Raw genomic sequence first — 67,075 nt, 5'->3', positions numbered from 1 at the left:
AAGTAATAATTAGAGAGAGCGGACGGTCTCAATTTCACACCGAAGCGGGCGATCCACTGTTCCCCTTTTAATGGACGAAGGATCCAGCGAAGATAAATGTCGTTCCGGTCGGTGTTATGACCCCCGTCGAGATAGAGGCGGTTAAGACCATTAACGCCTTATCTCACCGCTTCCCTGCCCGGAATTTAGTTGAAAGCCTTGGCCATGAGGATTTCGATCAAATGGTGTTTGGTATGGCATTTGCCACTATCTGCGTAGTATTTTCGTATTAACTTAGCTAAATTTGAGTTTTCTTTTCAGATATCATGTCTCTCCCAGCGCCCCGTAAGACAAGTTATGTGTCGTCTTCCCGGAGGAGGGATCCCCGGTCGGTCGGATCAAGTCATGCACTGACAGGCGCTCAATCGAGGACGGTGACACAGTCAGATCCTCCTGTGACAGTTGCCGCTCAACCGCCTCCCATGGTAAACATGGAGATGTCTGAGGTGGCCATCATCCCTACTGCCACCCCTCTGGATAAGAAGAGAAAGTCCAAAAAGGGAGAGAAGTCGTCCTCAAAGAGGAGTCGCCGAGAGGGTAGCACTCCTCACCCCCTGTCGGGCGGTCTCTTCGACCCGGCGTTCAATGTGAGTGGGCGTGTGAGCTTTCATATGAGCTCATCGCAACAAGCGATGGTGGAGCCTATGTCAGAAAAAGACATCACTGAGTCCGCATTGGAGTTCGCGAGCCGGGGGCAATGCTGGCATGGTATATACGCGAGTTTGCTGATCGGAGGAGCACCAGGGATGTCCAAACGCAGCTGGTCGCCGAAAAGAAGACCGTGGAAGATCTTCGGGCTCAGATGGAAGCTCTCACTCTTGAGCACCAAGATTGCGAGAAGAAACGGTCGATGTTGCAAGAGAAGTTGGACGAGGCGCGTCATGAGCTGAGCACGACCGTCCAACAACTGAAGGATACCTGCACCAGGAGCGACCGAATAGTGGAGGAGGCCGGGCGGCTGAAGCTGGAGACGAAGAGGCTGATTGCAAGCGAAAAGGAGCTGCAGGAGCAAGTATATCGCTTTGTCGGTGAGCTAGTGAAGGCCAACGAGGCCATTGTTACTCTGAACACAAATGTTCAGATTGAGCTTGAAGAAGGCTTCAATAAGGCTCTCCGTCAGGCCGTCTTTCTGCTAGGGGGGACCCTTTGGCTGCCGGTTTTGACATTGGCCAAGATGATGCTGGTAGATGCTTCGCCGACGAAGGAAGATGGGGCTGCCGAAGAGGAGGGACGTCTGGATGAGGACGATGAAGCATGATTTTTAGAGTATAGGGGATTTTTTTTTTTGCTTTTTGAAAGGGTTGGATTGTTTTGATTTCCGGCCGATGGCCGTTTACTCCAAATGTTACAAGTTTGAACACTTATAAATGAATTTTGAAGTTTCGTGAACTCCGTCTTGTATCGTTCGACTATTTACTTTGTTGTCTGTTTAGGGCATTTTACCTATGCGTTCTTTTTCTAAAATTATCACTAAGAGATTTTGTTAGTTTTGACCGTCAGGTGGTGGTGATAATTATATAAACTTCTTTATTTCTTCTAAAACGCAATGGTTTTAAGAATTGAACTTGCCCTTCTTCTAATGACCGTTTTATTAATATTGGAGTCGGGTGGTAGTGGTTCTTTCTATGAACATGCCATTCACCTCCCGGTCGGCTGGTTAGTGTCTGAATCTGGTGGTAGTGGTTCTATTTATGAACTCGTCATTCACCACTTGGTCGGTAGGTTAGTGTCTGAATCGGGTGGTAGTGGTTCTATTTATGAACTCGTCATTCACCACCCGTTTGACTTGTTAGCTTTGGAGTCGGGTGACAGTGGTTCTATATATGAACTTGTCATTCACCACCCGTTCGGCCTGTTAGTTCTTAAATCTGGCGGCCGGTTTCTGCTTAGCGCGCCGGTAATTAAGTAGTGCGAGTAGTGGAAATCTGGAGCATTGTATTATATATCTGAAATCAAAAGGATATTACAATCATAATTTCAACTGAAATAAAATTTTAAGTGTGAGGCATTCCATGTATTCGAGACGGTTTTGTCGTTCGGGTGCGAGAGACGGTATGCTCCATTCTGAAGGTCTTCATATACCCTGAAGGGCCACTCCCACTTTGCTGTGAGCTTGCCATGAGTGGACACTCTCCGTGCGTCTCCCGTCTTCCTCAGACTAGGTCGAAGTTGGGAGGAACAAACTGTTCTGATATGCGGGCCTCCATAATGGCTAGAACGAACGACAACATCTTAGTTGTGTTCTTTGTTTTCATAGTGTATGGCTCCTTGCTGATTGTAGTACTTTCCTCCTGGACGATTTTTGTCTCGCTTTCCCTGACCATGGTTCTTGTAATTTGATTTGTGCCACCCGGTCCGGAGTGTTGCTCTATTTGCTTCGCCCAGACAGTTTTTTCCTCCTCATTAGTGACCTTTTCCTTAGTGACCCTTGTTGCATTCTCAGTCCTTACAGTGGCCAAATCTCCCTCATACTGTTGTTGCATCTCCAACATCTGTTGTGGTAGTACTCTGATCATCTCGGTCGGGTCTCTAAGCTCAAGTTTCTCATGGTCACCATTGGGTTCCTTCTAGATCACTCAGCCTCACGGTGAGCACCAAAAAATTTCGGGTGTAGGGTCGATGATTTCTACAAAACACTTATTCACACTTTACTCCAAGTTCGCTTAGGTATTTCCATACGTCCTTAGTTAAAATCATTCGGTCCTTGCATTCCAAACCACCTAGGAGTACCTGTCAAAGGCACTCTAACATTCAAGTCAGTGATTAATCTGATCGGAGGTCATAGTGAAATTTTAAATTCATAATAAATGCAATCACATATCTTCTTCCCTTTGACCTATATTTATAGATTTTGAGATGGACTTGAGATTAATAAAACCTAATAACAGTCCAATCATGATCCATTACCTACTAAGTAACACTTACTAGTAATCTTGATTAGAAGTGATGTTTATGAATAGCTATTGTCAAAAGTCGTCCTGTCCGGTGTGTCGTCTATGACTGTGTGGTTAGTACGTTACTTATCTGGATTACATAGAGCGTAGTGGTGGACATCAACCTATTTGACAGGTCGTCCGTTCTTGGTGGTCCCAGTATATACATGCCATAAAGTACAAAGCATATTTTAAAATAATAATAATTTTTAAGTCAAAATTAGTAAAACAGATGAAATTATCTTATTATGATAATGCTCTGCTTTGAACAAACCCACTATAATAGGTTATATTTCATTTAATATTTTTTTCAATCAATTTCTGAGAAATGTAGTTAACGCTTTTGTTCCATTTACGTCACTAATTCTGATTGGTGCTCTTTTCGGTCGGAAAAAGAAGAAGAAAATTAAAAGGACAGGAGAGAAGAGGAGTAAAGAACGAATGAAATGGGAAAAGTAGACGTCATATAATTATTTTGGTTCACTTCATTTTTTAATTAAAAGAAACGTTTGATTTAATTAAAGGCAAGAAACAAAAAATTTACAAGTTCATTTTAGACTGTAATCCGAAATTGGGATATATATATATTGAGGGATGAGTAAATGAAACGGTAGATAGATGCAGAAGCATGCATGTTTGATTTAATTAAAGGCAATAAACAAAAAAAATTATAAGTTAATTTTAGAGTATAATCCGAAATTGAGAAATATATCGAGGGAAGAGTAAATGAAACAGTAGTTAGATGCAGAAGCATGCATAATCTGTTTTGTTTGGTACAATTAAATAAAATAACCATATGTGGAATTCTTTTAGATTAGATTGTTCTGACAACATTTAAGCTTTAATCTTTTTTGTAACTACCCACACAGAATACGGGTTTTACTAACATGCGCCGTACTTTTTCTTTTCAAAATTGTGGAATCGAAGAAAGCAAAGCATCAATAAAGATAAAGTGTTATGAAGGATAATGCGTGATCTGCACTTATGTCTGTATCATAGCATCGCTCATTTAAATCACATAATCACAATCTTAATTGTATAAACAATTTAATTAAGATATTTGTTTTGGCTTAAACCATAATAATGAGAATCAAAAGCTGATATGATCTTATTCCTTTGTTTGTCGTAAATAACACGATCATATTTTAAAAAAGTAGTCACTCAATAATATCTTTTTTTTCTTTCTTTCACTTAAAACTCATTTGGTTCTATGATTGAATAAACTATTAATAAGCTCCTTCTATATTTTAAATAAATTTGTTAGTATATTGGTATTTGAGCATTAAAAGCGAAAGTATCTAAAACTATAATTAATTTTGATATTCTTAAAATGCGCCAAGTTAGATTTTTAATATATCTCTTTCAAAGAAAACATGTCACACTGGTGTCTATTTCTACTACCCCTAATAATCAAATGTCGTTTAGGAGTCAAACTCAAACGCATTTTAAATATTTGTTTCTTCTTCCATTTATTGAGTCGTCTTTTAAAGACAAAAACTGTAATGGACCATATGTTCTAAAGTAAACAATGTCTTGGATGAACAGTTATTCCCCTTAAGTCTCGATTCGGGGATTTATGTTTCTACCACGTTCAATAATATCACATCACTTAGGAGTTAAGATCAAGTGTACTTTAAATATTCTTTCCTCCTTTTTACCCTCTTTATACGCCTTTTAAAGACAAAACTATAACGAAGTTCTACGATCCAAAATACTTTAGATGAATGGTGATTGACCGCACTTGTACCACTTGATGGACTTAAGATCGAAAAATTATCTTCTAATATATTATCTTCCTCACACATACCAAGTGTAGAAACATTCTTAAAAAATAATTTCTTATATCATATACATTTGAAAGAAACATATTTCTTAATAATATAGATAATCATGGACATATTTTATAAATACTATTTTTTTACTAAATTAAATCCCTATATATTTTTTTTAAGTAGAGTCAAGTTTAATCTTATTTCCTAATAACATTCGATTATTAATGACATGTGCAATCTTTTTCTATTTTTCTTTTTTTTTCTTCTTCTTCTTTCTCTAACGAATGACCTCCACCCATTACAAGAAAAAAAATTATATTACAAACGATAAAAATTTGTCAATAAATTAAAATTACCGATACTTTATCGCCGATAAAATTTCATTGCTAAATTTTATTGACGAAATTTTTGTTCCGTCGGTCATTATCGACAGATTTTTTATTTAGTAGAATATGTCGATAATTACTAAAGAAGAATATGTCGATAATTACTAAAGAAAAATTTGTCAGTAAAATCTATCGGTAAATACTGTGATATGATTCATCTTCTATCTCATCTCTATTTTTTCTTCTTTGTGTTTAGGGTTTTATTTTTTTTATTTATGCTTTTTCATTCCAACAAAACTAAATTCGCCTACCTCTATCGCTGTTCATTGCCTAATTCTTGTATTTCCAGCTCGATGACACAAATTTGTTTCAAGAGCGCAAGCTAACGTTGGAGCTACTAGTTCTGTGGTGTGCAAAAAGGTAGTGGTGGAGATGCAAGTGGGTGTTACTCGACCGACAGTGAAGCATGTGGATCTGCATTCGTGTTGGTGGCGCTATGGAAGCTCTCTAGTGAGTGCATGGTGCGCTATCTACTCATGATCTATGACTAGGTGCTGACGTGAGAGTTGTCGGCGTCTCGTAAAGCTTTAATCTACAATGTTGTTGGTGGTTGGACGTGTTACGGGTATTGTAGGTTGTGCCATGGTTTTGTTTTAGGATCTAAAAGTGAAGATCATAGGTGTTGTGATCGTGATAAAATGGAGATAAAAAGGAACACATATCATGCTTTATGAAGAAAATGAAGACAAAGAAAAAATGTTGGACGCGAGATTTGGACAGGAAATTTGTTGTTCTTTTTACCGATAGATTTCTACGTCGATAAATGAAATATGTATTACCGATGAATTTTTTCATTGTTAAACGAAATATGCATTACTGACAGATTTATCGACAGATTTTTCTATCTATAATGCATTTGTCAATAATTAAAATTTTAAATTTTGTCCATATAATTTTTTAGTAACTTAAATTTATCAACGAATTATTTTTTCATCAGTAAAATTTCGTAAGTGATTTGATATATTTTTCTAGTTATCCATTCATCTTCTTCTCCCATTAATGCTGCCTTTTGAAGATTAAGCAAGGTGTGTCTTGGTCTAATTTTGACCTTCTACTACACTTATAGTCAAGGCAACCTGAATCTCCCTCTTCATACCATCCTTCTCTACTCCCAAACCCCATTGATCGTTTCTCTTGTTAGTGTGATGTGACTCTAAAAGGGGAAGGTATAACGTAAAATAAAATTAAAAAACTATGCACACAACTATACAATTACAAAGAGAGTGCACACAACATATTTATATTGGTTCACCTCCACCTGAGGCTTTGTCCAATCTCTTAAGCAACCTTCTTAAAAAAAAATTCACCGATCAACAACTTTGATATGTATCGAGTATCACTCTCTCTAGGTTATATGAGTTTCAACCTTTCCAAGTACACAAGTATAAACCTCTCCAAGCTATACCGAGTATTAACTTATCCATGTATCTTTCTCAATCTCTTAGAAGGAGTGCACTAAAAGGCTCATAGGTTACAATTTCACTCAATAAAACATATTACAACAATCAAGCTCTCAATCCAACTTTTCCACGATACAATTGATATGATAATTTTACAGCACGCCATTTCTTTTCTTCTTTTTTTCTTGTTCGTTTGCTTCTCATATAGGTTGGCCTTCATTATATAGATATTGCTTCAGTTAGCCGTTGAGACTTTGAATTACATATCTTCATTGCAATCTTCTTAATTTAGAATGACTTGATCAATTCTTTGATTTGATTCTTTGGTTTGAATTTTCAAAATTATTCTTCAAGACTTCAATTCTGAATTAGCTTATCTCTTTAAGATATCTTGTTTCCTTTTATGATTGAGCTAAGACTTAATTTTGACTTCTACTCTCTTCAACATTCACAAATTATCCTGTTAAGAAAACTTTGTGAAACTGGATTCTGCCTTTGAATTATTAGAGCACTAATATCTTTTATTCAATCAAAAAGTTCATTCATCAAATATTTCTCAATATTAATTTCTTTCGAGCATTTGATTCAAAAACTTTCTTCTTCTAAAATGATAGTATTTGTTGTAATTCATATCATAGAATCTTTATTTCAATCACTTGTATCAATATGTTAATTTGTATGAATAATCATAGTTCAAACACTTGTTTCAAATCATCAAAGCACATCATAAAAGTTAGAGCAATAAGGGTAGTTTGATATTTAGGTCTTCTAGTGACTTAAGTTATATCTTAATCGTCTAACCTTGGGCCGTCTAACGCCTTAGTCGTCTGATGACTTGATTTTCCTTGACTCGTTTAACACCTTAGTTGTCTAACACTATGACTTACGTTGTCTAAACAGTTCGGTCATCTAATGCATTTACCTAATAATTTTTATTGTTATAGTCATCTAACATCTTAACTCATCTAATGCTTTAGATTTGGCCTCGGACTTATTACTTTCGTTTACACACGTAATGTAGGAGTATAAATTAATTAAGCACATGCAAGCAACACTACACATAATATATTTTGATCTTCAAACAACATTCATCAATTTCTCATTCTTACTACTTTCATATTAGATGCTCTCTCTTAATCATCTAATTACGTTTTCACTTTTTACCATAGACTCGTTCGTCTAATATAGTGTTTTGTTATCATCAAAACTTTACTGGTTATTGGGGCTAAACTACTTTAACATATCTTTGTGTCATGAAAGCAATCTCCCACCTTCTCATTCCCCTTAAGTTGTCCAAGTCAATCAAAGTTGTAGGTGCCGATGAAATCGAAGAGGCAATAAAAAAAAGAGCCAAATGTTGTTCCTTCCTTGCCAACTTCAAGAAGTTGGGACCCTCCCTCACAATGGTAACAATTAACCCCAACATGTTAGAATTTCTCCACGTGGTTCTTCCTTAAAATCCCACATGTGGGACCTTTGTTCTCCCTTATGTTTTGCCACATTATTATCATTATGAGTTCTTGGATTTAAAAGAGACAATTCTAAAAGGATCTTAGATATGATCTCGAACAATGAAATGTATCTTGGATATGAATGAAGTGACAAAGTTTCTGATGGCAGCGAGATACGATTCTTGGAAATGACATCAGGGTGGTGATAGTGGTGGTAGGTATTGCCTAAAAATGAATTGTGGGATTTGTCACTAAAGAAAAAAGGATTAGAGAGGAAGAAGAGATTTAGACTCGCAAGTGATCCATCTTTTAACGTCGTTAACATTGATTTACGAAAATAAACTACACCGTCTCAATTTAAAAAATATTAAGAATCAAGTGAGTAAAAAAATATATTAAAAAATGAATCATAAATATAAATATAAAAATAAAACTATTAACTAAACTTTTAAAAGATATACATTGTCACAAAAATAGATATTTTATTAAGAATATAAAAAACAGATTTTACATGAATAATTTTTTTTATAAATTAAAGAAAAAAATAATGAACAATTATATTTATTTATTAATATTTTAGAGAAAATATTTTTGTTATGAAAAATTATAATTTTAAAGAAAATATTTCTCTTATGAAAAATAAAGAAAAATTGGATAGAGAAATACAAAGTAATGATTTTTTGACCCACCTAAAATTTTTAATTTCATTTGATATATACTATCTTACTTTTTACTCTTTTCTTTCTTGAAACAATAGAAAAGTTTACAGTTTTATGATTAGTATATGTCAAATGAATATAAAAGTGTGTCATAATATTAATATGACAAAAATATCAACAAATATATGACAAAAAGATATACCAGTTCATTTTCAATATTCCTCAAAAGCTGATAACACAGGAACATAAATTAATGACACCAATATGCTTTCTTGTTCTGATAACAGCACATATCCATGCTTTTGGTTCCTTGTACGCTTCGTGGAATCATTTATTGTTACATGGGCCTCACCTAAGCATCGTAAAGTCATGCCCTATGCTTTTCGGTGACTATAAATCAGCCAACACAAACGAGAGAAACAGCGTTTACTTTGAAACATTGACTAGTAGATAGCTAGAGTGGATCACGAAGATGAATACCCAGAAGTCAGGTTCAAGTAGCAATGTCCTGCAAGGGAAGACCTTGCTGCAGAACCCATTTGAATTCAGTGATGAACAGATTCTGGATAATGTCTACAGAACCCATTTTCATTGTGTTGAGAAATGCGATGTAAAATCTCTTCACATCGTTGCCTCAACCGTCATCAATCACTCAATTCAAATCACAGACACCGTCATTCAACAGGTAATATTCTTTTGAATGGTTTATGCGTCATTTATGTTTACATATTTTGGTTCATATCTATTGTAAGTTATGATTATGAGATAAGGTTCATATTCACATATGCAAGATCCAATTTTGTTACCAATAAAGAATTTGTTAATGAATAGTTTAGAAGTATTTTTGAAGGCGCTTTTTCACCCTTTAGATCAGACATTCTTCTCATGTACTTAACTTTTTCTGGTACAAAAATCTAACCTAGAAAATAAAAAAATGGTAGTATATATTTAGTATGCATTTAGAATGATTGCTATTACTTTTTTTTTTTCATCATAAAGTACATTCAATGATTTTGTGACGCAGGCTAGCCAACTCAGTGAGCGTTTCAGAGAAGAAACCATAACGTCTCGACAACTTACTGCAAAGCTGAAGCGAATTGCTTGTCAGGTGCTTGTTAATTTTCTATTTTCGGTTTATTTCCTTGCATGTATATTAATATGTAATATTAAAATAATGGTCATATCTTATTTTAATACAAAAGTTTATTTAACCAATAATTATTTTATAATCAAATGTGAAACTTTGTGTTTCAAATAATTAATAGGTTTTTGTGAAAAACTATTTGAGGTTGATGCGTGTAATTCACTTAACGTAGCAATCTCTTCAATAGATTCCATTCTACAGACAGGAATGTTCTGTTCCCTTGAGCGTCTAAGTGATGTTGTGACCACGTACGCTGATTAAACAATACAACTAATAGTACAAGGAACATAAATCAAATTATAACAAAAATTTAATTGGAAAAACACTCTTAATGTTTAAATTGTTGGAGACGTAGATGGTGTGCACTTCTCGTGGTGAACACTACGCGCATCACACAACGATGCTGATTCTGGAACAGCTGAAAGCATATTCATGGGATGCGAAGGCACTGATAGTTCAAGCAGCTTTTGCTCTGGAATATGGGAAATTCTTGTATCATCCCCTGACGAGACAGCACGAAGAGTCTGAGAAATCTCTGGCTGATCTGAATGGGCTTCTCGTGATTCAGCAGAACATTCAGCACTTGAGTTTCTTCAACAGTGTGGTGAAGAAGGTGATGCAAGTGATTGAGTGCATCACTGAGTGGAAGAGGCTGACCAGTGCTGGCTATGACATCAAGGACGTGCCAACCTTGGCAGAGACTTTGCATGAGATTCCTGTTGTCGTCTACTGGGCAATCTTCACCTTCGTCACTTGTACTGGTCAAATTGATGACTTCACCACTGACCACAAGTAAGACAATTTATACATATTCATCACTAAGTAATAGAAACTAATTTTAGTTCTTACATTTTGTTCAATGGGGATAAATTGATCACATTACAATGGAAGTTAGCAGCATATGTTGATCTAATAGAACTTTGAAAGATGAATAATTCAAATTTAAAAGACCAAAATCAAATTAAAAAATGAAACGTAAAATATAAATAAGAGACCAATTCCATTTTTCTCTTGCAATTATCAGTTTTTTCTTTAGTGTTTACGTCAAAAGTAATAATTACGATTCTTCCCTTCTTTTTACCATAGAGACAACTTGCTTATAGAAGGGAAACCTCAAATTAGTACTTTAAAAATATAATGGACAGTTTACTTTTTGGGAAAACAATCTCTATTTCCAACACCAATTATAAATATGTTACCAACATTTTTTTTTTGTTTTTAAATCTTTGTAGTAGTATAATAAAAATAATTTTTTTGAAGATTTTATGTGTTATTTTTATATTTCACTTTTTTATATAAATTTTTAAAAATAGAAAATAAAGTACAAAAATATGTGTTTCTATAATTAAAATTATACGATTCCTATACCTTATATAGTTTATGGTAATACAATTAGCCTACATATATACATTAGTTCTTAGACAGTTCAAATATTATATTATAAATATGTGATATATACATATAAATTCTTAGAAGGATACATAATATGGAGGGTGGCTTACATTCATGATTTCTAAGAGTCAAGTAGGGCTTTTATGTTACTAATGTGTCAACCATTAAATTTCTCAAATTGGAATTTGTTTGTATATTTGATCAAATTTAATTCTTTTTTCTGTCAAATATAATGATTGCTATTTCTTTATCCAGGGGTAACAAATATGAATTATCGAAAAACTTTGAGAACAAGCTTGACCTCATTCTGAGAACTTTTAGAGAGCATTTGGAAATGTGTAGCACGGAGATAGGTTAGTTATGCTTGCTTTATACCTTACTCTCTTTTTCCTAATAATACAGTTTCTAAAATGTAAGAAGCTGAATTGAGATTCATTAATATAAGAAGATGCTAAAATTATATATATGTGATAATATCAGGGAGAATAGAAGACTATTCCAGACGTAAGAATATTATCATTATTACTGGAAAAGATATTGTCAAGGTCTTGAGAGCACTCATCATCTCCACCGAGAACAGGGATTCTAGACATAATGTTATTAATGGCCTCACTTTAGAACAGGTAATATCAACTACCATTAGCATTACAATTTCCATTAATCTTATTTCACATGCATAATGAGTGTCTTAGTTCTACAAGGAAGCAAGGTGGGATTAGTCAAAATTTTAATGGGATTGATTTAAGAAATAAAAAATAAAAAAATCCATAACTTGAAAGTGTTGTCAATGTAAAGTTAATTTGTGTATATCCTCAACTTATGATAAGTTGATTTTGTAAATAGGAGTTAAACTTAAACCTCTCTCCTTTTGTCACAACTAAGGTTTGTAAATATGTGTATTTTACTTTGGCAGGTTAAAATTGAAGAGTTTAAGAAGAAGCATGTGTTGTTATTCATTTCTGGGCTTGAACATATTGATGAGGAGATTCAACTTCTTAAAAGTGTTTACGAGAAACTGAAAGAGAAACCAAGAGAAGTAGAAGGTTACAGGAAGGAGGATTTCAAGATTTTGTGGATTCCCATTGTTGATGAATGGAATGAAGATCGAAGGAAAACATTAGAAACTAAATTACAAAGAACCAAGTTTGGATGGTATGTGGTCAAACATTTCAATTTTGAAATAGGCATCAAGCTAATCAAAGAAGTGTTCAACTATAGTGGGAAACCTGTGATCCCACTCATAAGTCCTGAGGGTAAGGTGGAAAACATTGACACAAAACAAATTATATCCATGTGGGGAATTGATGGATTTCCATTTAGAACCTCCGATCACACTCGTCTCACTCAACAATGGAATTGGTTTTGGTCTGAAATGACCAAGCTTAACCCAAGAATCGGGGACTTGGTAAGTACTAAATGGATATATCATTGCTCATAGTCCTTCATATTTAATATATATTATGCACACATACAAAACTATATGCGTAAAAAGTACTTATTCTAAGTATAAAACTTGTATTCATCATGAAAAGGTTATAAAATTCACTTAGTAATGTTAAATGGTTTCAGATAAGCATGAATTAAGTAAAATATAAAAAAAAAAATATTTTTTCGATAATAATATGACAATAGAAGATGATATACCATTAGAAAAAAATTAAAACATGATTTATCAGAACCAATTTGGATTTTCAGGTAATACAAAGAAAGAATATACACTGCTATAACATACTCATAATTATTGATTAACTTTTGTAAGAGTTTCAATCAATAAAATACAAGGGCCCTATTAAACAAGGAGTGTGACGCAAGAACCATTTAGTTAGCTAGAAACATAGGAGGAGAATACAAATGAAATTTGAATTGAAGAGAAAATGGAAAGAAGAATTTTTTAATTTTACCATCCGAGATTCTTTTGAGGAAAGAACATAGATGTTAATTATAGTGAGAATATGAGTTAAATATTAATAATTTGAATACATATATAATATAATGTTGAAAAATCAGATTGAAGAGGATCGTTATCTGTTCATATACGGAGGCTCAGACACTGTGTGGATCCAAGAATTCACGACTGCCATAGAGAAATTGAAGAGGGATGTTGAGACACTAAGTTTGCAGATAGACATCACAGTAGACTCATACCAACTGGGAAGGGAAGACCCTAAGATTGTGCCACGCTTTTGGATTGCCATTGATAGTTTGCTTGCAAGTAGGAAGCAACAAATAATGAAGGGTGGAAATCAAGGAGTGCAAGACTTTGCAACAACAGAGATAAAGAGGTTGCTCTTCCTAAAACAAGACCCTAAGGGATGGGTCATTCTTAGTAAGGGATACAATGTGAAGCTTTTAGGTCATGGTCAGGCTATGTCTCGCACCGTCAAGGACTTGAGCTTTTGGCATGTAAAGTTGCATGAAGAAGTGTGCTTTGATGTTGCTTTCAAAGAGTACTATGAGAGCATCAAGGACAAGACTAGTCCAAGAAAATGTGAACATAGTGAGATTTCTAACTACCCTTCTGATATATTGGCTCATATACCTTGCCCTAATATAGAATGTGGACGTTCCATGGAAGTAACTTCTGTTAATTATAGGTGTTGTCATGGTCTTGATCCATAGACAATGTTACTCAGCTTGCGAACCCACCTTTTGGTTTAAATTTCTGTTGTGTGTTTATTATTTAGGTTTTAGCTACTTGCTTGTCAAGTAGTAGACAATAATAATTTTCAGACTGCTTGTAACTTTTCTAGTGAGTTGGTTTTGAATGAAATAAAAAATTTCATTGAAGTGTTGTTTGACTAATAATACTATTTTGTTCAGAAAAACTAGAGGAAATTATATGTAAATCATTTCTCTTGATTACCTTCAACTAATCAGAAATTTATTCATCTTTAACTTTCAATTAACCGATTAATAACAAACTTGCTCATGTATAAAGTGTTATGAAAATCTTCTCGTAATTTTTATTAACAGGTAGATTCACATATATGGTCGGCATACGGATACAAAGATTGTGACTGTTCTCTCTCCCTTGTTTTAATAGGTTATTATCGTTACAAGCTCCCTCATGAATTACATGATTAGTAAAACTGATATGTACAACCTAATTCTATCTGTGTCCTTCGTCGCATCACAGATGGAACACTCCTCACCCAAATAACGAAATATCTAAAATAACGAATTGTAGATAAGAATCCAATTGTTGCAAGTATTAGTGTCATTCATCTACTTTAGGGCAAAAGTATCCTTAGGTTTCTTTTCATTTAACTGTTTAAGCTTATCAACTCAATTGCTTTCATAAGAAGTGGCAGAAGTAAAGTAACACATGTTTCTGTTTTTGGGATGATTAAAAAAAATTAGGTTTAATACCTCTTTTGGTCCCTCGAAAGGGGGCAAATGTTCAATTGGGTCCTACCTTTTTTTAGAAGTTCAATGTGGTCCCAAATTTTGTAAAAAGTGTGCAATCAAGTCCTTTTTGGAAACGGCGTTGATTTTTTAACGGAGCAGCTGATAGGGTGGACTGAAGTTAGCTACGTGGCTGTGAGAGGGTAATATGTGGCTGTGTGAGGGTGATACGTGGCTGTGTGAGGGTGATACGTGGCTGTGTGAGGGTGATACGTGGCATTCATCTTGTTCTTGTCACCCAAAATGATCACGGCATTCAGGAATCATGTTATTTAGAAGGAATAGAATCTGCTAGCCGAATTCCATACGCAAACATACAGAGATGAATCTATTGTTAGCAAACATAGTATACTTGAATTTTTTTTTGCTTGAGTTCCCCTCATTCCAAGACCAAAGACCGCCGCTGAAGGAATAAACCAGAAGCTCCGTCCTTCGCCGCCGGCGAACCAGGTCGAAGAAGTCGAACCATACCGCGAGGCCAGCCCTCCACCTGCAGAAAACCAGAACCAAAAACAAAAACCAAAACCCAGAGATCCAGCGGCCAACCTCGGCGAAGTTTCGTTGATCTCCGCAAACCTGTCGCTCGAGACCCACCGCATGAACCACCATCGAAACCCCAAGGATCGCGCCTCTGCCGCTGTGTCGCTCACAAGCTCCGCCGCCGCGGACCACCCCAAAGCTGTCGCGAGTTGTCCCAACGTGAGAGAAAGGAAGCTGCCATATGGTTGCAGAGCAGCGCCGAAGGAGAAGAAGAGAAGGGAAAACTATATCTTTCCCTCACATGAGCGTGACGAAGCAGACATAAGAAGAAGAGGGTAGAAAGAAATTGGGATTTCCAATTTAGGGTTCATAATCCTTTCAGATTGGGAGTTTTCCCTCTTAATTCTAATTTTAATTAGGTTCCTAATTTTCAAATTTAGGATTTTTCGAATTAGGAAAACCACGTATTACCCTCTCACAGCCACGTAGCTAACTTCAGTCCACCCTGTCAGCTGCTCCGTTAAAAAATCAACGCCGTTTCCAAAAAGGACTTGATTGCACACTTTTTACAAAATTTGGGACCACATTGAACTTCTAAAAAAAGGTAGGACCCAATTGAACATTTGCCCCCTTTCGAGGGACCAAAAGAGGTATTAAACCAAAAAATTACTTTTTACTTGTAAAAGGACATAATAAGTTTTTATTTATATGGTGATTACAAGAGTTATATGGTTAAAGATAAAATAATATTTTGTTAATATGAATTATTCACATTTTCATAACTCCTATATAACTTTCCTGCACCTTTTTCTATGTTTCGAAGTTTTCCTTAATTTCTTTTAGTTTTTATTTTCTTAAAATTAGGTTATGTAACATCCCCATTTTAATAGTAGAATAATATTAAAATAAAATATTACATATATGATAATGGAATCATTATAACACAAAAAACTTATAAAAGACAAGATCTACACCGGTAGAATTATCTGACTTTTCATATGCTTCCACCTCTCCTCTTACTAGAACAGCTAAAAAGACTGTATCCTTAATCTCACATCATTAAGGTAATCATAGTAAAGAGAAAACAACACGCAACAAACAACATGAAAGCAAGGGTAAACTAGTGGAATAACAATTTATCATAATTATAATAAAAATTCAATCATACATTATAGTACACACAAGATAAAGCATACGTCCCGAATTATATCACAACCTCAGAAGACCATGATTCTTTCAAAACTTTATATTTGAACTAGGACAATAATGTTTTGTTATGCTCCATCAATTGTCATTTCTCTTATTGTCTTTGATACTTGACCTTTACAACGACTTTGTGTGCTTCCAAAAACGGGATCTGTAAGACCCTTGAAAATATTTGTAATTCAGATACTAGATTAAAAAAAAAAGTAAAAAGTGAATAGTAAATTGTGAATAGTAAAAAGTAAATAGTAAAAAAAAGATAATTTGTGGAAGGGATAAGTATTCCACGTTGCCTTGAGTCATAAGAGATCAGAATTCATCAAATTGTGAATAAAAAATTATTTTCGTAATAGTAAAATGAATAGAAAAATGAATAGTTAAAATGAATAGTAAAAATGAATAGTAAATTTTTTTTTTCTATAAATAGCCAAGGGGGGGAGGCTGAAAATTTACACCAAAAACTTAGAAAAATTTTGAGAGAAGAGAATTGGAAGAATTTCTAGTTGCAAAGGGGACATTCTGGAAGTTTTCGGAGAACGAGGAGATTAAGTCTGTAACAGAGGTAAGGGAAGCTACTCTTGAATCTTGAGTATACAATACTTTGCTTTTGTCTAATCCTAAATCTTGAATATGGAGTATTTTATTTCTGAATGATCTTGAATTTTGAATGAGAACATATTTCTGTGATGAGACCAAGTTTGATAGTTGTAAAACGTGATATTGATTATGTTATGCTAATTGTACGTTATTGTTACTTAGAACATTTATTTGTTTCTTTTGTATCGTTGGAAGGACGAAAAGTTGTCTAACCGGTTCTGCCAGATTCAACTTCTTGTTTCCCCAGAGCTTTTATTGTTCCTTATCTCTTTACATTTTTGGAAGGACGAGAAGTTGTCTAACCGGCTCTGCTAGATTCAACTTCTTGTTTCCCAGACCCTTTATTTCTTATTTATATTGTATTTTTAGAAGGATGAGAAGTTGTCTAACCGGCTCTGCCAGATTCAACTTCTTGTTTCCCCAGAAATTTTATTGTTTTATTTATTTTTGTTATTGCATCTTTCTGAAAGGATGGGATGTTGTCTAACCGGCTCTGCCAAATTGAACTTCTTGTTTCCCCTGAATATTTTTATATTAAGATTATTTTGATGGTAAGGGAGTTAATCCTTTCTTACATATGATATTTATACATATTATGATCATGAATATGAGTTATGAACATGTTAAAATTTTGATAATGGTAGTTATCTACTCACTTGTGTAAATTTAGTTTTCATGATTATAATTTTTCTTATTTTCGAGTTACTGTGGTAAAACATTCCTTTTAATTGTTTTTACCGTTGGATTTAGCTAAAATTTTAATATATGAATCCTAAGACCTATTTTTTTTATTTTAACCGTTCGGATCATTAATTAAGAGTGTGTACTTGGAGAAATAAGTTCTACATGTTTGAGTAAATTAATTACCCTTGTTATTGTGTTACTGAGTCCTCTCGGTAAAATATAGATTATGTTTTATTGAACCGTTAGATCAACCTGAAAATTTGATGTATGATTCCTAAGATATATTACTATAATTTGACCGTGCAGATTTGTAATTAGAAGTCTGTGTTGAGAAATAAATTTCGAAATTTTGAAAAGTATGATGAACACTATTTTTATTCTTAAGTTATCATGGTAAAAACTTCATATATATTTCATTTATCGTTACATTGAGCCCAAACTTTAATATGTAGTTCCTAAGATATGTTGATGTATTTTGGCTGATCTATGACCTTTGATTGGTGAAAATATGTTGAGTTATACTCGTTATGGGAAAAATGAGTTTATAATATGAAGTATGATATCTGACAATATGTTTAATTTATTGACACCAAAACGGGTTATTGTCAATTTATGATTAAAGAATGAACATGATTGAGTTAGGTGGATAAGAGGGTATGAATTGTTGATTTTATGAAATGTTGGAGTGGATATAAGAAATCATTACTTATGAAATAATGTTTACTATTGGGAGTAGTATGTTCGGTTTATACCATGAGAGCTTGATATGAGCAAAGTAACACCCGAGGTTTATGAAAACAGGCAGAAAGTGGTCTGACCATAAGGCTTTGACATAAACATATGATTCGTAAGTTTATAGAAGCAGACAGAGAGAGGACTGACCATAAGGCTTCAGAAAGTAAAACATAGTATACAGGTAAGGCTTAAGGAAGCAGGCAGAGAGCGGTCTGACCATAAGGCTTCGTGAGTAAGCATGGTATACTTGTAAGGTTTATGAAAATGAGAAAGAGGATTTTGAAGTTAAGAAAAAAAAAATGGATTAATGACATAGGGATAATGGTATTTATAAATTGCAGAAATACATGATTGAAACATTTATATTATAAGTGAGTTTAATGATTGTATGATATGGTTGGCTTACCCTTATTTGTTTGTGCTATGATCATATAACTCATGTTATATGTGAGCAGATAATGTTGCAAATGCGGTTGAAAAAGCTTAGGGATGATGAGAGAGATGCGGGGAAAAACTTTCAAGGATTTTTGTAAAAAGAATAACTTTGCATTGGAAAAATATGTTGTATAAGACTTATAAGTTTAATTTCAAATTTATGTTAAGTATTGTATTGTACTTTGGAGGAATTGAAATAAAGTTTGATTGTTTATATCAGATATTAAATTAATTTAGTCTCTACTACCAGTAATACCCTTTAAATTATTTGGGTGTTACAGGATCACCTCATCTATGTTGTTTAATATGTACATATATGCTTGCATCAATTCTTCACGACTTTTCATCACCACATTCACACCTCGAATGCTTTTACTTGTAGAACATCTATTCAACCATGATGTCTGAGGGACTCCTATCGAATTTGCTTTAGTCATATAATCAGAAAAAAACTCGATACTTTCTTCAACAATATACCTTTCAATCATTAAACCTTTTGGACGATATTGATTTTTGACGTACCCTTTCAAAATCTTCATATAACACTCAATAAGATACATCCATCTTAAGTATATTGGTCCGCACAACTTGATTTCTCTGACCAAATGAACAAGTAAATGCAGCATAATGTCAAAAAACGATGGAGGGAAAAAAATTTCTAGCTGACACAAGATGATAATAATGTCGCCTTGAAGTTCATCTAACTTTGTAGGATCGATGAATTTACTACAAATTAACGAGAAAAATGAGCACAATCAAGTTATGGTCTGCCTAACTTTTTTGGGCAAAATTCCACGAATTGTCACCGGTAACAATTGTTGCATTAAGACGTGGCAATCGTGAGACTTGATTCCAACAAGCTTTAAGTCCTGCATTGACACTAAGCTCTTGATATTTGAAGAGTATCTTGTGGTACCTTGATACTCTTTAAACAAAGGCAAAAACTTATCTTCTCTTGTCCTAACATTGTGTAACATGTAGGGGGCAAATAAGTACGTTTACCAATCTCTCTTGGTGCCAACTCTTCTCGGATCTTCATGTCAACCAAATCCAAACGAGCACTCACTCCATCTTTTGTTTTTACCTGGATGTTGAGTAGTGTACCAATCTAGCTATCACACACATTCTTCTCTACATGCATCACATTTATGCAATGTCTAACATCTAACTTTGACCAATATGGAAGATCAAAGAATATTGATTTCTTCTTTCAAGGGGTCGTTATAGATGACTTCTTGGATGTTTTTCCAAATACATGATGCATTTTATTAACACTTTCAAGAACTTCAAGGCCAGTAAGTGGAATTGGTGCATCGTCTTTCTATTGTTGTCCTTTGAATGCTTTTTTTTAACTTTCGATATGGATGATTAGATTTTAAAAATTTCCGATGACGCATATACACTATCTTCCTTCTGTGTTTTAATTGATGAGCTGCAGTGTTTTCTTCACATATAGGACATGCTTTATGACCCTTCACACTGTATCCCGACAAATTACCGTAAGCTGGGATGTCATTAATGATGCAAAATAACATGGAATGCATCATGAAAGTTTCAGAAGAAAAGACATCAAATATTTCAACCCCATCAACCCACAACAACTTCAAGTCTTCAACTAGTGGCCTGAAATATATATCTATTCATTTCCAAGCTGCTTTGGACCAGATATCAACATTGACAACATCATGTACTTTCTCTTCATGCACAATCTAGGAGATAAGCTGTAAATTATCAGTATAATGGGCCAACAGTTGTGATTGGTACTTAAATTACCAAATAGGTTCATTCCATCAATAGCTAAACAAAGCCTAAGATTTCTACATTCTTGACCAAATTGGGGGAATTCTTGATCAATATTGTTCCACTGCTTTGAATGAGCTGGATAATGAAGCAGCCCATCAGTTGTTCTCTCATCTGCATGTCATCTTAGGCTTTTAGCGTCTTTGAGATTTGTGAACAAACACTTAAGTTTGGCCACGAGTGGAAGGTACCAAACTACTTTCAAAGCAGAACCATTCTTTTTTGTGTGACCATTATCTTCACTGTTGTTTTTTGACTTGTATCGTGATAACCCACATTTTGGACACTTTGTCAAAACTTCATACTCATTCCTATATAATATGCAATCATTCGAACATCCGTTTATACTCCACACCCATCAGACAAAGAATTTTTTTTTGCATCATAATTACGAGTGGGGTAATGTATTTCCATCTGGCAGCATTTCATTCAACAACGACAACAATTCTGTAAAACTCTTATCAGTCCATCCATTCGTCGCCTTTAAATTCATGAGCCTTAACATCGTTGAAAACCGTGTGAACTTAGTTGAACCCACATACAAATGAATCTCCGCATCAGTGGACATCGTTTCATACACATGCGCTTAGGCAAAAGCTTATGCGCCAACATCGCGGATCATGTCCTCTAAGTTGTTTTCTTTCGGTCAATCTTCCATATCCATGGTGGAATCATATACATTTTCAGTTGGAGAGACAGTTGGAAAGTCTAACAATTCGCCGTGTCATATCCATGTTGTATAACTTCGTACGAAACCATCACAGATAAGATGTTCCCTAATATTGATTGCGTTCAACTTCCTCCCATTCAAATAGTTCACACATGGACATCTAAACTTGACTTCATCCTCACTTGTACTCGCATTACGTTGCGCAAACTGTATAAATTCTTCTACCCTCTCTCGTACTCGACACTGATGCATGGTGAATTAATCCAATGTTGATCTGTACGCATATTTACTAAAATTGTTTACACAATTTCAATAATCTTGAATGATGACTTTGATCGTTTTTGTATTCAAGGTGTGACCCTATCCCATTCAAGAAGATTCACTTTTTTTAGTTTATTAAACATATAAATTTTAAACAACCTAACTAAAATTTCACGAAAATTTGCCAGCATGTCGCATTGGTCTTCAGGTTACACGAAATGAAAGTGATTATATATCACAATCAAACATGCACCTGAAGATCAATACAAAACACAACTTCAAATTTTCATGAAATTTAAGACATGTATATTAAAATTTATATGTAATAATAAACTATGAAAAAGTTATTACTCTTCTTAAACTATCTAACAAAACAATTAAAGATTCAATACTTATAAATTATTATTACCATCTCCTCTTTATTCATTTGTAAAAAGTACATTTGTTCAAAAAAAAGTCTCGAGATAGTAAATAATTTTTGTATTGAATCTCAAATGGGAAGCTAAGGCTAATTCACAACAACAATATACTCAAGCAAACAAATGATTACATATGCAACATACAATATATTCAACCAAATAAATAATTATATGTTGATATTAAAAGAAAAATTTTAAGAATAGGAACCTGAAAGCGTGAAAACGAATCAACTATGGAAAATGTCCGCCTATTAAGAGCTACAACAATATCTGGACAAAAACAAAACAACACATTAATTAATCTCATGATTCCTAACCTTAAATTTTTCAAATGTTGATGCTTGATGTTATCTTTACAATGTCTCTGTTTTGTGATCCATGCTAATAAATTTTAGTAGGAAATTATTCCCAAAAACAATTATGATCATAATGTTAAAGTAATTTAATCAATACCTTAACTAATCTAATCAAAAATTAAACTTACTTATGCTAATATCATTTAGATTAGATTGACAATGAGATACTTAAACTAATTTATACTAATCACAATATAATCCTCTCTTTCACATTCACAAATCCAAAATCCAACATATCTATAATACAGTATATCATACACATTAACATTTTTTCACAATCATCAAACAATAAAACGCAAAAAATGGTTAGAGTAATGAACTTGGGAGCATGGCGGCACTGCCAATGGTGGCGACAACAATGGCGGTGCTAGCACAACAACACGAACGCGACCACATAGGCGGAGCGAAGGGTGAGAAGAACCGCTTGAGAGATGAGTGAAGGAGGAGGACAAAGCGCGACCACAGAGGCGGGGCGACCACGACGGTGGAGGCACAACGAGGGAGGTGCGACGAGGGAGGCGCGGCGAGGGAGGCACGAGTAGTGATGGAGAACGGCGTGAGTGATAATGGTTTAAAATATCGTTATCTGTGATGTAATTTTGATATTAAATACACCTTTTTTCACTTAGAAACTCTCTTGGACTCATGCTTTTTCATTTAATTGTGTGAATAAGAGAGTTGAGGTTGAATTTGATGATTTGATGACTAATTACCCTTGTTGTGATAGGTAATGAGAGAATACGGAAAGCAGAGATGAAGTGCTAAGGAGTTAGAGCTTAGAAACGACTAGAAAAGCACCTAAAGGAGGAACCGCACGAAGCTTGGGTGCCCTGTCTGAGGCTTGAGCCTCGGAAAATTGACGTCCATCGCCCGGGCGCCCTCCTAGGCCGCCCAGGTGGCGGCCCCCGAAGCCTGGGCGACCAATTGAAGGCTCAAGCCCTACATGAGGACCGTCCACCGCCCGGGCGCCCTAAAGGGGGCACCCGAGCGTCGTGCATTGCAGATCCAACCCAATGTTTACTCTGTTTCGACTCTTTTGGACCGGGCCTTGTTTCTACTCTTTTCCAACTATATTTAAAGGACCCAAGCGCTATAGGTTTTGTATCTTTTGTTGGAGCAACACAACAACACACTCTTCTACTCTCTAAAGGCAGATCTGGAGGTGGGAACATCCTCTTCTACTCTTAGGGTTTCACTATCTCATGCTTTTCCATTATTCATATAGTTTCTCCATGTCTGTGGGGAACTAAACTCTATTTGTTGTTGGGAAATGATGTAACCTTGTGAACTCTCATATATTTGAATTGATTCTTAATTTATATGCTTTTTCATTAATTATTAGGGAATTCATCTGTTTCAATGCTTGTTGTATTTAACTCATTTAGTAGCATGATTTATGAATTGCATGAGTGCCGGGAGATTTCTTACAATTCAGGTTCTTGTTGAATTCTCCCAAGGGTAATATTCCTCAGGGATGAGGGTATGAGTACTTGGTCATCTTAAGCTCTTGATCTTCAAACTTAATTTTCTAGGAAAGCAAGAAATTGAACGAACTAGGAATTAAGGCAGGTTTATTGCGCCAGGGATCGGGTTCTAAGTAATTTAGTGAGTGACGTTAATATTAATGTAAAAAGAAGAATTCTTATATACATGAGAGTAAACTTGGTGAAATCAAACCCTAACAACATACTCATCTCATTTTATAAACAACCTCTGCTCATCTTTGTGTTACTCTACTATTGATCAATTTGCATTCATATTTAATTTTATGTCTTTGCATTTGAAACCAACAATCTCATTTTATTTAAGTCTTAATTAATTGAGTTATCACATAACTGTTTAGTGCCGAGAGTCTTTAGGATTACGATACTTGGTCTTACCATTTTATATTACTTGTGCGACTCGGTACACTTGTCGATCCATCAACAAGTTTTTGGTTTCGTTTCTGGAGATCAAAAATATTGTTAACAAGTTTTTGGCGTCGTTGTCGGGGACTCACGGTTTAAACTATTCTATTTGCGTGATTCTTAATTAATTTTGGCTTTATTCTATTTTACCTTATTTTATTTGATTTGATTTTATTCTAATTTATTTTATTTTCTTCTCTTTTATTTTTATTTTTATTTTTATTTGTTGTGCTAACAATATTTTATAGGGTTTTGTTTGGTTTATGTAGGATACAGTAAGAACAAGTAGCAACAAAAGTTCTGAACCTCTACTTTGGCAGATTATGCAACTGTTGTTGGCCCTTACCATTTTAACAGCATTACAAAGCCAATGGTCAACGCCACAAGCATGGAGACGAAGCCTGCGTTGATCCATCTAGTAAAAAGAAACCAATTCAATGGACTGTCCAATGAAAGTCCATATGAGCATCTGACCACTTTTAATGAAATCTGCAACACTGTGAAGTTGAATGGAGTTCTAGATGATGTTATAAGACTAAGTTTGTTTCCTTTTTCACTGGGAGGAAACGCTAAACTGTGGCTAAACTCTTTTCCTGAAAACAGCTTTGCTAGGTGGGAAGATGTGGTTGCCAAATTTTTGAATAAATACTTCCCACAATTAAAGATCAACAAAGGGAAGCAGAAAATCTCTTCTTTTAACCAAGGCATGGAGGAATCATTAGGACAAGCATGGGATAGATACAAAAGCTTGCTGAGAAAGACACCTAGTCATGGTTTTGATGAAGCAACCATAGTCATTCTTTTCCTTGGAGGTCTTTGCTCACAAGCCAAATTGATGCTGGATGCCTCAGTTGGAGGCAATATCAAGTGAAAGACTCCAGAGGAAGCTTATGAGTTAATTGACAACATGGCTACCAATGATAATGAGATGCACAATGAAAGGAAAACTTCGTCACAACCTAAGGGAGTTTTACAGCTACAGTCTTATGATGCCTTGCTTACTCAAAATAAAATTATCACTCAACAGATTGAGATTTTGAAAAAAAAGCTTTCTCAACCATCAAATGAGTGCCAAAATGTTTCACAGGTTCAACAACAACTTGGTGAGTTATGTGGTGGTGATCATATTAATGGTCAGTGTGTAGTGCCTGAGAATCTCAATGACAATGTAAACTACATGGGCAACTAGTTTCGTCCCAACAACCACAATCAAGGGTGGAAATCCCATCCAAGCACGGGACAAAGCCAATTTGGGCAAACTGGTGGACAATTCAATAGACCACCACAGTAGCAACAACAACAGTGGCAACAACAACCCTCTCTATCTGATAGAACTACAAAACTTGAGGAGACTCTCCAACAATTCATGCAGGCAACTCTATCCACTCAAAAAAGCACTAAAGCTGCTATAAGAAACTTAGAGATGTAGATTGGTCAATTGGCCAAGAAAATGACGGAGACGCCTAACAGAAATTTTGGGGCTAATACTGAAGTTAACCTCAAAGAAGAATGTAAGGCCATTGTGAGTAGGAAAGATGAGAGAGAGAAAGAAAAAGAAAGTTTGAGTGAAAAAGAAAAAGAAGAGAGTGAGATAAAAGTAAAAGATGAGAAAACAATTGAGAGAAAAGAAAAAGAAAATTTGATTGAGAACGAAAAAGAAAGAGAGGAAAATGAGAGAGAAAAGAAGAGGTTGAGAGAAAAAAGAAAAAGTAGAGAAAAATCTCAATCACCTTGAAGAGTGCTCCAAAAAAGAAAAAGAAAAACAATTAGGATGCATTGAAGAAATTTCCAGAAATTTGGGAATAAAAATTCCTGTGACTGAAGCACTGTAGCAGATTCCTGAATATGCTAAATATTTGAAGGAACTCCTCAAAAGAAAGAGATATTTAAAGGAGGAAACAATGGAGGTACAGGAAGAATGCTGTGTGATTTTACAAAAGACACTCCCTCCTAAGGTTGAAGATCCAGGATGTTTCACCATTCCTTGTACTATTGGGAATCATAAAATAGGGAAAGCCCTAATTGATTTAGGGTCCAGTATTAATTTGATGCCCTTATCTGTTCTTGAAAAGATTGGTGGTCTTGAAGTCAAACTTGCAAAAATGACTTTGTTTATGGCTGATGGATCCACCAAAAAGCCCTATTGTGTAGTGGAAGATGTGATTATTCAAATTGATAATCTCAGATTCTTGGTAGATTTTGTGATAATGGAGATGGGGAAGATTTGGAGATCCCTATTATTCTTGGAAGGTCGTTCATGAAAACGGCCAAAGTAATAATTAATGTGGATAATGGAACTATATCACTTAAAGACCTAGAAGAGGAGGTGATTTTCAATGTCTTCAATGCTAAGAAGCCAATCCAGGTGAAGAAGACTAGTCTCAGGACTTAGAAGGGAGGTACACCAGAGACCAGTGCTAAAGCTACCAAGCCAAGTAAGACAGGTAAAAAGTGTTTTTTGTCACAGGTTAAGGAAGAAGAAAAGGACAACAAAGGAGCGAGTGTTCATCAAGATTCTCTGGAGAAACATGAAGAACTTAGACCAGGAATACCAGTGAGATTTAACAAAAAACTTTGGGTAGTGAAAGAACTCAGAGCTGATGGACTGATAGAGATTGAATCTCCAATTTCAAGAAGAACTAAAAAGGTTAACAAGAAGCTGCTAAAGATTAATTGGTGTGGAAAAGGAAAAGATGACACCAAGATCAAAGATGTGACATGAGCTTATTGGGTCAAGCTAGTGACGTTAAAGAAGCGCTTGCTAGGAGACAACCCAGTGTTTTACAAACTGTTACTTGTTTATTTTTATTTTATTTTCAATTATTTTCTGTTTATTTTGTGATTACTCTGAGTCAAGCTAGTGACGTTAAAGAAGCGCTTACTGGGAGGCAACCCAATGTTTCTACAAACTTTTATATTTTATATTTTATATTTTTTTTGTTTTTGTTTGTGTGTGATTCTAGTGTGCCTAATCTGTAATAGATGAATGTTTGAGGGCTGAGGAGATATTAATTGATTGATCTGAGAATTATTGTGAGGACTAGGGAAAATAAATTGAAAAATTTTAGGTTGAATCTGAGAACTTAGGGCCGGGCAAAAGCCAAAACAGTTTAAATTAAGAGGAGGTACAGTACCGTTCGATGCCCGAGCGCCCCACTTAGGTCGGCCGAGCGGCAGCTCTGCAGGTGGGCTTTTTAGCTTGAAGATTGAGCGAGCTTGGTCCGTTTTCACTCTTTTTAACTCTAAGGGTTTCGCCCAAGCCTCCATTCTCTGATTTCCCTCAACCCAGCCTCTCAAAACACCTTTCCTAAGTGATCTCTCCATTTTCCCTCTTTCTATTTCACCAAAACCCTAAGGTTTTACCATTTTTGCACCATCCAAGGATCCAAGTTTGGGGTTTTGAAGTGGTGGCAGCTAGGAGAACATTTTTCTTCCAATTGTTTGAGCATTTTTCTGTGATTCTTTGCTCCCATTCAAGTAAGTCATAAGCCCTAATCTTTGAATTGATGAATGTGTGATGAAGATGCATGTTCTTGAAAAGGGTTTGATGAATAGTTATGAAATTGATTGAATTGTTGATTGGCGCTTTGTAAACTTGTTTTGCCACTATTTGGACAAATTAAATTGTGCTAATTTTGGCTGGGATTGAGTAGAAATTGTTTTGGAGGTGAAAATTCAATCAAACCCACGCCTGGAAGCAACGCTCGCCACCCAGGCGGTAGAGGTCTGTAATAGCACACGAATTTTTCTATTTTCTAGCTCTGTGGTCTTATGTAGATGGCACTAATGGTTCCCTAATTGTCTTGGGAACAATGGTACTTGGTTGTTATATTTTTGGAACTAATGTTTGATGTTTTCTGGCTTTGTTTTTAAATCTATGTGTGCAAGAATGGCATCCTCATCTGGCAGGAGCTTGAAGAATGCAGGAAACAAGAGAAAGGAACAAGAGCAGTACTACTCCCACAAGTTCAGGACGACTCCCCACGAGAGATACTTCCCCTTAGTGGACGCCAAGAAGCTGCTCATGGAACGTAGGGTGGGACTGCTCCCTACTTTGGCTCCCTAGTTTAGTCGTCTTAAGCTCTTGATCTTCAAACTTAATTTTCTAAAAAAGCAAGGAATTGCACGAACTAGGAATTAAGGCAGGCTTATTGCGCCGAGGGATCGGGTTCTAAGTAATTTAGTGAGTGACGTTAATATTAATGTAAAAAGAAGAATTCTTATATACATGAGAGTAAACTTAGTGAAATCAAACCCTAACAACATACTCATCTCATTTTATAAACAACCTCCATTCATCTTTGTGTTACTCTACTATTGATCAATTTGCATTCATATTTAATTTTATGTCTTTGCATTTGAAACCAACAATCTCATTTTATTTAAGTCTTAATTAATTGAGTTATCACATAATTGTTTAGTGTCGAGAGTCTTCAGGGATACGATACTTGTTCTTACCATTTTATATTACTTGTGCGATTCGGTACACTTGCCGATCCATCAACAAGTTTTTGGTTTCGTTTCTGGAGATCAAACATATTGTTAACAGCGAGCAGCAATGGGGTATAAGGGTTCTGTTTCGCGGGGTGAAGAAAATGAACAGTGAAGAGTACTTTTGTTTTGCGATTTCTTAAATTTAAATAGGTTATTGCCTCGGTTAAGTGGAGAACCGAAGCAATAACAACCTTACGACCTTTGTCATAAGAGCAACTGAGGCGTAAACCCTCTAGAATATTTAAAAGAAAATTGTTAATAACTATATGCCTCGCGGTTACAATCAAAACCAAAACATAAACGCCATACTGCCTCGGTTGGAGGACAACCGATGTCGTAGAGCCTGTGGCAGAATGTCTCAAATCAGGGGTTGTTAGTGCACAGAACGTTCCAAATACCATTTGTCAACCTTTACTGCCACGGTTGATCAGAGAACCGAGGCATAAGCCTTCTATCAGAAAAGTTGTTAGGTGAAAAGCCATTTTGTAGGTGGGAACAAGTGTGTTCTGCCTCGGTTTGTCTCATGACCGAGGCAATAGCCCTTTTACAAAAAGTGTGGCAGGTGAATGGTCCTCTTTTTAGGTGTGCAACAGGATTTTCTACCTCGGTTGTTCTCAAAACTGAGGCAATATCCCCCTTTAAGCATCGGTTCCTGGGAAACCAAGGCATATACTTTCACTAAAACTTTGAAAATGCCACCGTGCTTTTATATGCTTTGGTTTCAGTAAACCCGAGGCGTATATAGCGCGTTAAAAAACCTTTTTTTTACTAGTGTCTATTTCAAAGTGTGTTGACAATAGGTGGGGAAACTCTTCTCATAATTTTTATTAACAGGTATATTCACATATATGGTTGGCATATGGATAAAAAGATTGTGATTGTTCTCTCTCCCTTGTTTTAATAGGTTATTATCGTTACAAGCTCCCTCATGAATTACATGATTAGTAAAACTAATATGTACAACAAATTCTATTTGTGTCCTTTGTCGCATCACAGATGGAACACTTCTCACCCAAATAACAAAATATCTAAAACAACGAATTGTAGATAAGAATCCAATTGTTGCAAGTGCAGCCTGAGTTAGTGGCATTCATCTACTTTAGTTAGTGGCATTCATCATAATTATTATAAAAATTAAATCATACATTATATTACACACATGATAAAGCATATGTCCCATATTATATCACAACCTTAGACTTGACTCATCTGGATATAGCATGAATATTGACGTATGGTAGTTCATGCACTTTTTATGGTGAAACAACTGACCTACCCCACAGGGTTAGTCTGTTATCACTCGCCTTAGGCCAACATAAAGCCCCTAGACTAGGACCTCCTACTATTCTCACGACATGCCTCACCCTTCTCCACTCACTAGTAAAAAAATGCTATTTAGACTTGCGCAATAGGCTTCGGTTTCTAAACCGAAGCCTATCAAAACGCGGTGACATTTTGGTAGTTTAGTTGAACTTATACGCCTCAGTTCAAAGGGAATCGAAGCATATAAGCTATATTACCTCGGTTAAAATGACAATCGATGCCTAACACCCTGCAATTTCATTTGTCTCTCTACACAATAGACTTTTCAGCTTTTCGAACCTGACCTACAACTTCGGTTCGTTAGAGAACCGAGGTAGTATATCCTGTCTAACATTGACAGATGTGATTTTTGGATGTTCTAATTCTTTTTTTCAACGCCTATGGCTTCGATTCGGTCAAAATCGGTTTGAAAATATGTTTATGCCTCGGTTTAACCGCGAACCGAGGTGTATAAGTTGAATATAATTTCAAAAATGTCATCTCATGTTTTTTTTTGTTTTTTTCTTAGGCGTATACGCATCAGTTTCTTTGTTAACTGAGGCATATCTATTGCCTCGGTTAAGTGAAGAACCGAGGTAGTATCACTTTCTATTGCTCCGAGAGCATTAAAAAATTTAACCTACTGTTCATTTTTCTTCTTCCTCGCCCATTGCTCTCGCATAGAACTTCCTCCATTGTTGTCACACTTCCTCCATTGCTCTCGCTCTCGCTTGCGCAAGGTTTTTTTCGTGGCCTTCATTGCTCACGCTTGGTCCGCCATTGGTGCCGCCATCGTCGTTTTTTTCGCTGTTGGTTGGAAGTCTCTCGCTACTGCCTTTTCCTCAATATGTATCGTGCTTTGGTAGTTCGATATCTCCATCTTCATTGTTCCATTTGTGTCGCGCGTTGCTACTTCCATTTTAGTCACGACTGCTTCCATTTTTTGTCTTGCGAGCTTTGTTGGCATTGCCGGCCATTTGTGCTGCCACGCTCCCAAGTTCTTTAGTTCCTCTATACTTTATTCTTTGATTTATTATAAAGTATGAAAACTGCATAATGGTACACAAAGTATGAAAACTGTCGGCCATTCTTTATTCTTTAGTTCCCCTATTCATACATACCTTGTATATAATGTAATGAATGTCATTTGATATGTTATTATTAATGCAAGCATAACCTTAGCCAAAATTACTAATAGATAAAAAGAGTTGGTGAAGTAGGTTGTGTGTTGGGGAAGTGGGAAACAATGCATTTGAATAAGTTAAACTTCAAATTTGTCACATTGTAGGTAAAAAAAGAAAAAAAAAGTGATTTTGAATATATACAATGACGATAAAAAGTTGATGATTAAATTAAATGGAGGGGATTTAATTAGAGATATATAAATTAGGGAAATGGAAATTTGAATTGTTTGTATTAAATTGGTTGATTTGGTGATGAAATAAACTTTAGGAATCATGATAGTAATTAATGTGTTGTTTGTTTTTTTCTAGATATTGTGAGTCGACTGGCTTCTTAAACGCGGATATTATCTATAAATGACCGGTGATGAGTCATTATTTTCTACTATTCACTTAGTTTTTCGGACCCAATTGTATTAGTGAGTTGTGCTTAATTCTCAATTATTGTCTCATTTTCACTATTTGGTGTTAATTTCAAGACTAATTCTTATTTTAATTAATTTGAATTATTTGGGCTTAATTCTTTCAATTATTATTTTGTAGGACAATTACTGTTTGGAACGTAGAGAACTTATTGCACACAATTGCTTAACCGAACGGTTTGTGCTTGACCGAACGATTTGTGCTTGACCGAACATTCTTGGAAGCCCATACAAAATGATGAAAGTTGCACTTTATGGCCGAGCACCGAACGATTTGTGCTTGACCAAACGGTCTTGGAAGCCCATACCGAATGATGAAAGCTGCACTTCATGGTCGAGCATCAAACAGTCTGTTCTTGACCGAACGGTCTATGCTTGACTAAACGGTCTATTCTTGACTTTCTGGTTTCTGTATTTCACTGCAATTGCGTTGATACCGATCGGTCACTACATTTAGACCGATCGGTTCTTAGCCTGTTTACTTAACACCATTTAGCTTATGTTTGTGTTGTCCATATGGAGTTTACTTTTCAACTTTACTGTTTTAATATCGTTCAGTCTCCTTGTCAGGACCGTTCGGTCTGTGACCAGAACCGATCGGTCCCAAACAAATTTCGTTTCTACTGCGTTTTTCTATTTATCGATTGACTTATTTTTGTGTTGTTCAGCTTTAGTTTCCATTTTACTGTTTTAATATCGTTCGTCTTTTTCAGTTAGTTTTTACCGATTCGTTCACTGTAAAAATGTTCGGCTTTTAATTGTGCTTTTCAGTTTTACTTTTACCGTTTGGTTTCCAACTTTCCTGCATTTTCATTTCCTTTCTTTAAAACCGTTCGGTCTCCACTTTAGAACCATTTGGTCTCCACTTTAGAACCGTTCGGTCATCTAGGACCATTTGACATTCATGTTTTCGCTCATTTCCATTTCCGCTTCAGAGACTGTTTGTTCTCAATGTTAGAACCGTTCGGTCACCTATAGGACCGTTCGGTCACCTATAGGACCGTTCGGTATTCATGTTTTCCACATCTCTTTCAGCGTTTTTAATTTTTTTTAGTTGTCTTCAATTTCCAGTTTTAATTTAGTTTAATTTTCCTTGCAAAAACACTTTCAACCCCCCCCCTTTACTATGTGTTTGACCTATTGACCGAACCACATTTGGTCCTTGAGAGACGACCTAGGAGTCACTTCCTAGTCTATAATGCATTCTTATTGCACATCAAATTTGCATGGGGTGCGACACCCATCAATCGGCTTTCACACTCCCAGGTTTCTATTTTTAAAAATTTTCTTTTAATATGAACATGTAATTATTTGTTTGCTTGAATATATTGTTTGCTTGAATATATTGTTTGGTTGAATATATTGTAGGTTGCATATGTAATTATTTGTTTGGTTGAATATATTATTGTATTCAATTAGCCTTAGTTTCCCGTTTGAGATTCAATACAAAAGTTATTTACTATCTCCACTATTCGTGCACATATTACCAATGGATGGGAAACGATAATATTTTGGTTTGAATTTTCTCTATAGTTTAGATTTCATATACACTAATTGAAATCATTAAATTTTATGCAAAGATTCAATTTTACCCCTTCAATTCTAGAGAAGTCACCTAAAATCATAAGGAAAGCATTGACTAAATATGTAATTCAATTGTATAATAGTATGTAGATTTTAGGATATAGTAAGTTCTAAGTTTATGCTTCTAAGTTGATTTATACTTTGTACATTATTATTAGTTTAACTTTGTACATTGGATTGATTTATGCTTCTAAGTTGATTTATGATTACATTGATTTATTAGTTCAGGTCACAACCGAGACAGAAAGGCTGGCGAAAAAGCAAAAAAATAAAAAATAAAAAACACTCTGAACCGAGGCAAAAAGTCCTTCAAAAAAAATAATAACAAAAGGAAAAACCCTACTGCTTCGGTTACCTTTGAACCGAGGCAAAATCCTACCCATTTTTGCTTCGGTTCACAACCGAGGCAAAAAGCATACACCTTTTTTCCTCGCCTGTATATGCCTCGGTTCAAGAACCGTTGTCTATGGACGAAAATAACTGTTGTCGTTTCCCTTGACTGCACTAGTGACTTGAGAATGGGTGACCGTTAGAATCTCAAGATGAACTCCAAGACTGAGCTTCCCATATTCATACTTACAATACTTGCAACCACCACTAAGAAGTTCCTCCTTGGAACTCTCTTCCATAGCTTTAAAACCATTGAGATCACTTCACAGTCACATAGTACACCAATATAAGAGACTACTAATCATACATTAAAGAAATAGAAACACCCATACAAGTCATCAGAAATCACACAATAACAAAATTTCTTCATGGCATCTTGATACTCACATTTAGGTAAGGAAAACAGGTTTCAAACCCTCATCAACAACTCTGAAAGGGTCCACAACCCCCAAAACAATCTAAAGAACGTCGAAAACTAGTATCCAGAACCCTGAAAACCACTCTAAAACTGATGTAGTGGTGCCTAGCTGCACCCAATGACGCTTAGGAGCCCAAGTGCTGGCGCTCGGCGTCCAATTTGGGCGCTTAGGTGTTATCAGAAGATACCAAACTCATTTTTCTCACTTTAAACATTTTACCCCAACTCTAAAGACCCCTAGGACCCTCTAAACCTTGAGAAAACTCTGGAAACAATGTTGTAACTTGAAATGACCCGTTAAAACCCAATTTCACTCCTATAAGCTATCCAAACTCAATTCTATACTTTCTAACCTCCACATCAGTTTACAAACTGCACGACCAAGTCTAAATACAATTGCTAACAACTTCTAACACCTCAGTTTCATCCCAGCCATCCCACTTTCAACTCTCAACACCTAAAACCTCCAAAATGGACTAGAAAGTGAACTTATGAAACCATTATCACTTCCATTATAGGTTTTACTGATTTAGTACATAGACAAGTTCTAATACGTATAAAACAGACCTTTAACCTCCCAAAACAATTTATACTCACTACTTCAAAATCTTACTACTCAAAACCCTCGTTTCACACCAAAAACACTTGAAAACTTTAATTACAAATCGTCTCAAATTACCTCTTGACAGCTCCTAGACAGATGCTTCCTCACCTCAACCTTTCTTTCTCAAACTCACGCATCAAAACCTCCCTTTTTAGCCTTAAAACTCAATAATATGACCATTCCTCACCCAAACACTTTGAGTTCAGTTTCAAATACCAAATTGGAAGGAGACAAAGTCCTTAGAACTCTAGATTAACAAAGAATGACTAGGGGAATCATGATCACACATGCAACGAACCTTATTTCTTCTAAAACCATATTAGGAATGAGAGAGTAAAAGGAGTCAAAACTTACTTGTTCTATAAGAGAAATTGATCGGCTAAAAATGTAGACCTCGTCGCCCGGATCGATTAGGACCTCCTGATCGTCAAATAGATGACTCAAGAGTTAGAAATCTTATAGAGAAGGTGGAGAACTCTAGAAAAGTGTTTTCTAGAGAGATGGTAAGTTTTAAAATAAACCATTTAATATTAAAATAATCGAGTCTCGCTACTTTTAAACTACCACCACTTCTAAAATTACCATTTTTTGGGGTTTTACATTGTCCCCAACAAGAATAATTTTTGTCCTCGAAAATTCTTTTCATATAGAAGGAACAACCTACTCTCCTCACATGCTCTATCATAACCACCTATTTGACAAAGGTACTACTTTTAAACAACTTTACTGACATGAAACACCTAGAGGCTTAGCACTCCATGGAATGTAGAAATAACATGAAAGTAGAAGAGAGGGTGGAGAACATGATACAAGAGAGAGGACGAAATTCGAACCCCAAAAGGGTTCCTAAGCTCCCCTAATGTGTTTCCCTAAGTCTCATTTGCTAGTAAAAACTATGCTTTTTAACTCGCCTAATAGACTTCGGTCTAAGGAAAACCGAAGCCTATCAAAAAGCGATGGCAATTTTGTAGTTTTGATTAATTTATATGCCTCGGTTCAGTGAGAACCGAAGCATATAGCGCATATTACCTCGGTTCAAAATACAACCAATGCCTAATACTCTGCCAAAAAGTCACCCACGGCTCTAGAAAATAGTGTTTTGGCCTATTAGCTCGGTTAAAGGTGGAACCGAAGCATGTGTTTTAGCCTATTGACTCGGTTAAAGGTGGAACCGAGGCCTATTACCTCTGTCAAATTTCCCTTTTTCAGTCGCACCTGACCTACTCTCATCTCCCCTTTTTCATTTTACACGAAGCGTTTTATTTCCTCTGGCAGAAACAAAGAGGGCATTCTCTCTTATCCCACTTGACAGCCACAATGCAAGGAGGTTCTTTCCTCCATTGCAGCAGCTTGCGCTCCGGCGAGGATGACGATGGTGGTCGGCGTTGAAAGGGGAGGCACGATGGTAGAGACGAGTACCGCGTCAGCGATGATGGGAGGCTTGCCGATCTAAGGCGTTTGGCGAGCAGAGAAGATGGTGCCTTGGAGATGATGTGAGGTTCGCCGATCTAAGAGTTGAACGGAGTTCCTTGGCAGCGACAACGATGGTGGATGGAGATGATGAATGCACCGAAAGAGCATTGGTCACGGCAGCTTGCTGAATAGATAGTCAGGGCGCGATTCTCGGTTGGTTTCTGTGGAGGCGAGGTGGCGGCGAGGTCACAACGAGACCGCTGCAACGCCGCAACGAGACCGTAGTGAGACCGCGGCGAGGTCGTGGTGAGGTCGCAGCGAGGGCATCCTACAGCGGTGGCATTGGCGAGGCATGAAGAGGTGGCGGCGAGGTCGTGACGAGGACGTCCTGCAACAGTGACGTTTCTGCGAGAAAGGGAGGCATCAACCTTCATCTTTTCTTCTCTCTGTTCCGGTTTGGCCTTGCAGGAGCCTCCCTTCTTCCCCAAATTGTTCTCAGAGTTGGTGATGACAACCTCCGCAATGCCCATTGCATCAAAACCCATACTTTTTTTCTGTGTTATTTTGGGAGGGATTTTGTTAAGGCTGGCGTAGTTGTTGTTGAAGTGCTTGCTTCACTCCTTGGTTGCTTTGAGGGATTGGAAGAGATAAGAAATAGTAGAGCATTGGTGCCACTTCTTATTAATCTTCTGAGATTTGGTTCTGTATCTTCTGAGATTTGGTTATGTGAAAGGGAAGGAAAATTCAATAACCCTTTGCTTGGACTGTGCAACGAAGAGGGAGAAGTGGACTGTGCATACCGAAAAAAAAACATGTTATTGCCTCGGTTATCTAAGAACCGAGGCATAATCCTATCTCGTTTTAACCCGGTTCAGAACCGAGGCATAAAGTCACCCCTTTTACCTCGTCCGTATATGCCTCGGTTGCAGAACTGATGCCTATAAGCAAAATTAACTGATGTCATTTCCCCTTACTACACTAGTGTTTATATAGAAATTGGATTGAGCTTTGTTTTAGGCTTTTCAGTTGTTGTAATCTTCTTTATGATAATATAATCTCCTCTAATTATCTTCTAAATAATCCAATATCTTCAAGATATATTTGCTTGTTGTGCAGATCTAAAAATATTTGGAAGGATATTTGTTAGATTAAAAAAGATTTGGCAAATATTATCTTTTGATATTTATTGATATAGTTAAATAAGGTAATTATTTGACAATATCAAATAAAATATCTTAAGATATATTTTCTCCAAATTATCTTTAATCATAAACATTTATCAATTATCAAAGTCCTTTTAGTAGAAAAAGTAGAGAAAATCGCAAGATCAAATTTTTGTTGTTGGTTCCCTCTTCTTGGCTTAGCCAAATTCGTCACTTTTTCATGCTATGCTTGGATTGAATTCTTGTGGTCTTGATTATTTTCTATTCTTGGATTTATCTTTAAGGTTTCATGACACTTTACCCACTTTATTTCTATACTTCAATGAGCTCAGCTTAGCTGTAGTTGCATTAACACACCTCAAAATATCCAAAGAACATTTATGCAACTAAAAAACTATTTTTAACATGCTTTTGTATTTCATGCTAAATAAACCCAATTTTAACAAATCATAATCAAAATATTCTATTAAAGTACAAAAACTAATAAAGAATCCGATATTAAAAGCTAAATGAGGGCATAAATATGAACTCATTAGTCACGCATTCCACCAGTTTCCTTCATCCAGCTCACATCTAGCGAACATCTAGCGGATCTTGTGCTCTCTCAACGCTAACATCTAGCAAACATCCAACATGTTTTCCTTGCTTTGTGACACATGTTTAAATTGTTGCATATGTGACATTTGCCCCTTGAACGGTGCTTGATGATTAGAGATGTAGTCTTGGCACGAATTAAAGGTTGAATGTATTATAAAGTTAACCCTCCACCTCTTGTATGGACACTTTTGAGCATATGTACGGAATAATTGTTGAGAGTACTCTAGCATTCTTTCTGCTTAATGGTCACGACCAAAGAGACCTCTCTAACCTTTTTCCACAGCCAGGGACCCTAACCTAGTTCATACCTGCTCCTACACCACTTAAATCGTCCCTAGATTCAACCATAGTTTGCCTTTCACTGCCTACATTTCACATTTTTCTTGGATTTATCTCGTGACTGCTAGAATCGGTTTCCATCATTAACAAATCTAATAGTCCTTTTGAAAGATGTTGTTTTGTACTTTTCAGGTAAAGGTATAAGATTAGTTTCTTTGGAACCAATCTAATAGTTAGATATATTAGATCGGTTCTAATATATGTAAGACATATTACATCAGTGTATATTGAATTAGTTCCACAACTAATTTAATATGCACTTCAGAACCAATTTCATATACCTTGGTGGTAAGGATGACAACAGGACAAGGAGAGGAAGGGGTTTCAATATCCCATAGCCATCCCCATAGAAAATATAATCCCCATCCCAATATCCAAACTCAATGGGTATAAAATTTTTGTCCCATCTCCATCCCCTCCAGATAACGGGTATATACTAGTACCGGTTCTCGTACTTGTTTTCTTAACGGGTATATACTAGTACCGGTTCTCGTACTTGTTTTCTTACTATTTCAGTATCAAATAATTAATTTTTATAAAATAATAACAAACTTTGACAAAGAAACATAATATTATCAAATATGCAATATTAGAAAGATGGTATTCTAATTTTTTCAATATCAAATATTTACAAAGAAATTATAATTTTATACCGTTCAAATTAAAAGACCAAATAAAATTCATGAGAATGAAAACATTTATTAAATTTGCAAACATTAATGAAACCTATATTAAGTAGTAGACTTTAAGCCTAACAAAACCCCACAAAATCGGCTTGTAAGGAGAGGTTTGCACCCACTCTCATATATCGAGCGTGAGAGTAGAAATTAACAGGTGGTCCGATAACGGCCCGATATCGGGTGGAACAGAATGTCCACATAGATCTCGCTAGGATAGGTTCTAACCATGGCTTTGATATCATATTAAGAAGGGGGCTTTAAGACTAACTCAACCCCACAAAATCGGCTTGTAAGGTGAGGTTTACACCCACTTATATATTATAAATTGGCCTTATCTCTAATCAATGTGGGACTTCCAACAACCTAGTTGATAAACTATATATATATATATATATATATATATATATATATATGGAAAATATATTCAAATAAAAAACTAGTTTAAATGTTGGGTTAAATATGTTTTTAGTCCCTAGACTATTGGTCGTTTCTGGTTTTCGTCCCTGTTTCAAAGTAAGGTACAATTTGGTCCTCATTCTTTTCGAAAACGTTCGTTTTAGTCCTCGAAAACTAAACACTGTTTAAAAATTGAGTCCTCATTTAGCAACAAATGAGGACTAAAACCAAAATTCCGAGGACTAAAACGAACGTTTCGAATAGAATGAGGAGCAAATTGTACCTTACTTTGAAAGAGGGACGAAAACCAGAAACGGCCAATAGTTTAGGGACTAAAAATATATTTAACCCTTAAATGTTTCTTTACTTCAATTTTTTAAATTCTAATGAAATTTTCTTCTTTTATACACTAATAAAAATTATAATACATCACTTAATCAAAATCACACAAAAACCAAATACTAAACTAATAATAATTAAAATTTAGCATACATTTTTCATTTTTTAAATTTCAACATATGTTGGATGGTGATAAAAATGATTAATGACCATTACATTAAATTATTATATTATAGTAAATAAAATTTATTTACACAATTACAGTGATAAAACTAAACTCATGATGATGAGATAGAAAAAAAAAGTTATTATATAAATATTATCTACATGATAAAAATAAATGACAAATAAAAATATTAAAAAATATAAAATGTGTGTTAGAAACAATTTAATAAATCATTGAGTGAAATTATAAAAAAGAAAGTCAAATGTACAGTTAAAAGTATGATAAGATAAAATATATCATAAGAAAACTTTTCCAATGTTAACCTATCACTACAAGAATTTAGGTTATTTCCGAAGGTTTATTACCGAAGGCCTAAGGACGGTCGATAAATAAGTGTTTTCGACGGTCAAATTGAGGATTATAGACGGGCATAATGAAATGTAGTTACCGAAGGTCAAAAGAGCATTACCGAGGGGTTTATGGCCTTCGGTAAGAGGCTCGACCCCTTAAACTAATTAATTGGGGCTATTGTAGGAGGTCGTCCCCAATTTCACAAGACACGACCCTATACCTATATCGACTTCGCGTGGTGCTCCCCATTCCCTCCTTCTCCGTTCTCGTTCCCAATTTGTGCTTCCCGTTCTCTTCCTCTCGCTTTTGTTTGACGTTTCTCTTCCTCTCCCTCTCCCTTTCCCTTTCTCATCTGTCCGGTGGCATTGTGTGGGTAGGGTTTGAGTGGTGTTCCACCAGTGTGTTGGCGTTGCCGTCAGGAGGGTGGTCCGTTAACATCATGGTGTGTGGACGTTGCTGTCAGGAGGGTGCTCCCGTGACGTGAGGGTGCCTGTCTTCGTCAAGGGAGGCTATTGGGAGACTCGTCGAGGTATGTTCTTTACTGGCTAAATTTATATATTCGGAGAAGAGAGATAAATGTGTGCCTGAGGAGTAAAAGAAGAAAGTGGTTTCGGTATTTGTAAGACTCATGAAAAATATATATTTTAATAAATAGAAGTAAGTTTTAGCGTTATTATTAGTAATAATAATGAATAGAAAAATATAAATAAGTTTTATTTTAGTTAATTATCCAAAATATTTAATTACGGGTGTGTAAAACGTGTTAAGAAAATTTTAATCCTCGAAAATGCATAAAACAAGATTACATAGTGTTGTTCGCATTATATTGTCAGCAAAACGATAATGGCCTAGTGGTAGGTGCATGTGGAAAGGGTAACTGAGACCCTGTGTTCGATTCCCACTGTTTTCACATTTTTGGTTGGTGAGTATGTGGGTCCCATATCTTGCATGAAAGAGAGAAAATATTGTGGTGCACGTAAAATCTGCAGAGGAGAAGTTTTCTCTTCTTTGGTTTTAGTTTTCTTAACTCCTTCCTTGCATGGTACATGAATAGGAAATGTGATGGTAAGTTTAAATTTTTTTATGCCTTGGTTACTTAAGGGAAGTTAGAGTTATTTGTTTTCTTCTTTTTTTTCTAAATTGTATTATATACTCTTGGTTGGTATAAGGTTATTTTTGGGGTTACATAAATTTGTAGAAGAAATATTGGCACCTTTGTTTGGTATTATTACTCCTTATTTTCCTTATTGTTTGGTGCATTTTTGGTTGATATGGAATATTAACTCTTTGGCCAAGACTTTTGGGTATCTTGAGAGGGTTCATTTGTCTCATTAGTCATCCTAAAGTACTCATTCTAGTCTTTAAAAGCACCTTTGCACACATGAAAGTGGGGGGGAGAAAGAACATATTTTTATTATCATAAGTGAAGTGAGAGTGAGAAGTAGAAGACTAGAGGAACAAGAGTGGAGGAGTTTTAACATCAAAGAACCCATTGGAAGATTCTCTACATTTAAGAGGTAAGGGGGGGCTACTTTTCTTTGTTTATATTTGATGGGAATAAGTGTCTGCATGTAAGGGGGAGTGACCATGAAAAATGTTAGTTGTTGTAGGTAAGGGGTATATCTATGGAGTATGATAGCATGAGGTAATGGTGTTAGTTTCATCTTTAAAATGCATGGGTATACATTTTATGAAGAGTTGGGGTATACTGTGCATGTGTATAACTTTGATATTGGGTTGGGGTATACTTTGATATATGTTTTATTTGGGGTATAGCTTAATATATATGTTGCATGGGGTATAACTTTGATATGTTTAATGCATGGGGTATAACTTTATTAAATGTTTTGCATGTGTATAGCTTTATATTGGGTATAAGTTTTATGAAGGGTTGGGGTACACTTTATATATATATGTTTTGTAAGGGGAGCTAATCCTTCTTGTATATGATTTTTATCTATGTTATAATAATGAATATGAGTTATGAGTATGTTAAAATTTTGGTAATAGTAGTTATCTATTCACTTATATAAATTTAGTTTTCATGATTATAATTTTCTTATTTTCAAGTTAGTATGGTAAAAATTTTATTTTAATTATTTTGACCGTTGGATTTAGCTAAAATTTTAATATATGAATCCTAAAACCCATTTCTTCACTTTGACCGTTGGGATTTGTAATTAGAAGTCTGTACTTAGAGAAATAAATCCTGCATGTTTGAATAAATTAATTACCCCTGTAGATCTGTTACTGAGTCATCTCGGTAAAATATATATTACGACTTATTTGACCGTTAGATCAACTTGAAAATTTTATATATGATTCCTAAGATATATTAATACACTTTGACCGATCGGATTATAAATTGAAAGTCTATGTTTGGAGAAAATAATTTTTAAGTTTTGAAAAATCTGATGAACACTATATTTCTGTTCTTAAGTTATTATGGTAAAAATTTCATATATATTTTATTTACCGTTAGATTGAGCCCAAAATTTAGTATGTAATTCATAAGACATATTAAGTCATTTTGACCGTTCAGATTTGTAATTAAATGTCTGTGCTTAGGGAAATTAGTGTCGCAATGTGAGTATAATTGAAAACCACTTAAAATTCTGCACTTGAGTTACCTCGGTAAAACCTCAATATCTATCTAGTTAACCGTTGGATCAACCTGAAATTTTAATATGTAGTTTATAACAAATAGTGAATTATTGTGACCAATCAGATTTGAAATCGGAGTTACAGCTTTAGAGATATTAATTTCGTATCTTCTCAGGGATCTTAATATTGCTTAATTTCTATTTTTTTGATATCTATATTAAATTTCGGTGTTAATATTATATGCTGTTGTTTTAAATCTGTAAATAAGAAATTTGTTAAAAACTAGTTGAGGAACGCTTTGGCTAAGGAAAGATTTGGTACTTAAGTTGTCCATTGTGACGCACCTCTCTTTCCTGGAAGTCTACTCGACAAGTTTTTAACTTAAATCCTATTGAACAGATTATGTACTGTTAAATTATTTTGTAATATATCTTGTTGGAATATATTCAGTCTGTATGATTTCTGAAATAATTGGATTTTATTAGATTTGAATTTATGCATCTGAATATGATTATGAATTATAATGATGTGATTTATGTAGAAAGTATGTGAATATATGTGATATAGTTAATTTGTATGACTCTTGGGATGGATGGTGTTTGATGCATATTGGTGTATGCATTCTAATCTGTTAATGATGCATATTGGTGTATGCATTGATGCATATTGGTGTATGCATTCTGATTTGGTGTTTGATGCATATTGGTGTATGCATGATGCATATTGGTGTATGCATGATGCATATTGGTGTATGCATGATGCATATTGGTGTATGCATGATGCATATTGGTGTATGCATTCTGATTTGGTGTTTGATATATATTGATGCATGCAATGTGGTTTAGTGTGTAACTCATATTTGTTTATGTAATTTGATCTAGTAAAGTGAGTATAGTATGGTTTGGTATCGTGGTATGGTTATTGTATTGAATTGTTAGCTCACCCTTGCTTGTGTGTGCATGTGAATGCGATGATCGTATAATGCGTGATGTTATACGGGAGTAGATGTTATTACAGATGCGATGGCTGACGCTTTTGAACATGCATAAAGGTCGAAAGAGAGATGGGATAAAAGACTTGGGATTGTGATTTTAGTGTTTTAAAAATTTATTTCGATCCTGACTATGTGGACATTTTATTTTCGGAAGAATCGATTGTAATAAATAATGTACTATTTTCTGTCTATGTTGAAGTTTAAAATTTCAAAATTTCTACATTTATTTTTGTACGGAAAATTTTAGTCGATGTAGCGCCAAAAATTCGGGGTGTTACATTTGTGGTATCAGAGCGGTGATTCTTTTCGAAAATTAAAATTTTTTTTTGGGATTGGGGAGTGAGAAATCCTATCATGCATAAATGTGTACATGTGTTGTTTGATTCAGGAGCTACACACTCCTTTGTGTCCTTGTCTTGTTTAGAAAGACTTAGTTTGCCAGTAAGTAATCTAGGATGTGAGTTACTAGTTTCGACACCAACATCTGGGCAGATTACAACCAATTCAGTTTGTGTTGGATGCCCGATCGTAGTAGCAGGGCGCAAGTTCAAAGTGAACTTGATTTCCTTACCTCTTCAAGGGCTGGACGTTATCCTAGGAATGGATTGGTTGACCACCAATCACATTCTTCTCGATTGTGCAAGACAACAATTAGTATTCTCAGACTCTAACGATTTAGAGTTGATCTCAGCTAAAGAAGTTCTGAAGGATATCACTAGAGGAGTTGCGTGTTTTGTAGTAATGGCTCAAGAGAAGAGGATAAATTCTGAAGATCCGGTAATGAGTATTCCAGTGGTAGAAGATTTTGCGGATGTCTTTCCGGATGAAGTACTAGGATTACCACCGAGCAGAGAGGTAGAGTTCTCCATAGATTTGGTACCAGGAGCTGGACCAATATCTATAGCTCCGTATAGGATGGCTCCGGCAGAGTTGGCTGAACTAAAGAAGCAAATTGAAGATTTGTTGGAAAAGAAGTTTATCAGACCAAGTGTGTCGCCATGGGGAGCACCAGTATTATTGGTGAAGAAGAAAGATGGGAGTTCAAGATTATGCATTGATTACCGACAGTTAAATAAACTGACTATTAAGAACAAGTACCCACTGCAGAGAATTGAAGACTTGTTGGATCAGTTGCATGGCGCTAGCGTGTTTTCAAAAATCGATTTGAGGTCTGGGTACCATCAGATCTTGGTCAAACCCGAAGACTGTCATAAGACAGCTTTCAGGTCACGTTACGGACACTATGAGTATGTGGTGATGCCGTTTGGAGTGACCAATGCTCCTGCCATATTCATGGACTATATGAATCGAATTTTCCGACCTTGGTTAGATAAGTTTGTTGTTGTATTCATAGATGACATTCTCATCTATTCTAAGGATCGGGAGGAACATGTAGAGCATTTGAGGACAGTGTTGGAGACGCTCAGGAAGCATCAATTGTTTGGGAAATTTTCCAAGTGCGAGTTTTGGTTGGAGGAAGTACAATTTCTGGGTCATGTGATTTCTGCTCAAGGAATCTCAGTGGATCCCGCAAAGGTGGAAGCGGTGTTGAAGTGGGAACGCCCGAAGTCAGTATCGGAAGTAAGAAGTTTCGTGGGCCTGGCTGGATACTACAGGAAGTTCGTCAAGGATTTCTCAAAAAATTGTAGGTCCATTAACACAATTGACTCGGAAAGATCAACCGTTTTCTTGGACGTGCAAGTGTGAAGCAAGTTTTGAGGAAATGAAGAGAAGACTGACAAGTGCTCCAGTGCTAACGATCCCAGATACTTCAAAGGCTTTTGAAGTATTTTGTGACGCTTCATATCAAGGACTTGGTTGTGTGTTGATGCAGAAAAAAAAAGACCAGTGGCATATGCGTCGAGACAATTGAAGGTGCATGAAAGAAACTACCCGACACATGATCTTGAGTTAGCGGCTGTCGTTTTCGCTTTAAAGACTTGGAGACATTATCTGTATGGCTCACGTTTTCAAGTCTTTAGTGATCACAAAAGCCTGAAGTATCTCTTTGATCAGAAGGAATTAAACATGAGACAGAGAAGATGGATGGAGTACATGAAAGATTTTGAATTTGAGTTGCAATGCCATCCGGGAAAAGCAAATGTTGTTGCAGATGCTCTAAGTAGAAAGCAGATGCAAATGTCGACAATAATGGTCAAGGAGCTGGAAATGATCGAGAAGTTCAGAGATATGAATTTGGGTGTACAGTTGGGCCAAAATCACATCTGGTGTAGCCATTTGGAAATCACAAATAACTTCTTGGAAAGTATACGAACTAAGCAGAAAGAAGACACAAGTTTACAACAAATAGTGAGGTCATTGGGGACAGAACAAGCAAAGGACTTCAATTTGGGAACTGATGATGTTCTTCGATTCAGAAGTAGGGTATGTGTTCCTGTAAATTCAGGGTTGATAAGACAAATTCTTGAGGAAGGACACAAGAGTCGTCTTAGCATACATCCTGGTATGACTAAGATGTACAAGGATCTAAAGGATTCTTTCTGGTGGACTGGAATGAAAAAGGATGTGGCAGACTTCGTTTCTGCTTGCCTAACTTGTCAGAAGGCAAAGACAGAACATCAAAGACCGGGTGGAATGTTGCAGCAGTTGGATATTCCCCAATGGAAATGGGACAGCATCTCGATGGATTTTGTAACTCATTTACCAAAATCATCAAAGGGTCATGATTCCATTTGGGTAATAATTGATCGACTGACGAAGAGCGCTCACTTTTTGCCAATTAACCTAAGGATGTCAATGGAGAAGTTGGCGGAGTTATACATTCGAGAAATAGTAAGATTGCATGGTGTACCCAAAAGCATTGTCTCAGATCGAGATCCAAGGTTTACCTCAAGGTTCTGGCAGTTATTGCAGGAGGCATTAGGTTCAACGTTGAGAATGAGCTCAGCCTATCATCCTCAAACAGATGGACAGACTGAGAGGACTATTCAGTCATTAGAAGACTTACTGAGAGCATGCGTATTGGATCATCTGGGAGGTTGGAGTGATATCCTACCGTTGGTGGAATTTACATACAACAATAGTTATCACTCTAGCATCGGGATGGCGCCATATGAAGCTTTATATGGGAGAAGATGTAGAACACCGTTATGTTGGTTCCAAGATGGGGAATCATTGATAGTAGGACCAGAGTTATTGCAACAAACAACAGAAAAGATAAAATTGATCCAAGATCGAATGAGAGCAAGTCAAAGTAGACAAAAGTCATATGCTGACAAAAGGAGAAGGCCGTTGGAATTTGAGGAAGGAGATCATGTATTCTTACGAGTAACACCAACTGCAGGAGTCGGGAGAACTATCAAGATGAGGAAATTGACACCTAAATTTCTTGGACCATATCAAATTCTCAAAAAGATTGGACCAGTAGCTTATAAGGTAGCACTACCGCCTCAATTGTCAAATATACATAATTTTTTTCATGTATCCCAACTGAGGAAGTATATTCCAGATCCAAAACATGTGTTGGAAGTTGACGAAATTCAGGTCAAAGAGAATTTAACGACGGAAGTTCGACCAATACGAATAATGGATGTTCAAATGAAAAGGCTAAGAGGAAAGGACATTCGCACGATAAAAGTGCTATGGAATGAAGATACACAGGAAATGACTTGGGAATTAGAGGAATTAATGAGAAAAGAATATCCATATCTTTTTGTTGAATAATCAATTTTCGAGGGCGAAAATTTTTGTTGTTGGGGTGAATGTAAGACTCATGAAAAATATATATTTTAATAAATAGAAGTAAGTTTTAGCGTTATTATTAGTAATAATAATGAATAGAAAAATATAAATAAGTTTTATTTTAGTTAATTATCCAAAATATTTAATTACGGGTGTGTAAAACGTGTTAAGAAAATTTTAATCCTCGAAAATGCATAAAACAAGATTACATAGTGTTGTTCGCATTATATTGTCAGCAAAACGATAATGGCCTAGTGGTAGGTGCATGTGGAAAGGGTAACTGAGACCCTGTGTTCGATTCCCACTGTTTTCACATTTTTGGTTGGTGAGTATGTGGGTCCCATATCTTGCATGAAAGAGAGAAAATATTGTGGTGCACGTAAAATCTGCAGAGGAGAAGTTTTCTCTTCTTTGGTTTTAGTTTTCTTAACTCCTTCCTTGCATGGTACATGAATAGGAAATGTGATGGTAAGTTTAAATTTTTTTATGCCTTGGTTACTTAAGGGAAGTTAGAGTTATTTGTTTTCTTCTTTTTTTTCTAAATTGTATTATATACTCTTGGTTGGTATAAGGTTATTTTTGGGGTTACATAAATTTGTAGAAGAAATATTGGCACCTTTGTTTGGTATTATTACTCCTTATTTTCCTTATTGTTTGGTGCATTTTTGGTTGATATGGAATATTAACTCTTTGGCCAAGACTTTTGGGTATCTTGAGAGGGTTCATTTGTCTCATTAGTCATCCTAAAGTACTCATTCTAGTCTTTAAAAGCACCTTTGCACACATGAAAGTGGGGGGGAGAAAGAACATATTTTTATTATCATAAGTGAAGTGAGAGTGAGAAGTAGAAGACTAGAGGAACAAGAGTGGAGGAGTTTTAACATCAAAGAACCCATTGGAAGATTCTCTACATTTAAGAGGTAAGGGGGGGCTACTTTTCTTTGTTTATATTTGATGGGAATAAGTGTCTGCATGTAAGGGGGAGTGACCATGAAAAATGTTAGTTGTTGTAGGTAAGGGGTATATCTATGGAGTATGATAGCATGAGGTAATGGTGTTAGTTTCATCTTTAAAATGCATGGGTATACATTTTATGAAGAGTTGGGGTATACTGTGCATGTGTATAACTTTGATATTGGGTTGGGGTATACTTTGATATATGTTTTATTTGGGGTATAGCTTAATATATATGTTGCATGGGGTATAACTTTGATATGTTTAATGCATGGGGTATAACTTTATTAAATGTTTTGCATGTGTATAGCTTTATATTGGGTATAAGTTTTATGAAGGGTTGGGGTACACTTTATATATATATGTTTTGTAAGGGGAGCTAATCCTTCTTGTATATGATTTTTATCTATGTTATAATAATGAATATGAGTTATGAGTATGTTAAAATTTTGGTAATAGTAGTTATCTATTCACTTATATAAATTTAGTTTTCATGATTATAATTTTCTTATTTTCAAGTTAGTATGGTAAAAATTTTATTTTAATTATTTTGACCGTTGGATTTAGCTAAAATTTTAATATATGAATCCTAAAACCCATTTCTTCACTTTGACCGTTGGGATTTGTAATTAGAAGTCTGTACTTAGAGAAATAAATCCTGCATGTTTGAATAAATTAATTACCCCTGTAGATCTGTTACTGAGTCATCTCGGTAAAATATATATTACGACTTATTTGACCGTTAGATCAACTTGAAAATTTTATATATGATTCCTAAGATATATTAATACACTTTGACCGATCGGATTATAAATTGAAAGTCTATGTTTGGAGAAAATAATTTTTAAGTTTTGAAAAATCTGATGAACACTATATTTCTGTTCTTAAGTTATTATGGTAAAAATTTCATATATATTTTATTTACCGTTAGATTGAGCCCAAAATTTAGTATGTAATTCATAAGACATATTAAGTCATTTTGACCGTTCAGATTTGTAATTAAATGTCTGTGCTTAGGGAAATTAGTGTCGCAATGTGAGTATAATTGAAAACCACTTAAAATTCTGCACTTGAGTTACCTCGGTAAAACCTCAATATCTATCTAGTTAACCGTTGGATCAACCTGAAATTTTAATATGTAGTTTATAACAAATAGTGAATTATTGTGACCAATCAGATTTGAAATCGGAGTTACAGCTTTAGAGATATTAATTTCGTATCTTCTCAGGGATCTTAATATTGCTTAATTTCTATTTTTTTGATATCTATATTAAATTTCGGTGTTAATATTATATGCTGTTGTTTTAAATCTGTAAATAAGAAATTTGTTAAAAACTAGTTGAGGAACGCTTTGGCTAAGGAAAGATTTGGTACTTAAGTTGTCCATTGTGACGCACCTCTCTTTCCTGGAAGTCTACTCGACAAGTTTTTAACTTAAATCCTATTGAACAGATTATGTACTGTTAAATTATTTTGTAATATATCTTGTTGGAATATATTCAGTCTGTATGATTTCTGAAATAATTGGATTTTATTAGATTTGAATTTATGCATCTGAATATGATTATGAATTATAATGATGTGATTTATGTAGAAAGTATGTGAATATATGTGATATAGTTAATTTGTATGACTCTTGGGATGGATGGTGTTTGATGCATATTGGTGTATGCATTCTAATCTGTTAATGATGCATATTGGTGTATGCATTGATGCATATTGGTGTATGCATTCTGATTTGGTGTTTGATGCATATTGGTGTATGCATGATGCATATTGGTGTATGCATGATGCATATTGGTGTATGCATGATGCATATTGGTGTATGCATGATGCATATTGGTGTATGCATTCTGATTTGGTGTTTGATATATATTGATGCATGCAATGTGGTTTAGTGTGTAACTCATATTTGTTTATGTAATTTGATCTAGTAAAGTGAGTATAGTATGGTTTGGTATCGTGGTATGGTTATTGTATTGAATTGTTAGCTCACCCTTGCTTGTGTGTGCATGTGAATGCGATGATCGTATAATGCGTGATGTTATACGGGAGTAGATGTTATTACAGATGCGATGGCTGACGCTTTTGAACATGCATAAAGGTCGAAAGAGAGATGGGATAAAAGACTTGGGATTGTGATTTTAGTGTTTTAAAAATTTATTTCGATCCTGACTATGTGGACATTTTATTTTCGGAAGAATCGATTGTAATAAATAATGTACTATTTTCTGTCTATGTTGAAGTTTAAAATTTCAAAATTTCTACATTTATTTTTGTACGGAAAATTTTAGTCGATGTAGCGCCAAAAATTCGGGGTGTTACAGTATTCATGTTTGCTACTAGGTTAAGAGTTACTGTGAGATACAAAGAACGTAGTTTCTCAATATATAGCTATTTATAGTGATCAAGGAAGAGTATAGAAGAGAGGTGAAAGTAAATGATAGGTCTTGGTTCAAGATAGAGAAGAAAATGGAGTAAATGATGCTTATCAACACTGACTGAGCCACTAAAGGGTTAAAGTGGGACAAGTGTATATTTGATATTCCTGCTGTATTTTTGGTTGATCAATATCTCAATGTTCTGCTTCAAGTTCAGGGGGAGTCCTGAACTTTATCTTTATCTGAAAATTGTGATATATTGAATTTAGCTTTATCTGGAAATTTAACTTTGTTGATTATAGGCTTTTACTCAATCCAACCAAGTCTACTTGCAATGTAAAATTAAAATCAGACTTGACAACATCCACTTATACCAAAAATGAACTCAGAATGGGTTTTTGAGATGTGAAAATGCACACAAGTTGGTCTAAGGTCAATTAATGAATTCCAACAACTTTATATTATGAAATTAGATTTGTTTAAGCTGGGAATTGGTACAGAAACAACATAGATCATAATATGACCTCCTAACACCCCATTATGCAGGAAAATAAGCAACCTCACACCCCAAACTGAGTTTTAGTGAAACAAAGGACCAAACAACAATGCAAACAAATTTGAAATAGGTATTAACACTGAACCAACCTGGAAAATATCAACTAGGTGAAATTAAACTCGAATTAATGATTCAAAGCAAAGCTAGCATGGTGATAAGTTGAAAACTGTGCAGTCATATGGTTTAAGCAATCAAGCTGTGGAAATGCACTTCATAGCTTATTTGATGTGCTTTCCTTGATGCAAAAAGTATCCACAACTGATTTGGAATAGCAAGGGTTGATTTTGGGTTTATGCTTTCTAAACCATCACTTTTTGAGTTAAAATAGAAGTGGAGTAGTGATTTTGAGTTGCAGGCTGTTTATAACTCATTTTAGAGTTTAAAGACAATTAAAATCATCAAACAAAGTTGTTTGAACATTCAGTTGTGTGTTTAAATCACTTGCATATGTTTTTGAGTATCAAACCACAAAACTAGGGACTTTTTCTAGTGCAGAATTTGTTTTCCAGCTAAGGTTTGATTCTTTTCTCTAGTTGCAGTGCATTTGTAGCCATTTATGAATCATATAAGGCAATGAGACAATGTCTAGTCTTGATTGTATGTGCTACATATAAAGTGTAAAAATAGCCACAATTATGATCTGATAAAGGATACAAATCACACTTCCTATAGAGATATTTCACATTTAAAGTACTGCCCCTGTACCCATTCTAACATATTTTAAATGACTTTAAATTGATAATGAATGACCTAACAAGTATAGGTTTCTGTGTTTGGGCAAGTTGAGGTTGTTGATTGCTTATGAGTTGCTTATGACAACCTAGAACCTAATTGTCCCTCCTAGAATACACTAAAAGTCCTAAGAATGCAAAGTGTATTAAAGTACTAATTAAAACAGTAAAGTAACTATGTAGAAAAGTTTAAAACATAAAACAAAGTTAGAATTGAGGAGACAATTCAAAAATACAAATAAAATCAAAATTGGACCATTGGGCACCTAAAATACAGTAGAATAGGGTAAATGTGTTAAGCATGAAGATGTTCAATCTGTAAAAGATACCTAAAACTATCTACACAAGTTGTAATGGACTAAAAATGACAAAGAGAAGAGTGTAGAAGTGATTCCAAAGACAATTTCTAAAAATCACTACTTAAACCTCAAAAAAGGTGTACTACAATTGCAAACTACACTAAACTAGGAAAAGAAACTAGAAAGAAACTATCCTAACAAGTTTAGAATGGTAAAACCTAGCTAATTAAGAACTCACTACAAAAAGTACCTAAAACTCAAATTATTACAACCTAGAATCTAAAAGTAGTACCTAGAATACACTAAAAGTGCTAACAATGCAAAATGTATTAAAGTACTACTCAAAACAGTAAACTAACTATCTACATAACTTTGAAAAGATAAAAGAAAGATAAAAATGAAGTCTCAATTAAAAAATAACAACAAAAGCAAAATTGGACTACTTAAAACCTAAAAAAGTGTACTAAATAGGTGAGAAATTGGGAATTAATCTAAAGTAACCTAAGCGTGTCTATTATACACATCCTAACAACTGTAAAGTAGTGAAATTATGCTAGGAAAGTGGTCAAAAGCAAAGAATTCCCTAAACCTCAAATTTGGTGTTGTGGTTGATCAACATTTTCAAAAATTGAGTCATTACAGGTCCTTTTTCGTTCTGCTGTGATTATGTGATGTTTGGAAGTTTAAACAAGTCCAAATTGATGTATTAAAGCTGTTAGAAGCATTGATATGAAGTTAGAATGACTTGTATGCAATTTAGTATGTCAAACCATCATATTTGAGCCATTTTTGGAACTTGCAAAGTGAATCTGAGTTGCAGTTCTGTTTTATGCCTAATTAGAGTTCAAACAAGTGTATTTTGATGAGTTAAAACTGTTAAAATGATTAGCAAAGTGTCAGAATGGCTTAGGCACAAAATCACTTCCAAAACCACCAATTTTGAGTCAATTTTGGAAAGTAGAAAGGTGATTTTGAGTAGCAGTTTGGTTTTGAGTTAAATTTGAGTTTTAACAAGTTTAAATTCATCAAACAAAGTTGTTGAAGTGGTGAAAAACAAAGAATAACCTAAAACTCAAAGTTTGAGTATTTAGATTATAAAAAGTGTACTTATAAGGTGAGAAATTGTCAATTCATCTAATATAGACTCATTTTAAGTAATGTCAACATCCTAACAAGTCTAAAGTAGTGAAATGAACCTAGGAAACTAGTCAAAAGCAAAGAATTAGGTAAAACTCAAATTTTGAGTTGTTAGAACCCAAAAAAGTGGTTCCAAGTTGGTGAAATGCTGATGAAAATCAAGCCAAATTGCTACTTTTAGAGCTACTTCTTTGTCCAATTCAGCAACCCTTCCATTACCTAGTATGCTACCCCCTTGGAGCAAGAATTCTGGACCTTGGAAGCCTCACCAAAACGTCACAACACCATACCACACACTAAACCAGTCACAGCAAAAATCTGCACTACACCAGATTTTAATTTCAGGTAACAGACTTTGTGGCACAATTTGGAGGTGAAACAAGTGGATTTCAAATGATTTGAAGCCTTGAATCAATAGAGGGTCACAAAAGGAACCTAGGAGAGGCACTAGATCAGATTAAGCACGCAAGAAAAATAAAAAACGAAGAGCCAAAAGTAGTGCAGTAAGGTGTTTGATAAAAATGCAACTGTTTGATGAAAGTCTCCAAAGAAGTGCAGATTTTGTGATTTTCGGTTTTTGGGGTTCAAAACTGGATTGCTTGGTTTTCAAATGATTTTTATGATTGGATTATACTTTTTTGATCATATAATTTCATTTTCAAACATGTAACCAGCTCTTGCCAACCCATAATTGAAATTTAAAGAATGTACAAAATCTAAAAATGAAAACTGCACCAGAAAAATGGCTTTAAAAGTGTGCTTTCAAACCCAAAAATGAGTGGCAGTGTTTCTAAAGCTCAAGTGATGATTCAAGCAACTTTATATCATCAATTTAAAGGTGTTTAAACATTGAAACAACAAGGAATCACACTACACTCAAAAATCACTAATTCACTTCCAAATTTAAGCAAAATTTATGGTTTAGGAAGTGATTTTGCATGTACACAAAGCTAAAGGAAGTCCTAATTCACTAGATCTAGGTACAAAATCTTAGCTAGGAGATGTTAAATGGCCTAAGACACAACAAAATTCTGATGCAGTTTTGGTGACATTTTCATACATATTTGGCTATAGTAAGTATGATTTGTTGAATCTTGATGTGTTTGTGCATATACAATGTTTGAGCAAGTTTATTTAGCCAGTTTAAAGTTATGTGCACTGTTGAAATGATCATTTTTATGCCTATATGTAGAATCATGTCTTAAACCATCAAAATTGGCTTTAAAATGGAAGTGAACCAGTGAATTCACATTGCAATCTGTTTTCAAACTGTTTCAGTGTTTAAATATGTTTAAAATGATGATAAAAATTTGTTTCATGCATCAATTGAGCTGTTGAATCACTTCCAATCAATATTGGGTTTAAAACCACCAAATTAGAAGCATTTTCCTAGTGCAGTGTTCAAATCAAGTTCTGTTTGAAAATTTGTTTGCTCCAATTTTGATTCTAGGTTGGCATGTGCAGGTTTATGTTTCCAAATGCAAAGTCCAGTGGTGGATGACAGGACAAGGTTCAAAACGCTCTTCGGTAATTACCGAAGGCTTTTGCCCTTCGGTAATTACCGAAGGCTTTTGGCCCTCGGTAATTACCGAAGGGCGGAAGCCCTCGGTAAATGTTAGCGACAAGGGATTTACCGAGGGCTCTTTGGCCGTCGATAAGCCGTCTGTAATTATCTTTTACCGACGGTTTCGGGCTGTTTCCGAGGGCTTCTGGCCTTCGATAATGTCCTTCTTTTTTGTAGTGTATTCGAATTGTTTAGAGATAAAAAAATTGTTTTAAAGTATATATAAATAGTACATGTCTTAATCTATATTTATCTTTCTCTTATAATGAAAGTTATTTAGAATGATTATGACATGAGAAATAAAATGGACAAAATAAAAAGTTGGTTTCCCATATACAAATAGGTGACCTAAACGTGCACCAAGGTAAATCCTGTGCTAGTTTGAATAAAACCTGCACAATATTTTAGCATTTGTTCGTTAGAAATTATATTTCTGTAAAATTTTAAATTCATATTAAATTTTGAATGGTGATATATTATTTTGATTCAAAATCTATTAAAATGATATGGTTAAGGTTGATCATTATATATAAGTATTATCCACATTTAAGTTTGAAATTTTTGTTATGATTTTATTTTTAGAAAACACATAAAAAATAGAATGAGAAATAAATATTTAAAATTTTAATTTATAAATTAATTGCCACAATTACCACCAGGTCCTCCAAATTGGATAAGGTTACCAAATTTGGGTCCCATAAATCCAAAGTATTTAACACCAAAACAATTAGGTTTGTCGGTAAAGGAAGAAGCTTGAAATATTTCAGGTCCATAAGGTATTCTTTTTACACCTTCAATGGTCACTTTTCTAAAGTAACCTGAATGAGAACAATTACCATCTGGAAGATGTCCAGATCCCATTTGAGGACTAAGAGTTCCAGAAGCAGTTCTTGTTCTTCCACCCCATCCCACTTCATTAGCAGAGCTCATGTTGGTGAATAATTTTGCTGGAAAATATCCGATAAATTTACGTTTTACATGTATCCACCAATTTTTGGTCACTGGATCCTGAAAATATACGCACACGTTTGGCAAAAATATATATCTCATGCATAGTGTTAACTGTTTGTATCCGCTATTAAAGTTTTTATCATTATATTCACTTAAAATATGTATTCAAGAAATCAAAGTATATATGAATCTCACATGTGTTAAATCTACCTCTATTATCATATTATAATGAGAGTTATTTAGAGTGATTATGACCTGTGAAATAGATTGGGAAAAATCATAAGTTGGTCCGCCATAGACAGATGGTTGGCCTAAAGGTGCACCAAGGTAAATTTCTTTGCTTGTTTGAACAAAACCTGCACATAGAATGTTGTAGCACCCTGTCTTCTTGAAATTATCTGTCTATAAAAGTTTTAAACCATATTAAATTTGGAAACGTAATACGACCATAATAAATAAATTGTTTAAAATTTTATATAGGTCCAATAAGGCTTAATTATATCCTACTATTTAGTTGCAACACACATACACAGAACAACCCTCGAGAGAAGTGATATATATATATATATATATATATATATATATATATATATATATATATATATATATATATATGTATATATATATATATATATTATGCATATATTATGTTTTTTTCTTCTTAAAATAAATTTGAACAATTTATTTTATGATATTGTTCTCTAAAGTATCCAACATTTTAATGGTGATATTATCATATGTTTTAACATTTGAAATAAAAAAGTATAAAGATTTTGTTTTGTTTTTGTTTTTTTACCAAACTAGTTTTAAACTCATGTCTACACACGAGTTGGTGTTTGTTTGTATTATTAAAAGAGATTTTAGAGGTTTAGAAAGTAAACAATAAATAATTTTGGTTATAATTAAATTTTGAATAGAATCATAATAAAAATTCATTTATAGGTTTAGAAATAGACTTTGTAAAAATATAAAAGGATAAAACATGTATAAAAGATAAACAAAAGTATGTATAATAGATTCACTAAAATATAAATTAGTGTATGAATAGAATGATCTACTGTGTATTGCTAGACTTGTCTAATAAGTGCATTCACAAAACTCGTCTAATATGTGTTGTTATACTTGTATAGTCAATATTTGAAGACACTTATCTAATGTGTTAGAATTGTTTAATTAGTATATGGATAAACTTGACTAATTGGTAGTGCAATATTCTTCAAATCAAAGATTGGATAAAGTCGACTAATGTGTATTAATAGACTCATCTAATATGTATATGAACATACTCGTATAATGTATATTGCTAGACTCGTTTAATCAATTTATTAAAAAGTTCGTCTAATTTGTGTTGCAAGACTCGAGTGATTAATGTATGGATATATTCATCTAATGTGTAATATTACACTTACTATTATTTTTTTCAATACTCGTCTAATCAGTGTATCAACAAACTCGTCTAATGTGTATTTCTAGACTCGTCTAATGTTTTTTTCTATACTCGTCTAATCCGTATAGGAACATACTTGTATAATATATATTAATAGATTCGTCTAAATTTTATGTGGCAAAACTTGTCTAATGTATATTGCTAGAGTTGTCTGTTCGATATATGAATGACTCGTCTAATATGGATTCTTATACTTGTCTAATCAATAATCAAGATTCTCATCTAATGTTTTTTCTTGGCTTTACTCATCTAATTAATGTATTCTTATATTTGTCTAATAATTTTAATTATACATGTTTAATCAACGTATGAAATGATTTGTCTAATAATTTTGTCATACTTGTCAAATTAGTGCGTAAACACTCTCATCTAATGTGTATTGTTAGACTTGTGTAATTTTTTTGCTAAATTCATTTAATCAGTGTATGGAAAGACTCATCTGATGTGTATTGCTAAACTCGTGCAATATGTATTGCTAGACTTATCTTATCATTGTATGGACAAACTTATCTAATCAATGTTTGGATTTCATCTAATCAGTGTATGGACATACTCGTTTATTGTGTATTGCTAGACTTATCTAATCAGTACATGAACAGACTCGTCTAGTGTGTATATTACTAACTCACCTAATAAATTTTGCTATATTTGTCTACTATGTACTATTAAACTCGTCTAATCAATTTATGTCTAATTATTTCCATATTCATTAAATGATAATATAATTACATTAGTAGTATATAATAATTTATTAAGTATTAAATGACAAGGTTGAAATATATTTTCATTGTTACATTTAATTGGTTTAAAAACAAATAAAATGAATAAAAGAATAAAATAACATTTAAGAGAGACAATTTTTATATAATAATGTAAAAAATTTGTATTATTCATAACTAAAGTAATAATTTATTAGATATTAAATTATGAGTTAAAATATATTTTCATTTCTTAGATAAAGTAGTTTAAAAAAAATCATTTATAAAAGAGTAAAATAACTTCGGAGATATTTTTATATTAGAATAAAAACAATGTGTATTGTTAATATATATATATATATATATATATATATATATATATATATATATATATATATATATATATATTTAAATAATATTATTTTATGAAATAAAAGTAAAGTATATCGTTTTAAATATATTTTATTAAATGATAAAAGAATTAGAAATCATGAAGAGAGAAAAAAAGAATTAGTACTTTAAATATAAATTACTCTTTAATAATTTATTCAATAACAAATTAATTAGAAATTATAAAATAATAACATTAAAAATTAAAAAAAAAGTATAGAAAAAAAAGGAATTAAGATTTTAGATATAATTTTATTCTTTATATTAAATATATTAAAAATACGTTAAAGAATTTAGTAATAATGTATAGAATGTGATTAAGAACGTCTAAAAGTAATTATTTATTTATTTTAAAATTTAATTAATTTTTAAAATAATTTTTAGAGATGCATATTATAGATTAAATTGTTTAATTAAATAGCATTAGAAAGATGATATATTATAATGCACTTAACGTTCAATATGAGGAAAAATTAGTTTTTCTTACACATGAAAAAAAAAACTGTATCCTACGCTCATACCAGAGACTTATAGGAGGATTGTATCCTATATTTCACTTCCATAAACTAAGTAATGATAAGAAAACGTAATGATATTCCTTACCGTCCATGAAGTATAGAAACGGGTTGAATAATCACCATATAGTCGAGGAATCACCTGATAGTATTGGATTAATTAGAATATTTTTTATTTTATCAAATTAATATCAATTAAATTACATACATTTATATTTTTGTGAAAAAAGAAGCTAACTTTGGTAAATATAACTTACATGCCATCCGGCTGAAATTTTGTTAGTAGATTCTACTGGTCCATTTTGAATCCATAAATGAGACATAGATATTTGGGATTTGGTATGAACTTGTGGATTATAAATAGCATTTCTTCCACTAATTCCGTAAAAAGGACCAAAAAGTGATGGAATGGAAACTTCTGCAAGCTAAAAAAATTTAATATATTTAAAGAAAAAAATAAAAAAATTAGATGAAATACAATTAATAAAAATAAAGTATCAACATTTTAATATTTAGTTTTATAACATATCTTACATGTACTCCAGGAAGATCTTTAACCAATATATGATCATTTAACAGTGATTTTTCTCTAATAAAATCATCTTTTGTTATTCTGATTATAGGAACGGTATTTGTTGGGCATTCATCCTTGCCCAATCCAAAAATGGATGTCACTCTTGAATTATTGACATTTGACTTTTCAATCCTATTTTGAAAGTTAGGTTTTCTCTACAATTAAAGAAATAAGAAACACAAATATCAAATCATGAAAAAGATTGTAAAATAAAGGTTGAAATTAATATGCAAAAAATGAAAAAAAAAATGAAAAGTCATATTTGTTTGTATTTAAAGATTTACTTTATATTTATACCTGTAGTTTATGGTCCTTCAGTAAAGGATGATCAAATGCTGGTTGTTTGAAAATGTCAATGCAATCAATAATATCTCCAAACTCGGTCTATAAATTTCAAAATAAAGCGCATTTAAGATAATTATTGAACCATGCATTATGATATCAACTTCAACTAAAGAAAGCAAATGCTGAAATATAAAAAACAATGTGAAATACATTAATAGTCTTGATAGGAGACTTATTAAGAAGCTTAAGTTGTTTTTCCAATTCCATGTCTTCCTTTAGTGTAGTCCGAATTCCGTCAACTTCATAATCAACATGACTAATCAACAAATATAAGACGAACAACAATATATTGATCATGTTTTACACAGTTATATATTACAAACCACAATGGGATTATAAATCAAACATACATATATATATACATAAACATTGATTAAAAATAAATGAATGATATTTTAACCTGCTACATTAATTAATGGTAGTCATGAAAAACCAATATAGCAATTAATACATATTTATTATTCAACCGTTTTTATTTAGCTTTTATTATATGTCTTCGGTTATTAATTTTAATAAATATAGGTTCTTCAGTGTTTAACAGTTATTATTTTGTGTTTAAATAAACAAAGAATAAAATATGACTTTTGCATCAAATATCTTGACAGAGGTGAGTTTTCAGTATTGATAAATAATTAATAATTTTGTTAGATATATTAGATAATTAGATATCTTATATATTTTATCTTTAATTAGTTTGTTATAATTCCTTGTATTTTAAGCTTAATTTATATTTTTTCTATAAGAAATACAGTATCGTATGTGTTTACAAAGGAGATTAATTCAACAAATAGTTTTCATTATATTAAACATAGTATCAAAGCCTAAGATTTTTTTGAGAAAAAAACCTTTGTCGCCTCTGCTACTACAATTGTCACTGCCACCGACGGCACCGTCTACCGCTGCTCTTGGCGACGTCGTCTTCTATCGCTATCATCATCGGAGTTACAGTTTTAACTAGTGACAACACAATTTTGATCGTCTCGACTGTTAAAATAGAATGACTCAATTTCTCACCCCAAGAGGGGATAAAACTTTCAAAAACTTTTTCACCAAAAGAGATGCCTTTAACCTTTTCTTGAAACGCAAGTTAAAGATTTTCAATGCAGCAGAAATTTAATCGAATGTGTATAAAGTATAATCGATTGAATGTAAAAGAGCTGGGATAAGAAAGATCAAACACTGAGTTTTTACACTGGTTTGGCCAAGCCTATATCTAGTGTCCTTCCAACCACAGGAAGTCAATGCACTATAATGATCAAGATTTTTACAACAAGATTTTTATAGAGACCTCACGTCAAAAATATAAAACACCTCTCTAACCCTTTAATCAAAATATAGGAAGTACATAAACAGACTAGCAGCAAGTATCCCCTCTCCTCCAGTACAACCCCTTTGGGGCACCCTCAAAGTCAAGAACGTAGCATGTCCTTCTTCCTGTAATCACAATAGGGAACTGAACCCAATCTTCCACAGATTATAGAACCTGATCTTACAGTAGACACCGTGCAGGTAGATCAAACTTTGAAACTCAGCAAACTTACTCTTCAAGAACTTCCAAGTAGTTGATCACCATGGTCAAACTTGTTTCTTGAAGCTTTTCCTCTTTCTGTAAGAATCAAACTTTCTGCAAAAGAATATGAAAATGTTAGAATCACAAAAGTTCTTACAGAAATCAAATTCGCGTCAATTTATAGATAAACTCGTATCAGACGCAATATAATCGACTTCGTTACTAATGCAGTCGAATACACCAATTCAGTTATAACAGTTAGTAGCAATCAAAGCAATTAATTGAATTCACAATTAATGCAGTCGAATAGCATTTAATGTTTGGTCAACACATTTAAAAATATAGTCGTTATGACAGTTATATCAAGCATTAACAGATTTCAAAACAGTAAGTAACTTAATCGAATACATATCGCATGCAATCGATTATGCAACAATGTTAAGCAAAGTTTTGAAAACTTTTCTCTTTGAAAAAACTCACAACACACTTTGAAACATTAGTGCTTGTGATTTTTCTCATCCAAAAACATGTGTCATGCATTCATGTAAAAAATCACATATACGCATATAACATGTAAGCATAGAGCATGTAACACATAATACACATGTGTTATTAATTATGCGTTGTCATCATCAAAAACTCATATATTATTAAGATTGTGGGTTCAGCTAAACCAGTGCTCCCCCTATCAACAATCTCAACATCGACCCACCGCCTTAAGAATTTTTTCTTCCAACACATGTGTTTGCAAACCTCAATCCTCACTCTGAATTTCAATTATCTACAATGCCTTTTTTAACTGTTAACCACTGTTCACCGCCTCTGTCCACCGATATTCCCCGTGGAGGGTGATGAATCATTATTTTGTCATATTCACTTAGCTTTCTACACCAAATTTAATTAGTGAATTGTGCTTAAGTGTCCATTATTCTCTTAATTTTGCTATTTGGGCTTAATTTAATCAGTAATTCATATTTTAATTAATTTAAATTATTTGAGCTTAATCATTTCTTTTATTATTTTCAACGCAGTTTATGGAGTTTTATTTTGGACTTCAAGAAAAGATGCCATGTCATTTGCCACGCATTTATCCACCTTAGATTTTTTTTCCTTTTATTTTTGTTTTTTCTTTGTATTTTGGATCAAAACTAGTTTTGGGTCCATTTTGGGACATATTTGTGAAAGGCCCAAAAGAGGGACTAACTTGGGACCTAGGGTTGAGTGCCCATTCTACTCATTATATTCCATTGCATTCTCTTGGACGTGAGAGCTCTTCCCTTTGGGGTTTAGATTTTATTTTGTTTTCCTTCTCTTTTGTTCATTTTGAATTCGTTTGAAGTTGAATTAGAATAATGTTTATTATTCTTGCCTCCTCTGCTTATTCTTGCCTCCTCTGTACTTCCAATTCCATTTTCATTTTCGCATTGCAACTTCATTTTCAAGTTTTGTTTCATTTTGCAGTTTTGTTTTCAATCGCGTTTTTTGTTTTGAATTTTGTTTTCTAGGTTCATTTATGTTTTTTGGGTTCATTTCGTTTTTTCAGTCTGCATTGTCTCGCTCTAATGTTTTCAATTTCGTTTTGTTGTTTGCACTTATTTTTAATGGGAGCTTGAATTTTGTTGATTGGTGACTAGAGAGATTACAAATGTACCCTTAAGATGGGTGTGTTGTCATTTGATTATGTTGTTGTTGCCTTGCATTATGTTTAATGTGCCCTGTGCTTGTAATTACGACACGCTTAGTGGTCTAATTGGTGTTTAATCTTCGCTTAGTTGATTAAATTGTGTGATACATAATTGATTATATATATGCATTGTGTTTGCTTAATTTGCAATTTTGAAGATTGAATTAACCTTCGCATAGTTAGTTAATTCGTGTTGGATTAGGGGTGAGAGAGTAACGTGTAATTTGTTGTTAATCAAGGATTGTGAACATTGCAATTGAACTAGTGACCAACCGTTTTCAATCATTGTTTAATTTAAGTTAATTAAGCTGTTGATTTCAATTCATAAATTTTTTCAAAAACCCTCACCCCACACTACGTGTTTGATCATAGGACAGAACCCAAAAACTAGTCCTTGAGAGACAACCTAGGAGTCATTCCCTAGTTACTGCATTTAATTTAGAACATCAATTTGAGTTTAGCACGACATCGACGATTAAATTTTGTGCTGTTGTCGGGGACCAACGGTTCTATCTTACGTTTTATGTGTTAGTGTATGTTCTATTTAGTGTCTGTTCTGTTTGTGTGTTTTGAGTTTGTCCATTTTTGTTTTGTGTTTGTTTCATGTCAAAATTAGGAGAACTGGAGCCATTTGGCATGTTGTTTGCGCAAAACCACTAAAAACCATCGAAAACCACCTTCAAAACCACCATGAATAGTGTCATGAATAGTACCTACTTTTCCTAATTAATTGGCGATTTTTGATTTGGTACGTAGATGTGTTTTTTTCTTTGAAATTTTTTATGTGCACTTCTTTTGGTCCATATTTTGTTTGAAAAATCCCAGAAGAACTTATGGTAGTCCCAATTGTGAGTTACAAAAAGTTTTGAAAACAAGATTTGTCGAAACTTTAAACTACGATAACTTTTGATCCTTTTATTAGAATTGGATGTATCATATATGAATTTTGTGTAGAAAATAAAAGGCTTTTTCTATTTTTTTTTAATTTTCAAGTTTTATTTCCCCATTTTTCCAAACTTTCTTTTTATGGTAAAAATAATTACCCTTTAAATTTTGCTTTGAAAATTTTTGTGCTATCATTTTATGATTTTAGGGTGTTGCTCACAAAATTGTAGCTCATTTTGATTAGGTTTGCACATACTTGCAATTGTAACCACCTTATGTTTGCTTGTGTTGACTTAGCGCATGACTAGGGGCCATCTTGGACTTCTAACACCTTTTGATCCTGAAATTGATAGGACCTTTCATAGATTAGTTAGGCATTCTAAGAATTTGTCTTTAGAGTCTGTACCAATCGAGTCAGTACCATTAGAGTATGAGCCTTCTCCTTCTACGTCTTACATTGTGCATACTACATCTGATTCTGATTTTGCTTAATCTTATACTAAGAACAACATGGCTCAACCTCCGAGGAATCTTAGAGATGACTCTACTGGATTTCACTTATGAAAACTTATGTATCTGGTATTCTAATGAGGATGTTCCATATGTTCTCAAAACTAGACTAATCCATTTGTTGTCCAAGTTTCATAGTCTTGTAGGTGAATGCCCACATAAGCATCTGAAGGAGTTCCACATAATTTGTTCAATAATGAAGTCTCCACATGTCCCTGAATATCACATATTCTTGAAGGCGTTCCCACATTCATTACAGGATGTGGCAAATGATTGATTAGACTACCTTTCGCCCAGGACCATCACTAGTTGGGATTATCTTAAAAGATTATTTTTGGAGAAAATTTTCCCAACATCAAGGACCACGACCATAAGGAAAGATATTTCTGGAATCAGGCAGCTAGGTGGTGAAAGTTTGTATGAATATTGGAAAAGATTCAACAAGCTATGTGGAAGTTGCCCACACCACCATATTTTTGAGCAACTCCTTCTTCAACACTTCTATGAAGGTCTAAATAACATGGAGAGAAGTATGATTGATGATGCTAGTGGTGGAGCCCTTAGAGATATGACGCCTGTTGAAGCTAGGCATTTGATTAAGAAGATGATTTCTAACTCACAATAGTTCAACGCAAGGAATGATGTTACTGTTGTTAGGGGAGTTCATGATGTGGTTACTTATTCTTCCTCATCTACAAATAAGAAGCTGGAGAGCAAGCTTGATGCTCTTGTGAATTTGGTGACCTAGCTTGCTACCAACCAGAAATATGCCTCTGTTGCACGTTTATGTGGCATTTTCCCTTCCAATGATCCTTATATTGAGGCATGTCCATCTTTGTTGCAACCTGTTAGCCTAGTTGCTCCTCAAGCCTATGCTGGAAACATCTACAAGAATAGGCAGACATAACAGCACAAAATTATGATTTATCCTCTAATAGGTACAACCTAAGGTGGAGGAATTACTTCAATATCAGATGGTCTAATGCTCCACAACAGCAATAACAACAACCACCACCATTTCAGATTCAAAATGTTGTAGAGCCAAGTAGATCCTATGTTCCTCCATCAGTCTAGCTATACCAAAGACAACAACAGCAACAATAGGATATACGTTCCCAAACAGTTCCTCAACCTTCCACTTCTGAGCTTACATTGGAGGAGTTAGTGAGGCAGATTATATACAAAATATGCAGTTCAAATAGGAGACTAGAGCTTCCATTTAGAGCTTAACAAATCATATGGGCATACGGTTACTCAACTCAATTAGGAACAATCTCAAAGTTATGACAAACTACCATCTCAAACTGTGCAAAATCCAAAAAATGTCAGTGTCATCACCCTAAAAAATGGGAAGCAGATTCATATACCCACAGTGCCACCTCCAGCACCTACCCCTACACCTGCACCTGAGCTTGATAAAGCATAGGAGGATGCTCTTGCTACATCTCAAAGAAAAGAGGAGCATACAGGTACAAGCAGGAAATTTAAGGCAGGTGGACCTTCTTCTTCTTCCACTAGTACGTCTTCTGACTTGTAGCAGCATCTTATCCCTCTTTCATTCCCTCCCAAAGTGATTCAAAGCAAAAACATGGAAGAGGTGGATAAGGGGATTTTGGAGACCTTTAGAAAAGTTGAACATACCTCTACTGGATGTCATCAAATAAATTCTCAAGTATGCAAAATTCCTGAAGGAGTTGTACACTCACAAAAGGAAGATGAAGGGTAATGAAAGAATCAGTATGGGCAGAAATGTATCTGCCCTAATAGGTAAATTTGTTCCACACATTCCTAAAAAATGCAAAGACCTAGGTACATTTTGCATCCCTTGTATCATTGTAAACAGTAAGTTTGAAAATTACATGCTTGATTTAGGAGCTTTCATTAATGTTATGCCTCTGTCCATTTATAAATCTCTTTCTCTAGGTCCTCTACAACCTACAGGTGTGGTCATTCTGTTGGCTAATAGAAGTCTTCCACACCTCATACGAGATCAAGGTATTATAATTGAACTAGTGACCAACCAACAGAATTCAAGATCCCATCAAAACGAACTACAAAAAAAATTGAAATTGAAAACATTAGAGCAGAGGCAATGCAAACTGGAAAAACGAAATGAACCTAGAAAACGATATGAACCCATAAAACGGAAATAAAACTAGAAAATAAAAATGAACTCAGAAAACGAAATAAACCCAGAAAATGAAATTCAAAACAGAAAACGCAATTGAAAGCAGAACTATAAAATGAAACATAACTTGAAAACAAAGTTGCAATGCGAAAATGAAAATGGAATTGAAAGTGCAGAAGAGGCAAGAACAAGCAGAGGAGGCAAGAACAATAAATGTAATTCTAATTCAAGTTCAAACGAATTCAAAATGAACAAAAGAGAAGGAAAACGAAATAAAACCTAAACCCCAAAGGGAAGAACTCTCACGTCTAAAAGAATGCAATCGAATAGAATGAGTAGAATAAGCACTCAACCCTAGGCCCAAAGTCAACCCCTCTTTTAGGCCTTGCACAAATCTGACCCAAAATGGGCCCAAAACGAATTTTATTCCAAAATACAAAGGAAAAACAAAATAAAAGGAAAAACAAATCTAAGGTGGATAAATGACGTGGCAAATGACGTAGCATCTTCTCTTGAAGTCCAAAATAAATGTCCATAAACTGCGCTGAA

General features: G+C 34.3%; 2 protein-coding genes across 3 annotated transcripts; one reads left to right on the top strand and one right to left on the bottom strand.

Moving 5' to 3' along the window:
• Positions 1-9,079: 9,079 nt before the first annotated feature.
• On the top strand, positions 9,080-13,963 carry LOC124822929 (protein SIEVE ELEMENT OCCLUSION B-like). Its single transcript, XM_047295033.2, has 7 exons — positions 9,080-9,325; positions 9,665-9,748; positions 10,140-10,576; positions 11,432-11,529; positions 11,657-11,799; positions 12,090-12,581; positions 13,184-13,963. Exons 1-7 carry the CDS (start codon positions 9,113-9,115, stop codon positions 13,793-13,795), a joined length of 2,079 nt encoding a protein of 692 aa, XP_047150989.1. The 5' UTR covers positions 9,080-9,112; the 3' UTR covers positions 13,796-13,963.
• A 41,523-nt stretch (positions 13,964-55,486) lies between these two features.
• Positions 55,487-60,132, bottom strand: LOC148192778 (protein neprosin-like). 2 transcript variants are annotated; one of them, XM_088099557.1, is made up of 7 exons: positions 59,960-60,132; positions 59,762-59,848; positions 59,425-59,619; positions 59,148-59,315; positions 58,979-59,032; positions 56,096-56,242; positions 55,487-55,897 (listed from the first exon to the last, which is right to left on the bottom strand). In XM_088099557.1, exons 1-7 carry the CDS (start codon positions 60,104-60,106, stop codon positions 55,526-55,528), a joined length of 1,170 nt encoding a protein of 389 aa, XP_087955683.1. In that variant the 5' UTR covers positions 60,107-60,132; the 3' UTR covers positions 55,487-55,525. The 2 variants fall into 2 exon arrangements, with proteins under 2 accessions (XP_087955683.1, XP_087955684.1); XM_088099558.1 differs by lacking the exon at positions 59,425-59,619.
• Positions 60,133-67,075: the final 6,943 nt, after the last annotated feature.

Source organism: Vigna umbellata, chromosome 9 (genome assembly GCF_029865625.1).
Source record: "Vigna umbellata cultivar VRB3 chromosome 9, Vumbellata_1.0, whole genome shotgun sequence".
NCBI classification, from domain to species: Eukaryota; Viridiplantae; Streptophyta; class Magnoliopsida; order Fabales; family Fabaceae; genus Vigna; species Vigna umbellata.
This window is presented reverse-complemented; position numbering and strand designations above follow the sequence as displayed.

Excerpts from the sequence above, each read along its gene's own strand:
- LOC148192778 (XM_088099557.1), bottom strand. The coding sequence starts at position 60,106 with ATGATCAATATATTGTTGTTCGTCTTATATTTGTTGATTAGTCATGTT. Across the intron at positions 59,849-59,959 it reads CTCCTATCAAGACTATTAAT|ACCGAGTTTGGAGATATTAT; the intron begins GTATTTCACATT and ends TGAAATTTATAG. Across the intron at positions 56,243-58,978 it reads GTTTCTATACTTCATGGACG|ACAGATAATTTCAAGAAGAC; the intron begins GTAAGGAATATC and ends AAACTTTTATAG.
- LOC124822929 (XM_047295033.2), top strand. The coding sequence starts at position 9,113 with ATGAATACCCAGAAGTCAGGTTCAAGTAGCAATGTCCTGCAAGGGAAG. Across the intron at positions 11,530-11,656 it reads AATGTGTAGCACGGAGATAG|GGAGAATAGAAGACTATTCC; the intron begins GTTAGTTATGCT and ends TGATAATATCAG. Across the intron at positions 12,582-13,183 it reads ACCCAAGAATCGGGGACTTG|ATTGAAGAGGATCGTTATCT; the intron begins GTAAGTACTAAA and ends TTGAAAAATCAG.